Raw genomic sequence first — 72,089 nt, 5'->3', positions numbered from 1 at the left:
GAAATGAAAGACATTATCTTTCAATACTGTTTTCAGGTGAAAAGATCGGGGTAGAGAAAGATGTTCAGACGCATATTTGAATACTTCAGCAGGCATTAAAATATTTTTTTATCTCTGTACAGGAATCTCTATTCCTGTATGCTACATTTTTGGCAAGAAAATAGGTATTCTGCACTTTCTCTCTGTGTGTGTGTGTGTGTGTGTGTGTGTGTGTGGCTAGTGACAGATAAGGAGAAAGTGCAGCTCAGCAGGCAGGATTAGAGGACGGATTATGTAAAGTTAACAGGGACCAGAAATTACAGGAGGAAGAGTTAGTACATTGCTCTCCATCCCAACCCCTCGGCTAATCCCCCGGTGATCAAAAACACAGAAATATGCTACCCTTGACTGGGATGTGAAAGTTGGCTGGTTTTACATGGAGCAGATGAATCCAGAGTATTAGAAGACAACTAATCTGAACTGCAGTGTAACCTGCTGGGAAGGAAGCACCAACATGAGACCGCACGGGGAATTTATTTGGTGTATCCTTAAGCACCACTGGGATTCTGGCTGCATGAACAGGTTAGGGTGTGTATGAGACTGTCAGCATCCCCTTGTGACTATCAAGAGTAGCTATTTTTTTTAAATATTCAGTGTAACGAGGACAAGGCAGTGGAACTTGTTGCAAGTAGCAGCTACTGCTCCACCAACATTTAAACCTATGCTTGCTCTACGTCTGAGGACCAAACTACAGTACACGTGTATATTACTGTAGCCCAAGGGTGGGGGAAATTCAGGCCCCAGGGACTGAACTGCTATGAAACTAATGAAGCTTAAGAAGCTTCAAGGGACCCAATCCCAGAGGGATCCAGAAGAGACTTTAGTCCACATTGCTTAAAATTTTGGAGTTGAGCAGACCCAAATTGAGTCACATGACTCAAATTGATTTATTTATTTTTTTGGTATATATTTTAACAATCCCCAAATTTGAGTCGGTAGCACAGATGTTGTAAAGGTGGAGCGTTACGGTATGTTAGCTGTTCTACTGTGACTAATGTAATTGTTTTCCCCTTTTAACAGAGGTAAAGACCCTAGAGAAATAACAGTGTGTTCACAGAAGTACTTAAGTGAATACCCAAAAATGGAAACTCGTGGAAAATTTGTGGTGGTCTGTTGTGGAACAACCCCATTGAAGAAGATAAGTGGTTAGCCAGACCTTGTTGCTGGTTGTGAATGGGCCCCCCAAAAGTAGGTCCACAACTGTCAGGCCCAGCGGTCAAATATGACCCTCCATCCAAGCTTCTTCATCTGACTCTTGGAACTCCTCCATGGCCCTTGTGCCCTTCCTAGGCTACACATCTCACCAGCCCTGCTCCATGCCCTCCTCAAATGGTTTTGCCTGGCTGGAATGGGTCCATAGAAACACATTCTATGAGATATACCAGCAGGCTTGGGGAAATCGCAAGGTTTGCAGAAGTAAAGAAAAATCCCTAGGAAGAAAAGAAACCTCACAATGGTGCAATGAGAACTAAGTGTTGCACATGCTCAGTGGGCATGGTATGCTGAATGTTGCAAGGGAAGTAGAAAATTGGAGAGCGAACGGAATGGAGCAATATTCTGAAAGGAGGGACAGCCAGCTGCAACACAGTGCCCTTGAACTGTGGCAAAGATGGGGAACCGGTGGCCCTCCAGATGGTTCTGGACTCCAATTTCCAACATCCCAAACCATTGACCAAGCCGGTTGAGACTGAATGGAGAGTCCAATAGCATCTGAAGTCTGGAGAGCCACAGGTTCCCCATCCCTATTTTATATGCTGTCGGAGAGGTAGCCAATTGTATGTTGTTGGGCTGCAACTCCCCTCTGCTCCAGCCAGCATGGACGATGGGAGTTGTAGTCCAACAACATGTGGGAGGTCAACACATTGTCGACCCTCAAACTAGAGGCAGCAGTTCCGTCTTATTCATTCTCAGGGATTTCTGCTTGGATAAACTGTCTTCCGTTCAGACTATCCTCCTAGGTGGCCATTTGGTTCTCTTGCAATAGCACAGTTCACACAAGGTATATTTTACTTCCTACAGGGAAAACAGGCCCATTCTGCTCTGAGGCCTGTGTCTGGCTCCCACCATTTGCCTGCTCCACATCTGATATTGCCTCTGATGCTCACAAATGAGGAAGCCCTGCTATGCCACAATTCTACACTTGGTTGAGGGTTCCCCCCCCCCCCATCACTGAATATTTAAGCTGCTTAGTGTTCCTTTTTAAACAGTCACTGTCTGTGACACTTTTTTTTTTAAAAAAAATGGTCTTCAGTCCCATCTTAAGCAAGGATTCTGTTGCACCCCTCCTGCGCGGAGCCGGTTGCCATGGCAGTGCTGCATTGTTACTAGGTTGCTGTCATCTGCTTTCAGGATCCTGCTGGGTAAAACGGTGTTGATAAAAAGGTACTGGCTCATGTATATATAAAAGGAGGGGCTCAAGTCAGCTCCATCTTTTAAGCGAAGAGGTGAGGGTACAGAAATGGCCAGGGGGCGGGGCGTTCAAACAAAACGAAAGGGGCCTGAAATGCATGTGTGGGAGAGTGGATGAGAGTCTCTGTCAAATTGTTCTTGGAAGTCATTTAGGTGTTAGTGACTGCTGCCTGGCTGGCAGAGCGGGGAAAATACCACAGCCTCAAGCTCTCCTGTGCAATCTGGAAAAAAACACTTTCACACTAGCATTAGGATTTTTAAAATGCTGCTAAAACTGCTGCAAAGCTTCTGCACCAAGAATGGTAAGGATTGGTAAGCAGGTGTTTGAAGAGCCATCACTCACAATGCTGTTGTGGGTTGATGTGATGGAACACAAAGCCACAAGTCTCCTTTCCTGAGGTATTTTCACTTCTGTGCAACGTACATCTGGAACTGGACTGACCCAAGAGTTACAAAAACTCTCCTTATGGCTGAGAGTCACAGCTCTTGCCTCTGAACCAAGTTGTAAAGGTACCCTTGACCATTAGCTCCAGTCATGGACGACTCTGGGGTTGCACGCTCATCTCGCTCTATAGGCCGAGGGAGCCGGCGTTTGTCCGCAGACAGCTTCTGGGTCATGTGGCCAGCATGACTAAGCCGCTTCAGGTGAACCAAAGCAGCTCACGGAAACACTTTACCTTCCCACCAGAGTGGTACCTATTTATCTACTTGCACTTGATGTGCTTTCGAACTGCTAGGTTGGCAGGAGCAGGGACTGAACAACGGGCGCTCACCCCATCGCAGGGATTTGAACCACCGACCTTCTGATTGGCAAGCCCTAGGCTCTGTGGTTTAGACCACAGCACCATTTGTATCTTGGTGTAATAAGTACTTTTCAGTTCTTGTTTAGCCTCCTGATTGGTGTGCCCTCTAAGCTTCCTATGACAACCCCCTTCTGTTTTGGTCTTTTGCAGCCAGGCAAAGGCTACATGGCAATACGTCGCTGGTGGGGGCTGGAGGCCCAGGCCCACCATTACAGCAAGGATCCTTGCTCCTTCAACCTTCCCCACCCACTTCTAGGGGTGCAATATTCCCTTCCCTTTGCAAACCAATGCAGACATTGCTGACTCCATTGATTTACATGATTGAGGGGGTTCATACCCAAAATTAGCAGTCAAATATAGAATATAGAAATCAAATTTCAAATCTTGTCAAATCAAATACTGACACCGCACACAAAATATATAGTCACCATCTGAGCCTTGGGTGAATCTGTTGAATAAGATTTGGCACTAGTATTTGCAGAGGAGAGACTTGTTGCCCAGGGACAGGGGAGAGCAGGGCGGGAGGGAATTCATTTCAGCTCTGTTCAAGTTTATATTCCAACTACTGTACTGCAACCTTCTCCTCTTGGCACTAGCTCCAAATTGGCCCTGAAGTCCTTGCTAAATGATAATGCTTCCTTTCCTCTGCATTTCCACATCCTTTCACCACTCATTTGCTCTCCCCACTTATTTTATCTTGCCTATAGTTGGCTGCAGAGCCTGTTGGCTGCCCGCCCTTCTCGTAATCACTCCTTCAGGTCCCAAAAATTATATTCAGCAAAACCTTCCTTCTCAAATGCTTGCTATTTTCCCAAGGAGAAGCCCAGTCTACCAAACTCTCCCCAGCAACACCACTATTTTTCCATCTCTGCCTCCCCACTCTCCTGCTCTTCCTGCATCACCAATTATTTTGCAGCAATCAGAAAGGAAAGAGAGATAGGCATCTTCTTTTCTCCTACCTGTTCAGAAAGAATTGTCTCTCCACTTTATTGACTGGGTGGCAGCCTTAGCAATCAAAAACATCAGCCACAGGAAACCAGAATGACCTTCCAGAGCAGAGCTGCTTCATCCCAAGAAGAAACAACAAATGCTCATAAATGTAGGAGGTTTGCATGGTGCTGTGTCTGCTTCTAGATCCTTGCGAATTTTTGTTTTCATGTATGTATAGTTTGAAGAAAACCTCATTGCTCTAAACTGTCTCGATGCTTGCTGGAATTTCTACAAGTATTTTAATAGACTAAAAAGAAGTCTGATTAATTGGCCGTTGATTTCAATGGTTCAAAAATGGAGGACTTACAGAAATGAGAGGCACTATGATACATGTGCATATTATTCAAGAATCAAAAAGTAAGTATGTTTCAAAAATACTGTTTTCACTAACATGCACATTCAATGGATGACCAGTTAATTTATTAAAACTCAAGAGTTAATCAAGTAATATTTTTTTAAAAAAATCAAGTTGCAGCTCTAATGATCAAGTTTTTGCTGCTGCGTTCTTCCTAAAATGACATGGCTCTTGGTCAGCTATGCAGAAAGCAACAATGCCCAGCGTTTACTTCAGTGGTGGCCAAACTTGGCCCTCCAGCTGTTTTGGAACTACAATTCCCATAATCCCTGACCACTGGTCCTGTTAGCTAGGGATGATGGGAGTTGTAGTCCAAAAACAGCTGGAGGGCCACGTTTGGCCACCACTGGTTTACTGTATTGAACTTCTCTAGGGTATATTAGATCTATTTGGGAGGTGGTGGTGGCATTAACTTGAGAATGGGTCTCACCGAGTGCTTCAACAGTCCCTCTGCAATTCTTTCAGGAACTGGATGTTCTCCAGCATCACGTCCGAGTCTCTACACTTTATCCACTCTAGGGACTTCAGTCTGTGCTGACGGTTGCTTCCCACTGTTATAGATGCCTTTAGAACCAGAACAGGTTATGCAGTCCTTCAAACAGACAGCTTATTCCTTTCAATAGAAAGTGCCATGTAAAAAGATGTCTGTTTTTCAAAGACCACTACCAGTGCTATCACATCTAGCCATTAATGCAGATAGCTACCATGCAGGTATTCCTGTGAGTTGCACAGCACCACAAATTGAATCTAAGCAAGGTCTGATTTTGCTGCACTTCACTTCATCTTGCTTCCCCTGCTCCAACCACATCTTCACAAGGCTACCATAAATCCTTGCAGTGACTTTGACTTAGGCCTGACCACCCTTATATCCAGAGAGAGAAATAATCACTAATGTACTGCTTTGCACTCAAAATCTCTGCCCAGATAGCAATGGTAGGTGGGTGTGGAAGTTCCCTCTGCCTGCAAAAGTATCTATATTAATTTCCATGGTTGGACCTGATCCCTGTGTGCAAAGCAAGAAATGCAGTTCAGACCCCTCCTCTACAATTCACAGAAAGGACCCTATAGAAAATAACTTTGAACTGGGCTGCATACATTTGGGTAATGCATGTGCAATATGCAGACTGGATCAGTCACAAATGCAGAGTGTTCTCACATCTAGAGCAAGGATACCCAACACGATGCTCTCCAGATGTTGCTGGACTGCAGCTCCCCTCACCCCTGACCTTGCTGGTTGGGACAGGAGTGCTGAAGTCCATTAACACCTGGAGGGTACCACATTGGCTACCCCGATCTAGATACTCTAGACACAGTTATCTATCTCTGGAAGTCAATGAAAGGTCAACATTTTAGATGTGTGTGTGTGTGTAAAGCTTAAGGGATCCAACCACCAAGCTGTGACATAACAAGCTTAAGGGGATGATCACTACTGATTACAGGATTCTAATTAAATGGAGTATCCAGCTTGGGTGTGGATAATTCCTGTTATGTAAAAAAGACACCCACTCCTGCTTACCTCTCTCTCCCTAACCTCTTTTGTAAGCTAGAGTTGCTTTCCAGCAGCAGGGGTGTTATTTTTCAGCTGAGAAGGTCAAGACTGACTTTCCAGGATGAGCCAGACACCAATATCCACAAGAGATCAAAAGGCGCAGTAGCACACAGAGTTGCTTTGCAACCTCATTGACAAGGATATGAGCCCTTTCTTTCCATCACCTCTGGGATCAGGTACTCTCTGGAACTAAGGCCTGATCACGTGATCAGTTATCCTGAGAAAATAATTATTGGCCTTTCCTAAACCTTAAACTTATTTACATTCCAAAAGGTGGGCAAGCTCAGGGGCTGCGGAAGTGTTTCTTTTTCCACCCAGAGCAAATTATCATGAATCTTAACTACAGCAGGGTTGTTTCCTCTGAAATGCAGAGGTGGGCACAGTTTGTAGTATCTATACCATAGAGCAGGGGTCTTCCACCCTTCTTGAGCCTGGGGACACATTTGGATATTTAGGAAACGGACATGGGCAGCACAAAGTACCCATTTCATTGGAGAAAAACTGGTGATGCTCTGCCCACCCCCAAAATAGGCAAAATTAAACTTCCAGAAGCAAGTCAAACACGGGGGGGGGGGGGGGGGATGGGACAGGAAATGCTCCCCTAGACAGACAACCCCCCCATCCAACCAAAAAGCCAAAACACCTCATTTTTTAAGAAAGAATAAAAACTGGGAGGGAGGCCAGGGGGCCGTGGCAAGATACCAAAGGCATAGAGAAGCACAATGACCTGTGAATAACCTAGGATACCTTAGTTAGCAAAGGGCATGTGAGTGAAACACAATGGATTTCCTTGTTCATGCAGGCAGGGCTGTTGTCTCAGGATTGCTCTCTGAATTTCCATTGTGTAAATTAGCACTGATCTACACAGGAAGCTGCCTGTCCATATAGCCCAATTTTGTCTGCTCTGACTGGCAGTGACTCTCCAGGGTGTCAGGCAGAGGTGTGTTTTTTTCTTATCATGTGCTACCCAAACCTTTTAATGGGAGAGGCCAGGGATTGAGCTTGGAACCTTCTGCATGAGCTCTGCCACTGAGCTATGGTTGCTCCCCCCCCCCCCACGCTGATGTATTTTTAAGAGCAACTGGGAATTGCAAAGAGCAAGAGGAAATCATTGCAACTGTTAATCGAAGTATCAAAGTGCTTTCATTATAGATTAAAAATAATGTATGCTTCCTCTTATTATTGTTATTATGATGGACAACAGCATTAGCTCTCCACCCTAGTTGACTTGTGTGAGCACCAACAAACAGGCAATTTCTTCTCCCCAACAGAAACTCGGGCAAAGGTCCAAACTAAATGGTTTTTAAAAGTATCAACAGGAGTTTTTTGGGGGGCAGGGGGATAGGTAAACCTCCCTCCAGACCATGGGTCCAGTCCAAACTAAGGCCCTTGCCGTAGCTATTGATACTCTATAAATATCCTCTGAACCAGCATTTTCTCCTTATATTATGGGTTATGGTTATACTAAGTCTCAAAAAGCAGCTGAGGTGCAGAACAAACATAATTGCTATTCTCATGGACAGAGGGAGGGATGCAGTTTGTGTGTGTGTCCACAGAAATTGACTAACCAATGAATTTGAAGGCGAGGGGGCCACCATTTCCTAAGCCCTGGTGTCTTGCTTCAGTCATGGTACAAGGTTTGTGGTAGCGGCAGCATTTCCCCTTTTCCAAAACAAAAGCAAAAATCCTCTCCTTCTCTTTGGCATTAAACATCACCACCCCATTCCTACCACTGATGTTACCTCTATGCCTGCAGAACCAAAGCACTGAGGGTACATCCTATGGTCCTTCAGCCAGTGTTTAGCCAGCTTTAGAATGGCATCCAGCATAAATTTATAGCACATGACTTCCTCCAAAAGAATCACGTATATTTCCCCTCATGGAGCTACAATTCCCAGTACCCTTAACAAGCTATAGTTCCCAGAATTCTTTGGAGGAAGTTCTGTGTTGGACGTGCTTCAAATGTACAGTGTGGATCTGCCCTAAGTTGCATGGCAGGCCTTTTGGCTATCCATATCATAGAAAAAGCAAATTGCTTTAGCTAGAAATGTTTAAAGTTCCTTTAATTTCATTTAAGGCTGCATCTCTAACTTTGTTTTTCTTCCTCACCTTCTAAGAAATTAGGCATTCAAGAAAGGGACCTCTTTTAGTTAATTAATCAATTACACTGATGCTTTTGATCATCTTAAAAGGAACCTTAATAATTCAAACAGCAATTTTTAAAGAAAATCATTCCTAATGCAAGTGCTTGGGAAAAATAGCAATGACTAGCACCATCTTAAAAGAGCATTGTAAAAAACAAAGGCAGTTTCCTTCAGCATTGCTTTCATGTGCATGCAAATTATATGCACATTTACAGTAATTGGTTAATTAACCAACTAAAATGCATGCAATTAATTGACTACTCTTTTTATTTTTAATCAGTTCACAGCCCTAGTTTCCTTGCCTAAACACTTTTGCCTGTCTTCCCAGGTAAACAAACTCATTGTATGAATCATAAAATATCCAGTCATGACAGCCAACCCACCCACATTGCTTAACACATTGTGTTATCAGAAGAAACTGCCCTCCAGGTGTTTGCCCAGGGGCAAAAAGCAGCCATAGGGATAGGATTCCAGAGTGGGACCACCACAGTGCAAAGGTTAAATCCTCACTCTTCCCTCCCCCACTTCTCACTATCCTGAGCCCCCTGTCTACCCCATAACTAGATACAGCGTCCTCTAACAGAATAATCGAACCATTGAATTTCTGCCCTCTGATCAGCCTGACTTTGATCGATGGTTGCAACCAAATTCCAGAAATTAAGAAATGACAGAAACTGGGCAACCACACCCCACTCATTTAATTCTTCCCTGACTGAGCAGAGCAACCTTCTTTAACCTGGTGCCCTTTAAAAGCTATTGGACTACAACCCCTACCGTCCCAACCATTGGGCAGGCTGGCTGAGGCTGATGGGAGTTGTAATCGAAAACAATGGGAGGGTGAAGGACGATGTACGGCCTCTTGTGACATGTTTGCAGAGAGTAGAATGGGGTGGAGACCCTTTGGCCCTCCAGCTGCTTCTGAACCAGTGCTATATATTTTTCAGAAAAAAAAGTGCCAGAACTCACCATGAGCACCTTCCTGTTCTCTTATAATGGTGCCCATCTGAGAGGTGCTGGAACTGAGGTCTGGTGAGTTCCGGTTGGGAAAAAAGCCCTGTTCTGAACTACAACTCCCATCAGCCCTAGCAAGCAGGGCCAATGGTCAGGGATGATGGGAGTTGTGGTTCAGCAACATCTGGGGGCCCCCTAAGATTCCCAACACCTGGAACAGAGAATGGCCTCCTTCAAATGAGCCTGCTTCTATAGTGGCTATTATTTTAAGGTGAGGTAAGGAAATTGCCAGGGGACGCGGGTGGCGCTGTGGGTTAAACCACAGAGCCTAGGGCTTGCTGATCAGAAGGTCGGCGGTTCGAATCCCCGTGACGGGGTGAGCTCCTGTTGCTTGGTCCCTGCTCCTGCCAACCTAGCAGTTCAAAAGCAAGTCAAAGTGCAAGTAGATAAATAGGTATTGCTCCAGCGGGAAGGTAAACAGTGTTTCCGTGCACTGCTCACCAGAAGCGGCTTAGCCATGCTGGCCACATGACCCGGACGCTGTACGCCGGCTCCCTCAGCCAATAAAGCGAGATAAGCGCCACAACCCCAGAGTCGTCTGCAACTGGACCTAATGGTCAGGGGTCCCTTTACCTTTAAGGAAATTGTCACTCCTTATCCCTGGATTTCTTTTCTAACTTTCAATTCCGCCACTACTTAATTCCACAGATGGAAGTGAATTAAGAGCCCATTCCGTCTCGGGGAAATTAAAGTGCCATCTTAAAGCAGCCTAGAGTGGAAGATCTGCAGCCTTTTCATGCCCGGCAGTGCTTTGTGGCTCTGCAGTCAATTGACCTCCGAGTTATCAGTCTTCCCTCTCTCCAAGAAGTGTGGCTCCCCACCGTCAGGGGTGAGATGAATGAGAAGGGAAGAGAGCAGGTTCCCTTCCCTTCCTCTGGGCCACTCTGCATTCACAGCTGCTGGGAAATCCACGCTGAAGGAGATTATGCAGGTCCTTCCCACAGCGGGGAGGCACCCATGGAGCTGTGAGGAAAGCTGTCAAGAGGGTGCAAAGAGGTGGCTGAGGGGGGGAGCACAGCAGCAAAGTACCGCAGGAGGGAGGGCGGCAGAGTCTTTGCAGCAGCAGCCTGCAGCTGCTGTGAGCCTCGCCAACCAGTAATTACAAGCTGCCACTCTCAGCTCCAAAGAGTACATAGGCCGCCTAAGTAGGAGGAGAGGTGCATGAGGGAGGCCTGCAGCTCCCAGGGATAAGGCTGTGGGGAGGCTGACAATTCCTGCTGTCTTTGCTTCACAGAGATGCAGGCTGAAGAGAGGGGCAATTATAGCTGGGACAGACAGCAGGGATGGGGAGTGCTTTGAGGCAATATAAGGGCTGGTTGTGTGCACAGACAGAAATAACAGCTACTCCGGTTCTCTCCCACCACTTGTGTGGGATGGTGGCAGGGGAGTTGTACGTGTTATAATAATTTTAAGGTCACACACACACACACACACATTTATGTGATGTTCATAAATGTACCAAGCAAACACATACATAAATGTATAGACCACATGTCTGAGACCCACAGAAAAGTCCTGAAACCATTTTCTCCCTTCCAAATTGACTTCAAATATTTCTCTGCAAAGTCGAAGGAAATGGGCAGCCTCCACATTGTCTCTTTGCTCACAAATCCTGTCTCAAGGGTACATTTGAGATATGAATAGGGTGAGCCTGTGATCTGTGACCTGCATTCAGGAGTTGAGTAGTTATCATAACAAAAGAGTGGCCAGGATGCCCAGGTAATCCAGTCAAGGAACCTAGCAGACAGGAGAAAAAACAGATTTCTGTTGTAGTCTGCCCCTTCTCTGATGTATTAAGGGGGTGGTCAGGCTACACCCCTTCTGTGATGTAGGTATGATGTATCTGGGGGGTGGTTTTGAGCTGCAGGGTGGGCAATTTCAAAGTCTATACAGTGGTACCTCAGGTTACATATGCTTCAGGTTACGCACGCTTCAGGTTACAGACTCCGCTAACCCAGAAATAGTACCTGGGGTTAAGAAATTTGCTTCAGGATGAGAACAAAAATCATGCTCTGGCGGTGCGGCAGCAGCAGGAGGCCCCATTAGCTAAAGTGGTGCTTCAGGTTAAGAACAGTTTCAGGTTAAGAACGGACCTCTGGAACGAATTAAGTACTTAACCCGAGGGACCACTGTATAAGGCCTTGCACACCTTTGTCCTGGGTCTTCCTCCTCTCTCCTGCGTGTGGGGGGAGCACCCTGTTGCAACAGCTTTAATAAAGATCAGACTTACTAGCTGCTTTGCTTCTTAATATTCTCTGGATGGCCTCTGTTATTTCTTCCAACCGATGGAGAACCTACAAAGGACTCTATGAGGGCAGCAGGGAGCAGTTTTTGTTTACAACATACGTCATGAGGTAAATTATCATAAACTAGAGAAATGCTCACTGAAATTATGGCTGGTCAGTGGAGGGGACAGAGGCACGGAGGGAGGGTCTGCATGTGGCAGCAACCTCCTCCTGGCTGCATTTTATCCAACAGGGACTGGTTCACAGCTTCCGACCCACAAACGATGTCCCGAGTTCAAGTCTACTTTCTCCCACCAAACTCAAAGCGAGTGGGCTTCAGTCTCAATGACTCAGTCTATGTGTTTATTGTGAGAGGCAAACTCCAGAATCCCTTCTGTGGTGCTTTTCTTCTAGAAAAATAAGGGGGGGGGGAAGCACTGCCCTTCTAGGTTGTTTTCCTATAGTGTCTTCTTTCAGAGATAAATGTGTGCTGCATAGTTTTGTTATATTTTCAAGGACACAAGAAAGCTTCGATGTCTTCCAAAATAGTTTGAGGCTATCAGTCAATATTCTGCTTACTCACTGCGGTCAATAACTGTACGGTATCACTTTTCCTTTCCCCATCCCTGCTCCTTTCCTTTTCCATCATCTGGACTAAGTGATTTATTTTTATTATCACCATTACTATTATTTATTAAACATTTAGACCTTCCTCTATCTTGCTTACATACAAACAGCAAAGGACAACAGCCCAGCAAATTAAAACAAAATGTAAAAGCTAAAGCAAAACATGACATAGTTTGGCAGTAGCTGCCTGACGTTCCCTGCCCACCTGAAAAGCCTGTATGTGTGGGATACCAACCGCATATAACCATAATGCTTAAGTCATGCTTAATGCATGAAGGGGTTAATATCACAGAGTAAGCTGTCCTGCCAGGGTTAGCCTAGGCCCTTACCTTGGAAGAAAATGGGTAATCAAGCCTATTATTCATCCATCAGTTTCCTTGAGAAGCTCAGTGTGTGAAGATGTTTGAGTTGGTTGCCCCAGCTCAACTGTATGGCTCTCACAAGACACTTGAATTCCCATACCAATAATTTAGGAACGTTCACCACTTTGTAACTAAACTAAGTTTTACTGCCTGTGCAACTTTTCTGAAGCACATGATTCTGGCCTTTGGAGAGTTTGTAAGTAAACCATTTTTAACTTACCAAACCTGTGGCATTTTCCTATGCTGGGGAAGAAGTGAACTTTGGAAATGAACTTTTAAATGGGACATTTTGGAACTCACTTAGAAGGGCATATTTTAAAGGTCTAACAGCCTATATTTTCATGCTTTACTTTGCAGCATACTGTATTCTGTGATTTTAAATCTGTCTGTCTCTCTCTGTCTCTCTCTGCAGCCCTATGTACAGACATAAAATTCTGCTGGAGCCTGTAGAGATGCCTTGGCATGAGAGGCAAATCAGATTCCAGGAAAGATCTGATTGTGCATTCAGTGAAAAGACCTGCTAGCTGAGCTTCACTGTCTTGTTGTAACACTTCATTGTTTTTTCCTGCTCCTGTTAAACCTGCTAATTAAATTTAGAGCTAACAAAAAGAAGAAAGAGAAGAAGAAACCACTCTGGAAGCCATGGAGACATTAACAGTAATCATCCCTCCTCCACTCACAGACAACTCCAGTACAATTGTTTCTGACCAGGTATACTTTTTATATTCAAATGGGCACTCAGTGCTTCTTTCCACACACTACACACAACAAGCCTCAGCCACATAAAACCCACAGTGTTGCCACACACAATAATATTTACACATTGGGATATTTCCACTTCAGCTCCATCCTGCTAGGTAGCTCAATTTCAGTGCTGTCATCAAGGCCAATTAACATCCCAGGAGGAAACTGAAGCTCCAAGAAAGTATCTTCAAATACCTGTAACTTGACAGATGGTGACATTTATAGCCTTGAAGCAACAAACATTTGCCTTGGGAGCAGACCCTATTTCTGCCATTTAGCTTTTCCAGCACAATTCATACCACCAAAACGGTATGTTGTAGATGTGGGCTGCATGAATTCCACACTAAAATAATCACATGACTTATTTACAGCTAAGTCACAGAACTAATGGTCAAACCACACATTACATTGAATGTGCATGCATTTACAATTCTAATAGGAGAGTGCTCCCTTTTGCTATTGGATGGTTGGGGTGCATGATCAGCCCTGCTCCTCAGGGCTTTGCAGTACCTCTTTCTGACGTATTGAACATTAATACCTATATGACACAGGAACTGCTTAAATGCTTTAAGCAGTTGACTCTTCAGATACCATCCATCCTTCTCTTATTGAGGTAGACATAAGATCACCTCCTCCACCTTAGTTTCTGAGCTGAGTTTGCCAACTCTTTGCTAACAGCCGACAATATTAAACTGATCTCAAGAGTGTGTTCCTCAAGAGTCAGCAATCAGCAAAGTAAAAAATAACGTCCGAAACTCTTGGAGGAAGCCTGCTTCGCTGACCAAGAATTGTTGGTCAGCCCAATACATCTTTCTTCCTGAGGGAAAAGGACAAGATGGCACCTTCCTGTTTCTCTGACAGGACTGTCAGGTGAATCTTACTCAACAATGGTGATGGGTTGGCATCATCCACTATACCTGAGGGCAGCTGACTAGCTTAGGGAGCGTAAGGCAGGCTGCATGTCACACGTAGCTTTTTCCTCCAATGGAACAGAATGACCGGGGGGCTCAGAAGGAATAGATTGGGTGGTTGCTGCTGTTGCCCTCACCCCAGTATCTTCTGCCTGAAGCAGCTGCTTCACCTCTGTAATGGATCTGATGGTTCATGTTTGTCCTCCACTATTTAGCCACCTACTGGCATCCCTCTGGTGATCAGGATCAAAAATGACACTTGTGAAGCTGTATTCTGTAGCTCTCTCTCATTCATACCAATGTGTGCGCACACACACTGTGGGTCCATCCTGTGGAAGAGGAACATTAAATGCTTCTGGTCTCCATGAAGAAATAAATTCATCAGAATCAAGCCTCAAATGAGGACTGCATAAGCCAAGCTTCATTGAGCTTTCATTTTAAACACAGGATCAGTCCCCCAACTTCAGCTGCCCTTCCAAAGCAAGTCACAGCTTCCTAGTAGGTATGTCCCCGTGTATCTACTCCAAAGATGCCCTCTATTTTAGTAACAGCTCTCCATGTCTTTGCTCAAACGTTTTTGTTTTTTCGTCTACCCTAAAATGTCTGTAATTATGCCAATACAGTGGTACCTCGGGTTACATACGCTTCAGGTTACAGACTCCGCTAACCCAGAAATATTACCTCGGGTTAAGAACTTTGCTTCAGGATGAGAACAGAAATCGTGCTCCAGCGGCGCGGCAGCAGTGGGAGGCCCCATTAGCTAAAGTGGTGCTTCAGATTAAGAACTGTTTCAGGTTAAGAACGGACCTCCAGAACGAATTAAGTACTTAACCCGCAGTGGCGTAGCGTGGGGGGTGCAAGGGGGGGGCCGGCCGCAACATCTGGGGTTAGGGCAAATCCACGGGTTAGGGGGCGCAAATCCACGGGTTAGGGGGCGCAAATTACTTGCCTTGCCCCGGGTGCTGACAACCCACGCTACGCCACTGTTAACCCGAGGTACCACTGTATATAGTCAATATATGTTTCTTGGGATTAACAGTCCACTTTGTACTTCCAAAATGGCACCTGCGGTTGACTTGGTCCAGTGTACGGCAGTGTCAAGTGATTCCTCAAATGCATTTTATTCATTTCAAGATCCTGAGTTTAGATTATGGATCAGCCCTTGAACCAAGTAAACTGGAAGTGATCCAGTTCGGATATTGCCAAGAGGAACTGAGTTGTGTGTATACTGACCTCTGGTGGCTAGACGGCCAGAAGAAATATAGATCTGGCACTTAGCATCAAGCAGATACTGTAGTTCAAGGAGAAATGTTCATGTTTAGATCTGGAGCTGTGCTTTCTGATTTGTGCATGAAAAGGGCCTTGGGGAGACTCGCCTTGTGATGTCATCTAAAACTGTTGGCTTCTGCCATAATACATTGTCCCCCTCCCCTCCCTTTCCTTCTGTAGAGTCAGTGAAGGAGATGGCTGCTTGCCTGCAATGATAAATCACACATCATCATGATAGCTGCCAAGGGAAGATGTTACCTAGAGCAGAATTTCTCATTCCATTGCAGAAGACTCAAACTGAATGTGTCAGTTCATATTCTCTTGCCTCCTCAGACCCTGGCCCTTGCCAGGATGATGGTGGCTGTGGGGAGGGGAGATGGGTCTGATACATGGGTACATGAGCCCTATGCTGTCTTCAAACATTGGAGGAGTCCAGGAATCCAGGGCAAAGAACTTTATGGAAGGCCATGTAGATTTGCCTTGAAGATCCATGGGGCAGTACTGGGCCTTCCCCATGTGCCACTCAGACAACAAGAGATTCTACATCACTCAAGCAACATGGCCAATGTAATAATCTTAGCTCTTGCCTCTTGCAGCTTTCACCAGTTTGATTGCCTTGTGTCACAAATCAGGCACTAGCATTGCTTGTCAGCACACACACACACCCCCACTCAGGCCCTCAGAGCCAGTTAATGCATTCAGCAGAACCAAGTGGCGAAGCTTTAGCTGGCTGTTATCACTTGAAGCTGCAGTTCACTTGGAGCTACTCTCCCAGCTTTAGCAACAGATCACTTTTGACAGTATAATAGCTAAAAGGTCCAGCTCCACACCCACATTGCTAGCTGGTAGCGTCTGTAAGTACTTTGCAGTTGCTATAGCAAAGCCACAAGCTCTTAGCAACAGAAGGATGTGCTTTGATGTGCTCTTTGGATGAGTCTTCTTGTTGGGCTCTGTAGAGCATGGATCTGGATTTATGTTCCTTTGCCATATATCTCTGTTGTATTTGGCACTAAAGGTCTGGAATTCCCTGATTTGGCTGTCCTATGTTTGACCTAAGGAATTCAAAAATTTCTAGTCTCTGTTGCTGAAAGGTTGATGGCTGCTGTTTGTTTGCTTTATGCTAGAGCTGCAGTTTGCTACAGAGACATTCTCTGAGGCCTTCCACAAATGCTATAGGTATGGGTGGGCAGACTTCATGCTTGCAGACCCTCCACGTGTCCCTATTTTCCAGGGATGTCCCTGAGTTAGAGAAGCTGTCCCGGTTTCTGATTGGGTCCCAGAATATCCCACTTTTCCTTAGGATGTCCCTATTTTCATTGGAGAAATGTCAGAGGGTATGAAGTCATACGACCCCCGAGCTGTCTGAAGGCAATCTTTTTTAATGTTTAATGTTTTGTTATGTTTTTTTATATGTTGGAAGTTGCCCAAAGTGGCTGGAGCAACCCAGTAAGATGTGTGGGGTGTAAATAGTAAAATTATCAATATGGAATGGGATGTCCCTTTTTTCATCAGAGAAATGTTGGAGGGTATGGAATCTCAAGAAGTATACTTTGCTGCTAATTGTTTAATTTGCACAATTTACTCTGCATAATTTATCATTTGCAAAGAATTTCAGTTTCCTTTGCATCTAGTGAACCTCAAAGTCTAGCCTGGATAGGGTTGCAAGTAGCAAACTTGGAATTCCAAAAATAAAATAAAATAAAAACTCTGTATTGCTGCATGAATTGCATATTCCCCATGCAACTCATGGGAAAGAAACTGCAGGCAGATGTTCAGAATGGGCATCCCTAGAGAGTTTGCCACTTGGAGATGCCTGGGAAGCAGAGCTTTCTGAGTTCTTTCCTTTGTCTCTTGGGTTTCTCAGTTGTGGGTAGCAAATGATCACACTAATTTATTCTTGTGCTTTCAGGAGCAAAAAAGTACTATTATTCCTGCCCTAGAAAAAGAAAGAGAATATTCCTGCCCCATAGGCAGGAGACAGGTATTAATTAGAACACAGAGGACTGAAGCAGCAGAAAGGCAGGAGGAGAAAAAGAAGGGGGGAAAGACAGGTGGGCAAATGGAGATTCTTCAAGAATCCCCTTTCCAGTTCTCTCCTCCTGGCCTACATGACAGAACATCCCATTAAACTACAAGGTTATGGTCGATATTTGAGGGATTTAAGCTGTCTTGACGGGGGCGGGGGGAGTCACTGAATCATTACTAGGGATATCATTTATTTTGTTTTTTTTATTTAAAATGATAAATAATAAATGCCAGTGGCATTTCCAAATGAAAAGCAAAACAAAGCCAGATTTTACCCTTAGTGCGAAATTAGTGGACTCTCCTGCCAGGCCTCTGTATTGGAGGACATGGAGCTCCTAAGAGGTTTGAGGCCTGTCTCCTTTTGCTGCCCCTGAATCGGGCAATCTTAGGTGATGATGTAATGAGAATGTGCCTCTGATGGTGCTTGGAATCAAGACCTTCCCACTCTGGCCATCCTAAAGGCATGAACTCAACGGGGCTTATGTTTGAGTACATATATAGGATTGCACTGTTAAGCTTAGAGGGTGTGCCCAACAAACTGTGCCAGCCTAACCTTGCCTACTCAGAAGTAAGCCCTATTGACTTCAGTGGAGTTTGCTCCCAGGTACATGGAGCCAGGATTGCAGCTTGCCCCATCATAATAAGAGTAAGCCTATTTAAATCAATGGTTTTAAATTAGGTAGTAATTAGTACTTAAGGTACTACTTTTGTCATAGCTCACTTTCTCCCCCAAATATAGCACGACAAAAATGAAAAAGGGTTACCCTATTAGCTTCAGACTACCTAAGCCTAATAGTCATATAATAGACCAAACCCCAAATCTAATGTGTGGTCATACTTTTGTCTGAGTCAATCAAAATGTCACGAAGCAGTGAGCAAAGCCTTTGAGCTCTGTAGACCCTAGGAAATAAAAAGTGAAATACCCTTTTTTCTGAAATACTCTGTGGCATAGACTTAATTAGATTAACTTCTGCTAGGTGTTAAAGGAGATCTTCTAGTTGCGCTGAGGGTTACGGGATAATGAAACAAAGAGGGCTGATCCTCCATTTTCTACAACTGATGCCCAGGCTGTGGTTGTGTTGGGTGGACAGGGAATTTCCTAGGCTAGGAGCCCAGTTTTGGGAAGAAGCCCCTTTTGGAGGCTGCCAGGGAGATGCTCAGCTGAGCCAAAACAGCCCCAAGGCTGATGCACGCTGGCTGAAGAGTGACAGCAGCGGGTGGCGGAGAACATCTGGCGCAGGAGGGGGGCAGTGCCCCCACTAGCACCGCCTGCCCAGCTTCCCTGGCTCAGCTGAGTGTTAATCAAACACCAGCTGCTCCTGTAAATTGCAGGCCTGGCAAGCAGCAAGGCAGCTTATAGCACAGACTGGTGCTGGCAGGCCTGCTGAGGATCAGCCCAGCGGTTGTGGATCGAGAGAGACGGAGAGAAAACAGAGCAGGGAAGGAGGAGAGAGAAGCTGGCTGACATAGCATGGCCCATTCCTGCCTGCGCCCTCTTTGTTGCCCCAAGAAATAAAAGAGATGTCTGGAAGGGGAGCTGCAGCAGTCTGTTGCAGTGGAAGTGTGGACTTCTGGTGCAGGAAAGTTTGTGTCTCAACAAATCTGTTAAGTTTATCATGTGCCTCGGGAGGTATCAAACCTGACCGTGGTCCCATTTCCTGTCTTTCCTTTTCTCTGACCCTTCTTGCAGAGCTTGGACAAGGTTCACAGGAAACTGCCTGACATGGAGTCAGACCACAGAGCTGTGTAGGATGGCTGACAGTGGCTCTGCAATGTTTCTCCCAGCTGGGTATTGAACACACAAAGGAGATCCTCCGCCACTGAGCTGCAGCCCTTCTCCATATGGGAATGAGGCAGAAGGGCTCCGGCGACATCAGCAACACCACCCCCATAGAGAGCACTTAATCAAAAGGCTTCAAGCAGGAGACAGACCATTAGCGCAGCAGTCCTTACAATCATGTAAGGCCAGCCAGTAGGAGGATCCCCACAGTGTTCTTGTGAGGGCTGGACCTGGGAGACAATAGCTCGCCTAAAGTAATCTAAAAGTTACTTTATGGAGGAAATAAACTGGGGGGCTTCCAACTTACACTCCTGCTCTTAACTACAATTTACCTCTCAGTTGTTCACACTTAAATGTTTAAAGGCCCCAGCCCTACATCTGTAAATAAACGAAGCCTTTCCCAAAGCATTCTCAGCTAGGTTTGTGGGGCTCTGTAGGGCATGCCATTTCAGAAGGTGAAATGTAATTTTTGCACATTTCTTCAGTGAGGGGTCTTCATAATATGGTTTTGGGTGTGAGGAATTTAAATATGCTATTATTTTCGTGATCGGACAGCATTTAGCTTGGCAAGTCTACTTTTGATGAAGAAGCACACAAACTGCTTTCGCAAAACCAAAGAAATTTTATTTTAACTGTAACTATTTGGCAATCATTTCTAATGATTTCTATGTAATTTTACACACGTTTTATTTACCAAGCAAAGCTAAATTATATTAATTTAACCAAAATATCTTTTGAATTCCCAAGTCATATTACAATCTTTTTAGCACCGCTGATTTGGGGAATTTGAAGGTTGAAATATTCAACACACCCTGCAGTATTTTAGTAATACCCAGTTTCTGTTATTGGGCCAGTAGTCTGGAGCTTAACTCCTTGCACTGCTGCCAATAATATGGCTGAACAGCCAGTCTGCCACAGGATGGCCACAGATGGGGACCCCTATGCCTGTGTGCCAGCTTCTTAGCAAAAAAGCAACAACCTAGCATCAATACCTCCCTTCCAAAACAGTTGGCTTGTTTGGGGGTAAATGTCCCTTGTGACCTAGTGGGATATTGGAGGCTTGTCACACAAAGGGGTTCCCTTGCCAGGCTCAAGGGAAGCACAAATCAACTCTTAACCCAAGGCCTGTCTGCAGACCTCCGATGCTGGAAGGATATGCATCTAAGGACAGCTGCTCACACCAGCTTGAATACCCATTATATTTGATGCCACATATATTAGCCAGCTTGGCTTTTACATTTGGTTATAACTGGGTACAGAACAGCTTTGCCACCTTTTAAAAAATGCATGTCTTCCCCCCTCTTTCTCTTCTTCCTTGCCATATACAGTGGTACCTCAGCTGATGGAGGGAGGAGCCTGGCAAAATGGATGGTTGCCCTGCATCCCTCCTTTTCCCTCCTCTGTTGCATCCCGAGATAATGGCTACTGACTGATGACATGCAAAGCAACTATAAAAATAATGCCTTTGAGCATGCACAGAGTACATGTACAGTGGTAACTCAGGCTACAGACACTTCAGGTTACAGACGCTTCAGGTTACAGACTCTGCTAACCCAGAAATAGTGCTTCAGGTTAAGAACTTTGCTTCAGCATGAGAACAGAAATTGTGATCTGGCGGTGTGGCGGCAGCAGGAGGCCCCATTAGCTAAAGTGGTGCTTCAGGTTAAAAACAGTTTCAGGTTAAGAACAGACCTCCAGAATGAATTAAGTACTTAACCCGATGTACCACTGTACAGGGACTTGACTCCATTCTCATATACCCAAATTTCTTCTGTGAAAAAGCAGCACTGAGCAACACAGCCTTTCGGTGCCGATATCTTGAGGCATAGGTGCCAACTCCCTGGGGCCCTGAGTGCCCGAGCACTCACAAAATTCCCCATGAAGGGGCTGGGCACCCACAAATTTCGGCGCCAGGGCCATGCACACTGCATGGCACCCATGGCCCCAGGCACCCACGGTCGCGGGGGCCAAGCTGGCACTCCTGTCTTGAGAACATCCAACAGGGCTGGCCAAAGTCATTTTGCTGCCTGAGGCAAAGGACAAGATGGGACCTCTCCATTCCACGTACAGAAACAAACCGGACTTCCAGCTGAATCTTACTTCAGTACCGTCAACTGAATAGTGTCTCACACTTCACCTGAGGGATGCAACCTGAAGGACAGGTCGTGTGGCACTCAGGAACTGCTGGTGAGTTCAGAAAGAGCAACCTGCTGTGCCTCAGCTTCTGCCAACTATGGCAGTTGCCTCACTTGCCTAATGACAGAGCTTTTCCTGGCCCTCATGACATCCTGTCCTCACTTGACATATTACTGAAATTTAGTTTTGGGAACGTCACCCCCAGCTAAATCACATAACAGGGCTTGCATTAGATTTAACTTTATTCTTATAATTCTGGCGTGGCTTTACACTTAACAAGATCTCTGTGTGCTGCAGGGATCCATCTGTATGTCAATGGGAACAACATTTGCTGCTGAAGAGGAGGAGGAGGAGGAGGAGGAGCTGTCTCACATCCCTTATTATTTCCCATGAGGAAGCAAGAGCAGAGGGTTCTGCTGGAACTGGCCATTAAATACTTGCAATTGCCTGTAAATAAATCCTGCTGAAAATGCAGCAATGCTGCCCTCTTGTGACTTTGAGAATCAAGTGCAAGGCTGGAAATCTGAAAAGGAAGTTTGCTCAGCCATTGCAGCAGCCAGAAATGCCTTTACTCTTGTGTTTCCTCAACAGCCCAATCCCAGGTGCAATAGGGTGGTCACCTCTAAAAAGGTTCCTTCTAGGAACAGCCCATGCGTAGCTCTATGGCCGAGCACAAGTGGGCATGCAGAAGGACCCAAGTTCCACACCTGCATCTTTTGCTAAAGGGTCTCAGAAGCAGGGCTGGGAAAGAAAGACCCTTGCCTGAGCCCCCTTGGGAGGCTCCCTAGATCAGGGGTCAGCAAACTTTTTCAGCAGGGGGCTGGTCCACTGTCCCTCAGACCTTGTGGTGGGCTGGACTCTCTCTCTCTCTCCTTCTCTCTCTCTCTCTCTCTCTCCTAGCTGTCAACTTTTCCCTTTTCTTGCGAGGAATCCTATTCGGAATAAGGGAATTTCTCTTTAAAAAAGGGAAATGTTGACAGCTATATATATATAATCAGTTTTTCAATACAAACCTCAACTGCAAAAGACACATCCAACAAAAACCATAATAACAGTAATAACACAATTTGAAAATTCAGATTTGGATACACTGATGTACCTACGACTACACCTTTTTTAACAGTATTTTCCCACCTCTGTCTCCTCCTTCTACTTCCCACCACTATCCGCTTTATTGCTTAAATATTTGTTCCAGATGTCTTCATATTTATCCATTCTTATTTTGCATCGACATGCAATTCATTTGTACGTAGCTAATCTGTCCATATTATCAATCCATGTGCTCAATGGAATCTTTTTGCGGCTCTTCCAATTCATCAAAACAAGTTTTTTTGCTTCTAATATAGCACTGTACATCCATTTTTTTTTGACCCCTTGAAATCTCCCACATTTCCGGAATATAATTTAGAATTAAATTCAGTTCTCCTAAATAACAATTTCTTTTTCTTTCTCTTGCTATAAATATCCTCACCTTGCACCAAAATGATCTTATCATTGGGCCGGACTATATTGGGGGGGGGGGAATGAACAAATTCCTATGCCCCACAAATAACCCAGAGATGCATTTTAAATAAAAGCACACCTTCTACTCATGTAAAAACACCAGGCAGGCCCCACAAATAACTCAGAGATGCATTTTAAATAAAAGGACACATTCTACTCATGTAAAAACATGCTGATTCCTGGACTGTCCGTGGGCCGGATTTAGAAGGTGATTGGGCCACATCTGGCCCCCGAGCCTTAGTTTGCCTACCCATGCCCTAGCCTAGATGGCTCCCTGGTCTCTGAGCCAGCAGAAGGCAGCCTCGTATGATCACCATGTCTGCTTTGACCCTCCTGAGCCATGACTTATGGTAAGATGATTGGCATGGATAGTACTCACGTGGCCACACAGCTATCGGCATTTAAAGGTCTCTTGGATGTGAGTGTGAGCATTCATTCAGGGCCGAGTTCAGCAGCAGAGAGGGTGCTTTGCTTGCAGAACCTTCCTGGCATCATCACCAGGATGTCCCTTCCTGAAATCCTAGACAGTGAGTGCCAATCTGTGTAGAAAATACTGAGTTAGAATGCCCGATGGTCTGATTTGGTGCAAGGAAGCTTCTTACGTTCCTAATCCCATTTGTATGGGGAAATCTTTGGGCAGAAGATGAGGTAGCCTAGCATGGAAAAGAAGAATAATTTCATCCCCAGCTGTTCCTATGCTTGGGTCTTTCTGTTATATCCACACACAGGGCACACAGTGGTAGGTAGAGTAGGGGGGGGTGGAGTTTCACCTATCCAGGATCAGTCCATGAGCACTGGATTCCATGCCTGCCTTTGCTGCTTCTCATGATCTGTACAAATAATAATAATAATAATAATAATAATAATAATAATAATAATAATAATATTTATACCCTGCCCATCTGGCTGGGTTTCCCCAGCCACTCTGGGCGGCTTCCAACAAAGTATTAAAATTCAATGGTCTGTTAAACATTAAAAGCTTTCCTAAACAGGGCTGCCTTCAGATGTCTTCACATGGCCTTCCAGCATAAAAAAAAAAAAAGAAACACCCCTTTCTTCTCTGCCTACCTTCTACTTCTCCCAGGAGACAGAAAATAAACACAGACCTATACATTCCCGTGCTATAAGAAGGGCAGAGAATGTCAGGCCTGGAGGGCAATTGTGGCCCTCCAGACCTCTCTGTCTGGCCCTCAGAGCTGTCTCTAGGCCACACATCCTCTCTCAGGCCATACTCCTCACTGGCCACGAGTGCCATGAGGAATGTGTCCTTGAACTCTGATAATGCCATTTGCTTGCCTGGATGGTGCATGGAGGGTGTGAGGGTGTGAGAGAGGGTGTGCAGAAAGCAACCTACTGTATAAATTTTTAAAAATTACATTTATATATTTTTTGCTACACCCACTTTTGCCTCTGACCCTGCCCACCACGGGCTTGTGGCCCTTGGAAGGATGCCCAGAGACGAATGAGACCCTTGGTGGAACAGGTCCCCATCCCACTGTATGCACGCCTGTATCTACACACACACACACACACACACACACACACACACACACACACACAAATATACATGTTATGTATGTATGTACATTACTGCAATTAGTAAGGGGCATGCTGCCAAGTGGTACTTTTAATGTCCAGAACTGGACATATTTCCCTGTTCAGCGCTTGCCCTGGAAACAACAGGTGTCAAGTGCTATACAAATCCTCCAAAGGGGAGAAGTTCTGTCATTTGTTCTCTCTCCCCCACCATAGAGAATAACATGACAGTCTACATCTGTAGGAAGTCCCATTTTCAGTGCGATCCTAGCCACATCCACTCAGAAGTAAGCAGTATTGAATCCAATGGGGCTTACTCCCAGGTAGATTAGGTCAAGGCTTGCAGCCCAAGATGGCAAACCTTTTCCTGGGCTGTCCCAGTGCAGGCTGCAGGTACAGGTTCGCAGGCTTGAATGCTCTTTCACACACACACATAAATTCCCACACATTTATGGATAAGGCTAAACAGGAACCCTTCTATCTGAAAGTATGGGTTGTAGTCAACTAAATTTTATCCAGAGTGGACCCATTGAAATTAATTTGCATAAGTTAGTCATGGGCATTAATTTCAAAGGGTTAACAACCCATTTTCAATATGTATGGGGTTTCTCTCTGTGTGTGTATTTGCATGGAGGAGTATTCATTAACGAGCCCAGACCCTCCAAGTGTCCCTATTTTCCTTCCTGGTTTCTGGATTTGATCCCAGAATGTCCCACTTTTCCTTAGGATGTCCCTATTTTCATTGGAGAAATGTTGGATGGTATGAGGTTATCCAACCCCTGAGACATCTGAAGGCAATCCTGTATACGGAAGTTTTTTTAAAAAGTGTTTAATGTTTTATTATGCTATTATATATGTTGGAAGCCACCCAGAGCGGCTGAGGCAACCCAGTAAGATACGTGGGGTATAAATAGTAAAATTATCATTATGGAAGGGGATCTCCCTGATTTCATCGGAGAAATGTTGGAGGGTATGTGAGCCCTCACCTGCAATTTAAAGTGGCACAGCCTAAGCACAAGTTTACCACTTCAGTGAGAAAAGGGCCCTAGACTGTCACTCATCCTGAAGCGGATGGCTGATGATGCTATTAAGTTTGCTGGTAGAACAAATCCTTCTCTTCTTAGGCTGGGGCAAAGTACTGGAGCATATGTACCCATAATGTCAATAAAGCCCCCTGTGATAAATATTTCCAATGACAGGAAAACATTAAACTCAGGCTGCTGCTGAATCTTAAACTGCAAAATCCACGCCATGTCCACTGTGTTCTTGTACTCCCCCCCCCCCCATCCACACAAAGACAAATCAGAATTCACTGCAACTCTCATCTCAGCTATGCAACAGGTCCTTTGAGAACAATTTATACTGGTGCCAAACTTCTCCACCCTTTTGTTAATGATGAGCTTGGGTACCACTCCACCTTTGCCCAAAAATTCTACCAGGAGTGGGGACTGCATCAATACTACACACAGCTAATACTAGCACACTAGTTTTAACCCAGTTTAGCGGCTATTCTGTATTGATGTGAGGATTCCTGTCGAAGGAGCCCTACCACCCTTTCACAGGAGTAGAGGCTCCAAAGTTTCTGGGTAGGAATCCCTCCTGACATTTAAATGAGCCCATGCTGCCCCCCCCTTTCTGTAGTATAAAGGTAAAGGTACCCCTGACCATTAGGTCCAGTCGCAGACGACTCTAGGGTTGCGGCGCTCATCTTGCTCTATAGGCCGAGGGAGCCGGTGTTTGTCCGCAGACAGCTTCCGGGTCATGTGGCCAGCATGACTAAGCCGCTTCTGGCGAACCAGAGCAGCGCACAGAAACGCCGTTTACCTTCCTGCCAGAGCGGTACCTATTTATCTACTTGCACTTTGATGTGCTTTCGAACTGCTAGGTGGGCAGGAGCAGGGACCGAGCAACGGGAGCTCACTCTGTTGCGGGGATTCAAACCGCCGACCTTCTGATCAGCAAGTCCTAGGCTCTGTGGTTTGGACCACAGCGCTTCTTATTGAGGGTCATCTGGATGCTGATGACACAGATTGTCTTCTGTGTCAAATAGCAATGGAGGTCTTAGTTTCCCCCCAGGACTGAAGCACCGGGCGGGGGGGAGTTAAATGCTCCCTCCTGATGCGCCACAATTCCATTCTTGACCACCTCCCCATGACTGCTATTTTGAAAGTAAATAAAAACACTACTTACTATTAAATGATGCAACATGCCAAACACACCCACCCCTTAGCTGGTGGGAAAGGAAGGAAGGAGGTCTCCAGATAGACATGGAATATATGTATTTACTGAGCAGAACACATCATCAGGAGCACTATTGAGCATTTCAACCAGGTATGTCTGCTATCTGGTACTGACTTGCAACAGTTTGCAGATACCAGATTGAAATTGCTTGCTCAAGAGTTCCCCCGAGGCAGAACTCTGTTTGAAATGCATTGTGGGTCAATAAATATTGTTCTTTGTGTTCCCTTTCAGTGGTGCTTTCCTGATTTCCTTTCCTTTCCCTTTAGCTAAACTCTTACTCAGCTGAATTAAAGGACTCCAACTGGGCCAAATCATAGGTAAGAATGATGGGACAGTGGGCAAAACTCACCAGAGGTCAATGCTAGTGCACTTTTCACTGTCCAGGGCCCAGTTCTGGAATATTGAGTTATTTTAATAATGTTCATCCTGCTCTTCAACCAACAAATCTGTTCAAATATTATTCTGTATTGCAACACAGGGGTTTTGTTTTTGTCACACTTCAACCAAAAAAGGCTTCCCAAGGGTCTTACTGTTTACTAAAAAAAATAAAAAATAAATCCCAGTCACTGCCCTCAGACTAAAAATACATGACACTAGAGAAAAATGGATTGGTAAGGAGGAAGAAAGAAGTAAACAAGTTATTATCATGGCAAATAAGAGAATGGTTGAGCTCATGTCTTACTTGCAGGCTTCCCAGAGACATCTGGTTGGCCACTGTGAGAACAGGATGCTGGCCTACATGGGCCCTTGGCCTGATCCACCAGGCTGCTCTTCTAATGACCAGGTGGAGAAGTTCAAGGCAAAGAGGCAACAGAAGTTGCTAGTTTCTCAGCTGCAATGGAGTGGTCCTGCCTAATGTAATGGCTCCTGCCAGGTGACAGCTGATGGAGGGAGGAGCCTGGCAAAATGGATGGTTGCTCTGCATCCCTCCTTTTCCCTCTTCTGTTGCAGCCTGAGATAATGGCTACTGACTGATGACATGCAAAGCAACTATAAAAATGATGCCTTTGAGCATGCACATAGTACATGTACTCGGGTTACAGACGCTTCAGGTTACAGACACTTCAGGTTACAGACCCAGAAATAGCACCTCGGGTTAAGAACTTTGCTTCAGGATGAGAACAGAAGTCGCACAGTGGCAGCGGGAAGCCCCATTAGCTAAAGTGGTATCTCAGGTTAAGAACAGTTTCAGGATAAGAGCAGACCTCCAGAAAGAATTAAGTTCTTAACCCAAGGTACCACTGTAACAGACTAAGGGGTTAGGAGTTGTGACTTCTGGCTGAACCTGAGCCTCAGCTCCTCTCTTTTGACAAATTAAGGTCTGTGGGCTCCATTCCTGCTTTCTCTGGCTACTGATCCCTGAATATTCAAATGTACAATATTTGTTGCAAAATGATCTGTGCCATTTAAAAGCAACATTTTTTCCTCAAAGTGTATAAAAATATACTGGGTGTTCAATATGCAACATGCTAAAATGTGTTTTCTCTTTTCCTCTCTTGTATTTGAGCTGTCATATTACTGAGTCTTCAAATTATTATGAATTTGGGGCAGGGGCAAGGGAGTCAGTCTGGATGATACCTTGTACCCTTTTCTAACTTGTGATCCTCCAAATGGGGTAGCATCTATAAGAGGAAACCAGCCCAACCAGTTCCTCTGTTCAGGTAATGACTTTGTCTGGCTAGTTATGTACCGTAATTTACAAGTCCCAAGAGGTTGCCATAGAATCAGATGTGCGGGTCTTTCCCCACCCGACGGAAAAACAATAGATGCAGGAATCTGGAGAGAGATACATGTTTGCTCTGTGCTGGACTCTGGGGTTGCTCTAGAAAGCAATAGGAAACAAGATGCTGTGAGCTCAGGTTGTATATATGCGTAAATAAAACCATATATCCTAAAGACACCACACTCTCCGCTGACCTTCATTCCCAAGGAAAGTGAACCTGGGTAAGCGGATGCACCCCTGGAGTCTAACCACTCAGAGAATCCATTCCGGAAGTCCATTCAACTTTCAAAACATTTGAAAACCAAAGCGCAGCTTCTGATTAGTTGCAGGAAGCCGGACATTCGGCTTCCAAAAATAATTCGCAAACCGGAACACTCACTTCTGGGTTTGTGGTGTTCAGGAGCCAAAATATTTGAGAACTAAGCCATTCAAAAACCAAGGTACCACTGTGTTTGAATTTAAGTTCTTGCCCCAGCACTGAAGTGCTTGTACCACTCACAAGAAGCCCCCTTCCATTTGCGGGAAAGCAATTAATCAGCCCTTTTCTTCTTCCCCATGTTGCTGCTACAATAAATTAGACAGTTCTCCCCCCTGCATTTTCCAAATAAATGAATGACCAATGCATCAAGAAACTCTGGACTATGCTGCAGTGTTGCAATACATACCGTCTCCTTCGCAGCAATATGAGCAAAGCAACTCTGGGGTGTTTCGCAGGGCAAATGCAGCCTATCCTCCCTCAAAGGCAATGCGGCACTTTCTCTGCAATACTGGTAGACTGATGTTGGTCTTTATTTGCATTAGCAGGGTAATTTTGTTCAAATGTTAACAACGAGGCTTCTTCATCTTCAGGTGACCCAGTTCCTGAAAAATGACCCTTGTAGCTGATGTACAAGTTGTGCACCATTTTTAAAAGAATGACCATAAGAACGTAAAAAGAGCCTCCTGGATTAGGCGAATGGTCCATCTAGTCCAGCATCCTATTACCGCAGTGGTTGACCAGATGCCTGTGGGAAACCGACAAGCAAGACTTGAGCACAAGAACACTAGTCTCTCCTGTGGTTTCCAGAAACTGGTATTCAGAAGCATTGTTGCCTCCAGCTGTGGAGGCAGAGCATAACCATCATGGCTAGTAGTCATTGATAGCACCTCTCCACCAACTGGTCTACTCCTCTTTTAAAGCCATCCAAGCTGGAGACCATCAGTGCTTACTGTGGGAGTTCCATAGCTTAACTATGTGCTGCACAAATAAAGGCTTTCTTTCACCTGTCTCAAATCTTCCAACTTTCAGCTTCACTGGATGTTCTAGGGCAGGGATTCCCAAACTTGGGTCTCCAGCTGTTGTTGGACTACAACTCCCATCATCCCTTGCTAGCAGGACCAGTGGTCAGGGATGATGGGAACGGTAGTCCAAAACAGCTGAAAACCCATGTTTGGGTAACCCTGTTCTAGGGATATGAAAGGGGTGGGGAACCTTTTTCTATCTTTTTTGCCATGGGTGACCTTTCCACGCATACCTCCAAAGAATTGCCCCAAACAACCCAACATTTTTGGACAGGAAGATTGATTCTGGGCAGTACATTTATGCATCGTATTAGATGTGCTTTTTCGGTGTGACGGAGAGTAATGTGGGGCCGGCATGGAGTGTGCAGTCGGCTTCCTGAGATGAGCGCAGAGTGTCCCAAGGGAGAGATTGCACCTTCTCTTTCTTGGAGGAACGCTGCCTGCGCACCTACACCCTGCCCAATACGTCTCCAGATGGGATCTGACACAGGAGTCCTTGAAGGGGACAGGCAGACCATGTCAGGAGTTCAGCCTACACTCGAGTAGGACCCTGGCAGAGACACATGCCCAATTGGCATGTTCTCTCCCTCCTGGTTGATCATTCGGGAGCTTCACGAGCTTTCTTCAGCCCAAACATCGCAGCGACCCATGCCAACAGGCACACTTAGGGATCCGCAGAGTCTTCGCAGTTTGCGTGACAGACCTCAGCAACTCAGCATTTTGGCTAATCTACTTTATTTACATATAAACACACAGAGCACTGCAACATGGCGCCCTCTCTCTCTAGCATCAGACAGCAAAGAAAAAGAAAAAAGGACAATAGTACCACTTCACGGAACACAGTAACACAAACATCTTGTCTCCGTCACTTCCCACTCTGTGGAGTCAAAACATATACCGTAGTGTGATAGACAAAAATCCCATGACTGCAGTCAGGGAGCAGGAATTCTAACAGACCAATCCACTGTCAACAGCACAACCAGCATTGTCCCTCCCCCACCGGAGCAAGTGAACCCTGGCCGACTCCCAAGGCAGTGTAGCACCACGGAGCTCTGCCGAGATTCAGAGAGCAACATGTGGTCAGCTGGGTCTGAACGAGCACTGGCTGCACAAGGATGGATGTGTGTGCCCCAAAAGGAGTAGCTCTGGATCAGGGAGAGCCATTCCCACCCCCCACCCCCTGAAGAGGCTTCCCTGTGTCTCCCTCTTTTCGTCTCCTTGTTAATATCCATGCTATAACTAGCTCTCTGTCCCCTACTACAGTTTTGGGAACACAGTTCATCTGAGGTTCTTCTGTTCTAATCTAGTTTGGAAGGATTTATTTTTGGGTCCTTGTAACCTAGCAATGGGGACACGTGACCAGTAGTGGCTGCCGCATGAATATGCATCGCCTTCTCCAGGCAGAGATATCCTCAGTCAACGGAGGCTCTGCTGGCAGCTACAAAGGATGAGAGGCACTCAGCCTCTCTCCCTCTCTCTCTCTCTCTCTCTCTCTCTCTCTCTCTCTCCCCTTTGGTGTGTCAGCAGCTGCTAAATGTCTGCCCGTGTGGGTTGGTTAGGGTGGAAAGGAGGCTGAAAGCGCAGCAGTCTCTGGCTGGCCACTGCTGTGGGAAACTGGCAGCAGCCCTTGGCTGGTGCTATTTTTGTCTCCCTGAAATTAAAGGAGATGATGCAGGAGAAAGAGAAGGGACAGATATAAATAAGCAGCGGCATGCATCCCTAAATAGCAGCCTCGGTCCCTTGGGGAGAGGCCACAGCACAGCGCTACACGAGCTGTGCTTGGCACGTCTCAGGTTTTATTCCTCGCTGATGCCTTTGTCAGCCAAAGTTGCGCAAATAGGGTTGTGCATAGTTCATCGCAGCACGCGAGCACAGGATTTGGTCACGCGTGCGGAATTTATCTTCCAGAAAGCCTCGGCTTTCGTTTAAGAAAGGAGGTGGGGGAGAGAAATCTCTCTGGTCCCTATGGTAGATGCAGTAAGATGCTAAGATAGATTTGTGAGGCTGTGGGTATTGCCTAGGAAAAGCTTAGAAGATGGCAGCAAACTGAGCAGGACTTTGATGGGGGGGGGGACGACTACTACCATAGCGAACTCTGCACATTCCCAAGTTCACAGCTTTACCAGTTGTTCAGTGTAACAGACCTTGGATGCTGTCGGGCACATAAGGTCTACTTGTAATTGTGCTGGGCTTAACAGTCTTAACAATGCATAACGATGGCGTTTTCACACACGAGCCTTAAATTAACTCCTCAGTAGTCAGAACGGGAAGGTGATGAGAGTACCTCTGAATACTTCTACTTGGGTTTATCTTTTTAGAAGCTTCTCTTGTCTGTTGATGTTTATCGCCCCTGTGTGTGTGTGACCAAACTCTGGGCACTCTGGGCAGCGTCCAGCTTATATAAAAACAGAATGAAACATTAAACATTTTTTTTTAAAAAAAAACCTTTCCCTATACAGGATTGCCTTCAGATGGCTCGGGGGTTGGTTAAGTCCATACCCCCCAACATTTCTCCAATGAAAAATACGGACATCCTAAGGAAAAGTGGGACATTCTGGAATCAAATCAGAAACTGGGACAGTTTCTCTAAGTTGGGGACATCCCTGGAAAATAGGGACACTTGGAGGGTCTCGGCTGTGCTTGCTGGGGCTGATGGGAGTTGTAGGCCAAACCATTGGAGGGTACCAGGTTGACAAGGTGGTGTTAACAGAGACCACAACCTTAAGTGAAACTTTTAAAGAGAAGGTTTTCTTTGGAACCTTATCATCCTGCTGCCCTCTCTGTTCCAGATATAAGAACAACATTGTAAGGGAAAGAATAGACCTTAGCCTCAACAGAGCGCTGCTGAAGCACCAGATTAAAACACATACCATGCAGTGTGCTTCAAAAGCTTGCTAGGTTCATTTTCAAACAAAAAGGGCTCATTTTCCCCATGATTTTTGTACTCTAATGGCTGAGCTGAAAACACGTTTTGGTTATCCATCCTTAATGTGTTACATCTATGTATTCTCCTTCAACCTAAATAAGCCAGACCTGCAAATTCCGACACTACTGAATCCCGCTACTGAAATTTGATCATCAAGGACTCACAATAGCTTTCTATAATACCACTCAGGGCTGCAGTGTAGTGGAGGGGGGTTGAGGGGAGAGAAAAGGAATGCATTTAAGCAGTGCTATTTTTCTAGAAAAAGGTGCCAGAACTCACTATGAACGCTTGCCTCTTTCTCTTAGAATGGCAATGGCACCCACCTAAGAGGTGCCGGAACTGAGTTCTGGTGAGTTCCCCCATTAAAAAGCCCTGGATTTAAGGCAATGTTGCTTGGAAAGAGAAGGGTTAAAGTAAGAGACGAGAGACAGAGCACAGAGAAGGACATGGCTAGAACATTATATAGAAAATGACCATGGCTAGAACATAATATAGAAAATGTCTAATAAGCCAGAATAGCAGTGTGACAGGCCATCTATATATAGGGAAATTCTACAGATATTCCACTGGTTTTTTGTTTTTTTTAAGAAGTCCTGTTATCTGGGATGAAAAATATTTGTCTTGAAAAACAGAAACCAAACAGAGAAAACATGGGAGAGGGATGCTTTGTTCATGGCATTATGTAGAAGCTTCATAAAAAGTGAGTGAACAGCAAATTCCCAGTGTGGAAGCTACCTGTAGCAGCTTTGAGCTCTACATCTTGGACTTGTTGCAGGGTGTGGGGGAATGTAAAACTTTGTGCAACATTAAAGATGTTGAAAGCTTCCACAGCTAAACTGGACAAAACGCTTTGCTCTGTCTCTTTTTTTCCAGACATTTGCTTTAATATTAACAGAACTAAATTTTGTTAAGTTTGCTTTCATATTAACAAAATGTAATTTTCATTTTTTTATTTTATTTGCATACCTTATTTATATTTTCGAATGCTACCTCATAACAAACATTCTCTGTGTCTTAAAAAAATCACAGTACAATAAAAGCAGGACAAACTATTTCCAATGGTTTAAAACTCTGTGGAATCCCATCTGGCAGTTATAATTATTATCAAATTTTATTTCATTTACAGTAGGTTGTGATCAGAAATATTGCAGCAGTAAATAAACTTCCAAGAAATATACTATTCAAAATAGGGAACAGATTCTTTCTTCACTGGAAACAGTAAATATTTTTCTATTAATCTTTGATAGAAATAATGTTGCACAGCAAATGCTAATTTGACATTTGTTCCAAGATGGAACATTTTGTCTTCTTCAGTTAATGCATATTTGGTGGGGGGTTTGGGGTACTCATCCACCTGGGAAGGTAGCCCATCTAGGAGAAGGAAAACTCTAGTCCTAAACCTCTGCTTCCTTGCAGGACAGCTTCAAGAGGAGAAAAGGCTAAGGAATAAGCCCTAGAAATCCAGAGTGGAGTCCCTAAAACGGTTGGATTGTGCCTTGTACACATCCTTTCAAGCAACTCCTGCAGCCAAGCTGGTACCAAATGTATTGCTCTGCTTTCTTTTGGACCACATCAGCGAGGCCAAGAGCAGGTTATTGTCCTCTGGACCTCCATACGCACTGCCCAAGTTTGCTTCCTGGGGAAGTCATGCAGCAGTCTGACTTCACATCTGGAGGTGCTCTCCAATGTATTTCAAGACAGAGGGATGCCAACAAGGTGTTCATTCATCACATATACTCAATGTGCCAATTCATTATATTCTATCCTGTTTGTTTTACTATCCTGGAACTGGACTCTTTCATGGTTCTGTCTCATGGAACTCAGGAAATAGGGCTTCACAACATCCTACATAGCAAACACACAATAGCAAAGAGAAGTGTAGCCTCAGGAATGTATGACATTTCGCCAAAATCACACTCTTTTGAGTTGTTAGAAAATGCAGTATCCTAAGAACAGAAGTGCAACCTTGAAGGGGGGAAACTGAAAAGAAAAAGTACATTTATTGTACACTCTTGTGAAGACTGCAGAAAGGAGATGGCTGGAATCAAGGCGTTGGTGCCCGAAGTGTCGTCAGGAGCAGTGCTCTGCAAGAGAGGACATATCTTTAAATAGGTACAGTGGTACCTCGGGTTAAGAACTTAATTCGTTCTGGAGGTCTGTTCTTAACCTGAAACTGTTCTTAATCTGAAGCACCACTTTAGCTAATGGGGCCTGCTGCTGCCCCCATGCCACTGCTGCACAATTTCTGTTCTCATCCTCAAGCAAAGTTCTTAACCCGAGGTACTATTTCTGGGTTAGTGGAGTCTGTAACCTGAAGCGTCTGTAACCTGAAGTGACTATAACCCAAGGTACCACTGTAATTGTGTACTGGAACATTTCAGCCAGTGAAGATATGAACACAAATGGAAAGAGCAAATGTTGCCTTAGATGAGGGTTAGTCAATATGATGTCCTCCAGAAGATGTTGGACTACAACTCCCTTCAGCCCAAACCAGCATGACCAGACCCGGGTGATGGGACTTGTAGTGCACCAACATCTGGAGGGCAGCACTTTGGCGAATTCTGTTGTGGAGGTGGGGGGATGATTAACAAAATCAATCGTCCAGGCAAACTGGGAATATCCCCTCACTCACACAGTTTAGGACATTCCACACCTTCCTTCAGCAGAGCTTCTTTTTCTTTGAGAAAAATAAGTGGCTCACGTAAATGTAAACTAAGCTCGAATAATAAAGAAAACAGTAGCAAAATAACATAATGAGAGAAACTAAATACAATAACATGAGGCGAGTCTGAGGCAAGAAACAGGAAGAGGCTGTTGGTCCCGGAGCAAAACACACAAGTCCTGCCCACCAGATACCACACATTCTATTGATCAAATTAGGCCCCAGTGTTTTTTCTTACAAATTCTGCTTTAGACAGTTTTGAACTGTGGAAAGTGGCACAGCCTTATACAGTGGTACCTCGGTTTATGAACTTAATCTGTTCCTGAAGTCTGTTCTTAAACCAAATCCATTCTTAAACCGAGGCATGCTTTCCCTAATGAGGCCTCCCGCCACCGGTGCCCTTCCACTGTTCTGCTTCCGTTCATAGACCAAGGTAAAGTTTGCAAACCAGAACACTACTTCTGGTTTTGCAGAGTTGGTAAACTGAATAGTTTGTAAACAGGACTGTTCGTAAACTGAGGTACCACAGTAAATTAATATGGGTGCTGAGACCAGGATTTGTAGCTGTGGTTGGCCTCCGTCTGTCTCAAGAAGCAATGCTGTGCATCTCCAGAGGTGAAGTCAAATCACTGGAGAATCACAGCACCTGCTGTGGCTGCACAGACTTGTAACTGCTGCCTCCTATGTTGTTTTTGCTGCATTAGCAGCACTGGAGCGATCTCTCTGGGGTGCAAACCTGGGCAGTGTGTATGGAGGTACTGTGCTACCCAGACAATAAGAACCATCCACTCGGCCAACTGATGTGGTCCAAAAGAAAGCAGAGCAATATGTTTTGCACCAGTTCGACTGAAGGAGTTGCCGGAAAGAGGCATACAACCGTCTTAGGGACGCTAATCGGATTTCTGTAGGGTTTACTCCCGAAGATGTTCCGCAAAGCAGCAGGTAAGGATTTGCAGTACCATGAAGCAAAAAGAGCAACAACTTCAGTTGTTACATTCCAGAGGGTATGTTATTTTCCTGTCTCTTATTAAGAAAAAATGAAATGAAAAAATGAAATGAAAAAATGTGTCATTGTGATTTTTTATTTCAGCTGTAAAAACGCCCAACGCCCAGGGAACACTTAGCAACTGTGGTCAGAACAGAATCCACCACACAATGTGATGTGTCTGTTGTTAGGAAATGCTGCTCTCATTGGCAGGGCTGACCCAAGGCATTTTGCTGCCTGAGGCAAAGGACAAGATCATGCCCTATTCCACCTACAGAAGCCAACTAGACTAGCTGCTGAAAGTCACTTCAGCACTGGCAAAGGGACAGCATCTTCCACTGAATTTGAGGGCAACAGGATTGCATGGCACACACAGCTCAGTCTTTCCAAAAGATGGAGATGCTGCCCCGCCTCAGCATCTGCCACCTGAGGAAAGTTCCTCACTCTTCTTAATGGTAGGGCCAGCCCTCCCATAAGCTGAATGTGCTAGATTTAACGGTCACACTTCACTGGATAATTTTCCAAAAGGACAAATGGTTCTGATTTATGAAAGTCTTCAAAATTTTGCTGCTTCCATCATTCCTGGTCATGACTGCCAGGAATACAGCTGTACAGAGGAAGTAACTACTGAACTGACACATCCTTGGATTCAGCCACTGCTTTTCAGCAATGCTTTGCTCGAGTGGAGAGGCCAAAAAATAAAACATAAAATGTAGGATTGCACTCATGTGAGTTGCTGCCAGGAAACTGCAGCTGTAACCAGGAACCTGTCAGGTCATATGTCTTCACTCCCAGAGTTGCTCCATCTGCTCTGTGTAGAGGAAGCAGGATATGTTTGAATCCAACCTTTGCCCCACAGCATTAAGCAGGGGCCAAGGGAGCAGAGCTGCCCTCATCTTTTCGGAGCTCCAGCAGAGATTTTGTCATGTAGGTGTGCCTGTGTGAAAATCTTGGCTTTAAAAGCAAATTCATAGTGCTTGTGGTTTGCAAAGAGCCAACACCTTCTGCATAGTGCACCTCTGTAACTAAAGGGAAGAAGGGAGAGAGGTGGGGAAACTCCACAAAACATTGGGAAGGACCACAGCTCATCTGCTCTGCATGCAGAAGGCTGAAGTTTCAGTCCCTGGCATCTCCAGTTAGGTGTGGAAATATCCCTGGTCTGAAATCCAGGAAAGCCATTGCGAGTCAGTGTTGATAAAACTGAGCTAGATGCATCAGGGGCCTGTGTTTCCAGAGGCAGTTTCCTCTGTTCCTCGGTTTAGATTAGTTATTGATGATTAAATAGTGGTTTCTGAGAGCTACAGCTGGATCTTTTTTACTTACAGTGGTACCTTGGGTTAAGAACTTAATTCGTTCTTGAGGTCCGTTCTTAACCTGAAACTGTTCTTAACCTGAGGTACCACTTCAGCTAATGGGGCCTCCCACTGCTGCCGCACCGTTGCTGCGCAATTTCTGTTCTCATCCTGAAGGAAAGTTCTTAACCCAAGGTACTATTTCTGGGTTAGCAGAGTCTGTAACCTGAAGCATCTGTAACCTGAGGTCCCACTGTATTTGTATAGAAATTTCCATCCTGCCCTTCTAATACTGTACCTATGCACTGCTCAGGGCAGCTTGCAACATCATATAATGAAGCAATGCATTAAATAAAACTACAACAAATACGACAGAAACAGAGGTCACAGATGAAATACAAGCTGGAAATGAAACATCAGGTACTTAGCAAGGCAAAAATCCTTCTAATTTTTAAAATGTCTTCACCAACCAATGAAAGACAGCCGGAGAGGGGATGCTTTAGCCGCCCTCGAGCATTTCTAAAGTTGGGACTTCATATCCCTACTTACCCTTTTGGAATATCAGGCCATGCACATGGAAAACCTGGAATCCTGAAACAGGAATGAGGAGGCTTCTAGGACCCAGAAGCTGACACACTCTCCAAGCTTCTGGCTGCCTCTCACCCTTCACTGCAGTGGATCTGTGCATCAGCTACAGTGGAGGAGAAGCAGCAGAGAGGTACCCAGTATGCTGGAAGCCTGCACAGGGAAGGTATGAGAACTGAAGTCTGGATTAGAGAGAAGGGAATAGGCAACTGTGTAGCCAGGCAGCAGCAGCATGCAGACTTCTAGGGTAGGTTATTGCCAGTGCTTTCCTATCGCCCAGGTGCCTAGTATGTGCTGTTCGGTGGAAGAAAAGCATATAGCCAGTCCATTCTCCCCAAGAAGCTGAGATGGATATAGGCATAAGCACCGAGGAGGCGAAACATGGGGACTCAAATCTATGTATGCACTTAAATGGAAAGAGCAACGAGAGCCTGAGCTTTGCAGGTAGGCTCCTTCTTGCATGTGAAACTAGGAGCTAATCTGCCAGCAGTTGGGCAGAGGAATGAACAGGACCAGCCTTGATTCCCCTCCGATTGCAAGATCCTCGCTCTCCTCCCTCCTGGCACAAGCTGAGGCCTACTGGTAGTAAGGTGGGTCTCCAAGCACTGGACAGGTGGGTAGCTCAAGGTAAGGAGGACCCAGCAGGAGGAGGGTGTGGGCAGCAGGAGTGGCAGCCTCCTCTCTCAGGGTGGGAAACTGTCTGTTGATATTTCCATTGGAAGAAATTAAAAGCCCAGCACTTGGGAGCTCTTTGTCTTGCAAGGCTGAAGGCAGCACAGCAGAAACCCATGTGAGCAGGAATTGGGGAGGAGGGTGTTGGTCTATGTGTGAGAGAGTGGGTGTCTCTTCTAGACGGAGCAGATCCTGTCGTGTGGCTATATAGAGCTGCACCTACCTGTGTAATCGCTACTGAATCAGGAGGCATGCCAGGTAAGCATTTCAGAGATTCGGGCCATTCATTTCCTGAAATATGGAGCATACATGTGGAAGTGTGAAGTATGGGAATGAGGGAAACCTATGATGTGCGATGAGGAGATAAAGAGCAGTACTTTTTTCTTAAAGGGGCATCCTATCAATGAAAGGTCATCTGGCAATTCGAGGGAGAAGGCCGGATGTCTGTGGTTGGACATAGATATGCAGTGGGATACAGACTCTTCTTTTCATGGTCTGATCAGGGCGGACATCGCAAAGCAGGCTTGCAGCTTCCATGCCTCGTTGCTCTGTAGAAGCAAGATGCTGCATGAGACAAGAGAAGCGATGGGGAAGAAGAGGAGTTCAGTCATTTTAGACCTGGACTTCATGGTCCCACAGAGCTTTAGACAGCAAGGTGTCACTCATTGCTTACTTCGAAATGTGGCAAGCCAGCTCTGCTGTGTTTGGGGTGGGACCAGTGGCATAGCAAGGGTGGGCCAGGAGGGCCATGGTCCCAGGTGCAAATTTTGGAGGGGGCACAACCAAGTGCCCCCATGACAGGTTCCCTCATCAAGGCTGGAGCCATGGGGAGGCAAGCCAAGCCCTAGCTGGGCCTTCAGGGCTTGGACAGTGGTGGCACCTGCTACTACTTGTGGCCAGTGAAGGGACGCCCACCCACACCCCACCCTTGTGCTGGCTGAGAGGGAGAGAGTGCAACAGTCACCCAAAGAGGAGGGCAGGAGGAAGAGGAAGGCAGGAAAGCACTGCCTGAGTCATGTGCGTTGCCCAGAGTTGCAAGGACAGGAGGGTGAGGCAACACAGTGGCGCTCCTGGCTGAGCGTTTCTCTGACTTATCTCTGCTCCTAGGTTGGGGCTTGTTTGCAAGGACAGACTCCCTTGATTAGACCCTGGCCAGCAAAGGGACTGACTGCTGCCCAGGGCAGCACTTGCCCTGCTCCAGACACCGGCAACCCATGCTACGCCCTTGGGTGGGACCTCCTGTTCATGCTGCCAAGTGGGTGATGAAATATCTGCCCCAAAGTCCCTCTCTGATGGCGATGCTAAAAGGAATGAGGAGCTACCACACCGGGCAGGATCTGTCCAATAATGCCATGTCCCCCAAGTGGTCATTGCAACCATGGAATGCTTCAGAGGAGCACTGAACTAGGTGAGCAGGCAGCAGACCACATACTAGACGTTCCCTTGCTTCAGCTATTGTGCCTGTATGGGTGTAGCAGAGCTATGCTGAACACAGATGACTTTGCTTGCATTATTTGGGATCAAGTCAAAACTATTATCACCAGCCAGGTGCTTTTTTAACTTCGATCCCAGCTCTATGTTTCAAGCACATTTGTTGAGTTGGTGTGCAGGGGGAGGGTGTTTTCTGGGTTGCAACACAGTCCTTGAAGTTTCCTGTTTCTATGCAACTCAGGAGGGTAAGTCGTGCGCTCTTATGGCTCTTGATATGGATTTGAGGCACATGGAAATCCCATGTGTGGGGGCACAGAAGAACTATTGGGGTCAAATGGATAAGGAAATCTGTATAGGAAAACTGAATGTTTTACTTCTGAACCAGATTCATTGGTATAATGGTTGTGGCACATCCATTCCTTGGCCAGGATTTCCAGAATGCCCTGGACTAAGCACAGTCTAGTCTATCCCAGGACTTAAACTAGATTGGCAGGGCAAAGGGAATTCTGGAAGGAAGAACTTCTAGGGTGCTTCCGGACAACCTGTTTATTGAGCACTCATCCTGATTTGCTTGCAGAGAGACAAACAAAAAGTTGCCCCACACTGTCCACTGTGTTTTCTATCCATCACTTTCCTTGACACTTATACTGTAAACCGCCCTGTAACCCTTAGATAAAGGGTGGTATATAAAATTACCGTAATATATCATCATCACAAGACGTCTGAACTTTTGCAAGACCACCCTATCACCTATAATTGTGCAACCTGAATTTACTGCAACGCGATTGAAGCACACCCCAAAATAGCAAGGAAGAAACTTCAGGATAAAACTATATCTCCAAAGCTTAGTCTGTGTTGAGATTCTTATTTCTGAGTGTCCCAGGACTCTGAACACAAAGATTAGTTCTCATATCAGTTGTCTTCTGTCTACAGAATTCCTTATTTTTATTTTCTCCTGCTCATAATGACCAGCCCCACTCGCTCACTCTGCTTGATGGAGGTTTGTGCTGAGATTTTATCAGCTGATTTAAGATTCCCACCAGATACTTTCCAACTGCAGATGTTTTAAGAGTGCTAAATTATTATTGTGGGGGCCTGATCCATAACTTGAAAGGGTTGACTTATTTTCACTGGCTTTAGAGGGGTTGCGTTGACTGAAACAAATGTAATTAATCATAAGTAGAGTGTGCATCGGTCTGTATGTGGACCCACTGTTGGCATGAGCTTCATTTATATCTAATTCCGCAGCATATTCTCAAATACCGCCCACTGGCCTAGTAAGAGCACTTGGCTTTCTTTTTCTCCTCCTGTTATCTAACAACTTCAAGAGTGGCAGATATATCTCATTTTGAACTTCTGAAAATTATATTATTCGGGAGTTAATTTTATGACACATCAAAATTAAGATGTGTGGCATTTAATATATAAATATGAGTAAGCTGGGTGGTACGGCAGTTTTGAAATGAATAACACGGGTAGAGCATGTGAGGTTCTGTGTTATTTTATTGTTTTCGGTGGATGTATTTGTCAAATAAGAAAAAAAATCAATAAAATGACGTTAAAAAATACCCAACATGTTTTTGTGGGGTTGTACAACCCCATAGATTTGGCTTTCACTAACCATTTGCTCACTAGCATCCTATGTAGACCTACTCTTTTCATGTCATGTAAATGGTAGTCTGCTTATTTTGATCTAACAGTTCACAACTGTAGAGCAAGGATACGTGGAATGGGGTGGACCAGCTAGCAGGTTGGCTTCTTGTCCCCTGAGAGGGCAAATGTCCCAAGAAGGACAGTACTGAAGATGCAACTTATGACGGATTCAGAGTAGGTCAGCCTTCATGGGAACCTGAGCAAATTGGTCCCCTATCCCTAACTGTACTCAGGTATGCCATGCAATCAAGGCACATCACTATAATATTAATTTTATTATTTATACCCTGCCCATCTTGCTGGGTTTCCCCAGCCACTCTGGGCAGCTTCCAGCACATATGAAAAGATCATCAAACATTAACAACTTCCCGATAACAGGGCTGCTTTCAGATGTCTTCTAAAAGTTGTTTAGTTCTTTATCTCATTGTCATCTGATGGGATGGCTTTCCACAGGGAGGGCTATGAACCCCACAAAGGAAGTCCGTAACTCAAACCATTTCTGCACTATACGTTTGATTCTATACTATACGAGTCAATGATTCAAAGCACTTCTATGCCACTTTAATGGTCATGGCTTCCCCCGAAGAATCCCGAGAATGGACTTTTGTAAAGAGTGCTGAGCATTGTTAGAAGGCCTCTTATTCCCCTTGCAGAGGTACAATACCCAGTGTGGTTTAATAATCAGTCTCTCTTCCCAGGGAACTCTGGGAATTGTAGCTCTGTGTGGGGAATAGAGGTCTTCTAACAAGTCTCCATGCCCTTAAACTACAGTTCCCAGGATTCTTTGGGGAAGGGAGCCATGACTGATTAATGCGGCATAACAGTGCTTTACTATGCATGGTACAGATGTGGCCTCAGGTGGCATGGGATTATATCCCTCTGTCCCCAGGTGTACATGGTGTACACACTTATTGCTCACAAGGGTGAGGCAGAAAGGGTGCTATGCACATAAAAGGAGCATTTTGCATGGACAGCTGACCTTGCAACACAGATGGAAACCTAAGCTAATACTCCTCTGCCTAGAACCCCAACAGAGACCTCGCCTTAGAATTCCAAACAGAGACAGCCAACTCCACTCAACAACTGGGGTAGCCAGGTCAGAGGTCTGCATGTAGGTAAGCAGGGAAATGCTGTGATTATGTACTAACTGCAGCAGCAACAACCTCCAATATCTCCCCTCATCCCGTTTGCCATTTGCGAAGACTGCATCTCATCCAAAGTCTCTTGCTCTAACCCTCTAGTTGATGATCTCTGCTTGTTGCTTGCTGATTCCATGTCTCTTCTTGCTCTCCACAGGCATAGTGGATTGGTCTACCCCATCCCATGCAGGCTGTGATGGAAGTCCAACAGCACCCGTCAATATACTCACACCAGGCGGACTCCTGTGCCCTGGCAAGCTCCATGGCCGCTGGTCAGCCAACAGGTGATGCTATCTGTAGTATGGACACCAAGCTGTGGGGGGCACTTTGTCTGCTGTCCTGCAACTGCCCTCAGCACAGGAACCCTGCTGGAGCAACTGACCATCAAGGCCAGACATCTGTCTTTACCTTTCAAAATCTGCCCTATCCCTGACTGTGCAATAAACACCACTACCATGCTGTGTGTGTTTTCCTGTGTTTGCCAGAGGTTGGGGGACAGGGGCCTTGCAGACTCCCCCCTCTTGCATGCAGCTATCTAGTTTGCAGCATGAGAAGGGGCAACTTAGCCAATCTGTGGGTAGGTGCGAGAAGTGGGGCAGCTTAATACTGACAAGGGAGAAGAGCACATGATGGCAGCCAGATAACCAGCCAAGCAGGACAGCCATGATCTGGTGCACCCATCAATGTCCAAGGGGGAAGTTCCACCCCCCACCCATCTTGTCTCACCTGCACAGGATGTCTGTGCCACACCCATCAACCTAGAAGAACATGTTGTGGAAAGAAAGCAGAATACACCACTAGCAGGCACTCTGCTGTAGAACAGCTGCAGGAACCAGCCCTCCCAGCTGTCCTGGGCTTGTGGTGGAAGCAAAAGACAGGTCAGGACCCTGGACAGCTCCCAGTGGACCTTCCTAGTTGACAATATTCATTGGATCCACATCATATGTTTAAAGCACATTGCTCCCCCCCAAAAAAAATAATCAATCAATCAATCAATCATGGGAACTGTAGTTTACTCAGGTCAGGGTACCGGGAACTATAGGTCTGTGATGGGCAAACTATAGTTCCCAGGGTTCTTTGGGGAAGCAATGTGCTTCAAATGTGCTTTAGATATATCGTGTGCTTGTGAAGTTAGCCTCAGTCAAGAGCTGGGACCTTCTGAGGCATTATGTTTTCTGACAAGGCCTACACTATAGTTCCTTGAGGAGCTGGTTGTCCAATTCCACAGGTGATGACTTCCATGCTGTGTAAACAAAGGAAATGTTATTGAGGGAGAAGGTCAATCCTCTGAGTCTGAGGAGGGCAGAAGAGTTAGGTCATCTGGCCAGAAGGGCCCAGGGGGAGATGCTCAGCCTTCCCCATACCTATATTTTCTCATCATTCGTGTCTTCCTTAAGGTAATGTAGGAGAGCAGGTTTGGGGGCCGTGACATTGGCCTACCCATTTCATATGCCCCCTCTGGTCCACACCTGTGCATTGCTGAGCACATAAGATTTCATGGCCTAGCACAGGATCTGAACCACAGTTAGTCTCCCCCAGACCTCACAGGTTGCTTTTTGCACTGCCTGGGTATATTTGTGTTTATTGCTGCTTGGTTCTATGCCTTTATTCCACTACACACCTGTGATTCTTTAATAGGGCATTTTTCATTCTATTTATTATAGCCGGCGGGATTGAACTCTGCTGCAAAGGAGCAGCCATGTCTGTATTTGCCCTCACTTTGTTTATAGAAACAAAATGCTATAGACACCCCAGGCTTTCAGTTGAGGTCAAACTGTGGTATTATTTCTGACCTCTTTCATAGTCTGACCTCTTTCATAGTGGCACTCTTTTAGTAGTGTGGGGTAAGATCTGATGAGTGGAAACGACATGTTTATTGGTCAAAGAAAGTGAGATGTAAAAAGCACTGGAGCACTTCTAGAATGTCTTTGCTTTATTGCATTTTCCTTATGTATCTGGTTTTAAATGATCGCCGTTGTTTTGTGATTTATGGATTTGTGAGTCACTGTGAGACATTTTCTTCTGGAAACGGACAAATAAATGCAACATAAATAAAGGGGTGTGCAGGAGAGATGGCACAACAGCCATGGGAGGGAAAGGCTGCTCTAATTTACAGACATTGAATGAATGCTCCCATGCCAGACCTGTAAAGCACGTGAGTGCTTATTTAGTAAAGTGTTTTTTAAAATGTCATGTGTAAGCTATCATAATTTGCATCATAGGCACTATCCAATAGGCCAGCACATGGGCCATTTGAAACATGGTAGAAATCTCAGTGCATCCCTTAATTAACTACAGTGGTACCTCAGTTTACGAACCGCCTTCTACCATTCAGCTTCCATTCGTAGACCAAGGCAAAGTTTGCAAACCGGGGCACTACTTTGGGTTTTGCGGAGTTCATAAATCAAATTGTTCGTAAACAGGTCTGTTCTTAAACCAAGGTACCACTGTACTTTCCCCCCTTCTTCAATGCCAGCATCATCACAAGGACTAGTGCTATAACATGAAAATCACAGGTGGTATGTGTGTGCATGTGTGCTAGTCCAGGCTGCTAAGAAGGGTTCTTTTAAGTGTTTATAGCTTTTTCTCCTGTAAGGGGGAAATTAGAATGTTGCTCCAGCACTGTATTATGAAATCCATGGGATGTAGGTTAGAGCTCTGGTCAAAACAGCCTCTATCTGCATTGTCAAAAGAAGGAGAAAATCAATCTCAGGGCTGATATTTCTGCTTTCCCTCTACCTTTCTGTGAATTATCTGAATGGAGCTCACAGTCTGAGAACGGCTGCAATAAGCACCTATAGGCCTTGCATAACCACTCTCAGTAATGGTGGTAAAACTACATTTTCTCAGTAGCAGCAAATTGCAGTTTGAGGTATTGTGCTGCAATAGAAAAGCAACTTGGTGAGGGAGACACCTGGATCCCTTGTAACTGATGAGTAGAAATGGCATGTTCATTGGTCAAAGAAAGTGAGCTGTAAAAAGCCCCCTAGGAAAGGGGTCTCATAACCTGCTCTGAGCTTAGATACCATCAGAACTAAGGTATTTCAGATGCAGCTAACAGCAGGGGTTGTAAGTGCTGTTTCAATGCTAAGCCTTTGCAGTGCATACCTGCAGGATTACTCAATCCACACTGGTCTCTGAAAGCAAATAAGCTTCCTTGCACAGTACCCTGAAATGTGGGAGCAAACTAAAAAGGTCTTCTTTGTTGTTTAGGGATTTATCAAAGAACCACCATGTGAACTTAACAAGACCTATCTCAGGACTTTCTCTTTGGCTGACAAAGCCATTAATATGTAATTGTGCTTCTTTGTAGGTGCTGACATTTGCCTGGGGGAAAGCCTGTCATGAGATGCAGCAAAATGAGACCCTTCTCCATCACAAGAACCAATCCCATGGTCCTCTTGCACTGCCATGATATTCTATCTAAAGAAGCACAATCAAAATGAGGTGCAAAATGGCTGTGTTTAATTAAGAACATAATGGCGTACAGAACTGAATGGCAACGGGAGACATAAGATCCCTTTTCCTGCTCAGCTCTTAACACGGGCAAGAATGTGATTCCAGGGTTTGGGGTTGCTTCTTCTCCACGGCCACTGTTGATTCTCTCTGATCACTTCCTGGGGACCCAGAATAGGATGGGTGATGGACTTGTGAAGGGAGGTGCTATTCTCCATGGAGCCTTCTCTCCCCACCCAGTGGGTGCGGAATTCCACCAGGATCAGGAGGCTGCTGCAGACAAGCCAGAGCTCTCTGCTCCTCAATTCCAGCCTCGACACCAAGACCAGAGATGTGGCCTCTGAGTCGGTGGGCCTCTTCTTCATGCTCTTGATTGACTTGACAGCCATTGTAGGCAATGTAGCCATTATGACGGTCATCATCAAGACACCTGCACTGAGGAAGTTCGTCTTTGTGTTCCACCTCTGCCTGGTGGATCTCCTGGCTGCCGTCACCCTGATGCCTCTGGCTATGCTGTCCAGCTCAGCCTTCTTTGACGGCACGGCCTTTGGGGATGCCATATGCCACATCTACCTGTTCTTGAGCGTCTGCTTCATCACCATGTGCATCCTCTCCATCTCGGCCATTAACGTTGAGCGCTACTACTATGTGGTGCACCCCATGCGCTACGAGGTGAAAATGACTGTGGGCCTGGTTGTCTGTGTCCTGGTTGGCGTCTGGATCAAGGCTGTGGTCATGTCCATCATCCCTATCCTGGGCTGGCTCTCCCAAGACCGTGCCAGTAGTTCAGCAGCCTATGGGGGACAAAGCTGCACCTTGCAGTGGAGTCGGAGTGCCTACTGCAAATTCTTTGTGGCTTTCTTTGCTCTTTTCTACTTCCTCCTGCCTGTCCTCATCATTCTGGTTGTCTACTGCAGCATGTTCAAAGTGGCCAGAGTGGCTGCCATGCACCATGGCCCACTCCCCACTTGGATGGAGACCCCAAGGCAGCGGTCAGAATCCCTTAGCAGTAGATCCACTATGGTGACTAGTTCAGGAGCCCCTCGGACTACCCCTCAGAGGACGTTTGGGGGTGGGAAAGCTGTCATCATCCTCCTGGCTGTGGGGGGCCAATTCCTCTTCTGTTGGCTGCCATACTTCTCCTTTCATCTCTACTCTGTGCTGAGCTCCCATTTCCCCGGCCGGCAGACAGAGAATGTGGTTACTTGGATTGGCTACTTTTCCTTCACCTCCAATCCTTTCTTTTACGGGTGCCTCAATCGACAGATCCGAGGAGAGCTGAGCAAGCACCTCACCTGTTTCTTCAAGCAGCCACCAGAGGAAGACCTCAGGTTACCCAGCAGAGAAGGCTCCATTGAGGAGAACTTCTTGCAGTTCCTACAAGGGACGGGTTGCAATGCTGAGGCCAGAAACACTCTTACCCATCCTAGCCCTAAAAGGGACCAGCCGACCATTGATTTCCGGATCCCAGGTCAAATTGCAGAAGAGACCTCGGAGTTCCTGGACCAGCACATGAACAGTGACATCACTGTATCCGACAGCTACATCAGGGCTGCACGTTCACCCAAACCTGAGTTGTAGCTCTTTTTGCACTTGACAATCTAGTTTCATTGGTGTGTGAAATAATGCAGAACATAACAGCTGGTGAAGGGCGGGGGAGATTGGGGGCACTTAATAAATACAACCATGGCATTTGGGAACTTCTCGCTCCAAGAAACAGCTCCTACTAGTATCTCAGTCATTTCATTCCGTTTGATGGTAACTGCTCTCCCCACTTGCATTTCAACTCGTTCTTAAGGGTTGGAGTCAGAAGCAGCCTCATGTTTCAAGACTTCCAGAAGTTTCCATCTGTCTCAGGGATGGAGAACCTGTGGTCCTCCAGATGTTGCTAGACTACAACTCTCAGCATCTCTGACCACTGGCCATGCTGGCAAGGGCTGATGGGAGTTGGAGTCCAGCAGCATCCATCGATTCCCCCTGCCAGTTTACACAAGTTTATTTGATAGCTGCCACCTAGCAATGTTAGTGGGTGGCGCTGTGGGTAAAACCACAGTGCCTAGGACTTGCCGATCGTATGGTCGGCGGTTCGAATCCCTGCGGCGGGGTGAGCTCCCGTCTTTCGGTCCCAGCTCCTGCCCACCTATCAGTTCGAAAGCACCCTTAAAGTGCAAGTAGATAAATAGGTACCGCTTTATAGCGGGAAGGTAAACAGCGTTCCGTGTGCTGCGCTGGTGCAGGCTCGCCAGAGCAGCGATGTCACACTGGCCACGTGACCCGGAAGTGTCTGTGGACGGCGATGGCTCCTGGCCTCAAGAGTGAGATGAGCACACAACCCTAGAGTCTGACAAGACTGGCCCGTACGGGCAGGGGTACCTTTACCTTTACCTTAGCAATGTTATCATTTGCTTTGAACTTCTGTGTGGGGGAAGTTAGCCCTGTTGGGCTAACAAAGGGCCTGCCAAGCAGGGCTCCCTCCCTGCATTTATCTTCTGTTAAGCTGGTGTCCCTTAACTCAAAGGATGGGGTGAGGTTGCCCATTGTTCTTGGGGCCCCACATGACTGAGCCATGCAGGGGTGGATGGAGGCAGCTGTAGCAGAACAACTGACCTTTATGATGGAGGAAGATTTTAAAGAACCATTTTGGTGTCCTACTAGGAACGTTTAGCTCTGAAGGACTGTATTTCCTTTCTGTTGCCGAAGTCAGTGAAGCACGGGGAACGTGCTCTATGGCAGAAAGTGAACCAGACACTGGCAATCTCAAGGTCAGCGACAGGAGCCAGGCTTTGCATCACTTGACCTGGGTCTTCAGTCATCCAAAGCCACTGACTTCTGTAAGGGAAAGTAAATGCCACCTGTCTTACTGAGTTTGCTAGTTTGAAAATGTAAGGGCTCTTGCAAAAGATGGCTGTGGCGTGGAGGCAAAGGGTCTTGATGCATGGAGCACACAGAGGCCCACTGCCTCCTCTCCCTAGCAGCCTGTCCCACTAGACTCCCCATGTGTTTCTGTAGGGGGTGGGGTGGGAAGGCATGTCATGCTGGTGGACCAACTGGGCTGTCATGTACATCTGCCTCCTCCATCTTGGATCCTCAAATTCTTGTCGGACTACAATTCCCATCACCCCTGAACTTGCTCCCTGTTGGCTGGGGATAATGGGTGTTGCAGTTCAACAACATCTAGGAACTCAAGCTTAGAAAGGGTTTTATTGATGATGATGATGGCCCAGTACATGTAATATTTCCCAGAATCAGCAGGGAGCCTGATCATTAACTGCCTTCTTCCTCCCACACAGTCTACCAAGCAATTGATTAAAAGTTGGGCCTAGGGGTCTTGCTGTCTCCAGACTGCAAGGTGAATTGAGTGTCATCGTCCCTCAGCTCCCTATCTATTCCCTACCTCCTGTCCCATCCTTCACACCTCCTGATTAAGATTGATGTTCCGCTTGGGATGCTTCCAGATGCAGAGATTTGTGGGTGAGTGGCATGCTCACCGATGCCCTGCTGCCCATCATCAGCTTGGTTCTTTACTGATGTTTTGGACCACAACTCCAATCAGCCCCAGCCAATACGATTGTGGTGGCTGGAGCTGATGGGGCAGGGGTTGTAGTCCAAAGCATCTGAACGAAATCAGGCCAGCAGAAGCTGGACTAGCAATTGGCAAAGCAGCCACAGTTCCAAGACACTGGCAGTTTTAAACACACACACACACACACACACACACACACACACACACACAAACACACACGACACAATGCTTCCTTCTTAGAGGCATTACGTCTGATTTGGCACCACCAATTTTGTTAGAAGTGATCCTCCTAGCAATACAGTTCAAGAGTGGTCAAACTAGGTGTGATGCTGTCAGACTTGTTTGGAGGTGGCATTGACAGAGGTACAACATCATTCCATCTCAGAATTGAATTGTTGTTGTTGTTTAGTCGTTTAGTCGTGTCCGACTCTTCGTGACCCCATGGACCAGAGCACGCCAGGCACTCCTGTCTTCCACTGCCTCCCGCAGCTTGGTCAGACTCATGTTTGTAGCTTCGAGAACACTGTCTAACCATCTCATCCTCTGTCGTCCCCTTCTTCTTGTGCCCTCAATCTTTCCCAACATCAGGGTCTTTTCCAGGGAGTCTTCTCTTCTCATGAGGTGGCCAAAGTTTTGGAGCCTCAGCTTCACGATCTGTCCTTCCAGTGAGCACTCAGGGCTGATTTCCTTAAGAATGGATACGTTTGATCTTCTTGCAGTCCATGGGACTCTCAAGAGTCTCCTCCAGCACCATAATTCAAAAGCATCAATTCTTCAACGATCAGCCTTCTTTATGGTCCAGCTCTCGCTTCCATACATCACTACTGGGAAAACCATGGCTTTAACTATACAGACCTTTGTTGGCAAGGTGATGTCTCTACTTCTCAAGATGCTGTCTAGGCCTGTCATTGCCCTTCTCCCAAGGAGCAGGCGTCTTTTAATTTCGTGGCTGCTGTCACCATCTGCAGTGATCATGGAGCCCAAGAAAGTAAAATCTCTCACTGCCTCCATTTCTTCCCCTTCTATTTGCCAGGAGGTGATGGGCCCAGTGGCCATGATCTTAGTTTTTTTGATGTTGAGCTTCAGACCATATTTTGCGCTCTCCTCTTTCACCCTCATTAAAAGGTTCTTTAATTCCTCCTCACTTTCTGCCATCAAGGTTGTGTCATCTGCATATCTGAGGTTGTTGATATTTCTTCCAGCGATCTTAATTCCGGCTTGAGTGGCCCTGCACGGCATAGCTCATAGCTTCTCTGAGTTATTCAAGCCCCTTCGCCACGACAAGGCAGTGATCCATGAAGGGGAGAATTGAATTGGAAAACACCTAATAAACACAGGCCTTTCCCCCACATCCCTGCTCAAATTAAGCAATGACTTAGAACAGCTTTCATCCTACTGCCCCCCTTTTTTTCAAGGAACTTGTTGCTCCCTCCAGCCTCCCTATTGAGGGGGCCTTGGTGAAAAGAAAGGTGTGTTTGTTAAACCCTGCCCACCCACCTACCACACTGCAAACTTTTTGTTTAATTCCCTAGTGAATTACTTCTAGTCCAGCTCTATTGGCTTCTGACCACTGATCAACAACAGTTTTCTACAATCTAGGCCTCTAAACATCATATTCTAAGGTGGACTAGATGGGGATAACCTTCTGGGCCACAAAAACACACAGATGCACAAACACACTCTACAAGCACCCTTAAGCAAGCAGAAGCACTGGCATCTCAGGGAGTGTGGAATGGGGATGACAACCGCACCCAAAGCTCGTGATGCCTTCAGGCACGGCTGCCAAACCCAGTAGGCAATGTAAGGTCCTGTGATGGTGACCAGCGGGAGTATTTTGGTGGCCTAACCATCTCTGCATGAATGTGATTGTACTGTGAGATACGGCATCTTGCGTTCTAGTAAAGAATCTGGTGTTGTTTCTTTTTCAGACTCCACAATCTCAGCTTTCAGTTTACATATGTAGATATATAGATATACAGTCCTTACAGCTGTTGCATAGAAAACGTAGGGGGGTGGAATTCAAGGTTGCCCTATTGCAAACGTTCCATCTATGCAAGCATATCAGCTTGCTGGAAAGGAAAATCGCCTCCCCCCTCCTCCTGCATGTTCTTGGGGTTCTCTTGACTCCCCCCCCCCCGCTAATTAGAGGAGGGAGGAAAGGAGGGGACATTCCGTTGTGCGAGTGGAAGCCCTTCCCCAGAGCTTTCATGGATGGTGTTTGTTTGGTGAATGGTACCCATGGGCCCTGAGAGCTAAAGGCTCACAAACCTAAAGGGGAATGGACAAGGCAAGGATCAGGGGACTCTGCACATAGGCCAGCTGTGACCTCCTTGGCTCACTTCTCCCTTCCATGTGCACATTTATGTCTCCCAGTGACACATGTGCATTCTTCTTTCACGTCCTCTACCACAACACTTTCTCTTCAACAGTTCAGACAGGGCGTGGGTGGAGATCCAAATACCGCAATTAGAAAGCTGTGTGTGTGTTGTGTAAAGTTATGTCCATCTGTCCAATCTACAGAATTTTCTTAATGCGCAAATGTGATGGGTGGGAGGTAGGAAGAGGTGAACTTGCAAAATTTGGTCTATCCCTATCCAGAATTTTCAACCTCTTGGCTAAGGTGAAGTCTTCTCATCATGGAGACTTCGGGGCATGTCCTCTGCATCATGCTGGTGGTCACACCCACCCCACCCCCAAAATCCTGGGAACTGTAGATTGCCCCACCAGAGCTACAATTCCGAGCATCCTTAACAAACTACAGTTCCTATGAATTTTTTGTTTTTGGGGGGATCATGTGCTTCAGATATTTACAATGTATGCAGCTGATCAATTGCACAGAAACGGCTCTCCCTCTGGCCTGCACCAAAGGTGCCACCTGCCATCACGCTTTCCAATTGGTTGACCCCGCAAGAAAAGGAGTTTTTATGTAGGACAGTTGAAACCTTGAGCCACAAATAAAGCGATTATTTATTATGAAATTTGCTCCCTGCCTGTGTGTGAGTAATGGGCTCTCGCCTTCTGAAACTTGAGCGAAGGGCTCCAGCTAGGAAACCGGCTATCCTGATAACATCGTCCAGATCTGATGCTGCTCCCGCAGCAGTGTGACTTGAAGCTGGCGGTGAGCATTAGTTTCTTTTTGATCTGCAGCCTGTGGAGTCCTATTCTAGAGGAAATTATGTTCTCTCTCTCTCTCCATTGCCCTTTCTCTCTGCAGTGTTTTGCAAGCTGCTGGGTCCCAAAGGAGACTTCTACTGGGTACAGCCAGAGGGAAGCAGGGAGCGTTGAGACAGAGAAAGTAGGCACACCATACATTTCAAGCAGTATGCCACTTTAAACAGTCGTGGCTCCCCAAAGAATCTTGGGAACTGTAGTTATGCTCTAAGTGGTTAGGAGGCCCCCCTATGCCAATCACACTTGCTAGAGTTCCCAGTGAAGAGGGATCGATTGCTAAACCACTCTGATAACTGTAGCTCTGTGAAGGGAATAGGGGGTCTTCTAACAAACTACAGCTCCCAGAATTCTTTGGGGGAGGCCATGACTGTTTCAAGTGGCATGATGCTGCTTTAAATGCATGGTCTGACTGGGGCCTTGGCTGAGATCTAGGATGTGTACATTTCCCATTATTTCAACAGCCAATTCTTCTCCAGGTTTTGCTAGGCAGGAAGAGAGTTATAGTTTCTCTAAGTTAGGGATGGGGTTGTGGTGAAATGAGTTCATCTAGGCCTCTCTATTTGGTTCTCAGGACTCTCCTCAGATTACGCCCCATCTCCCCTGACCACAGCTCTTAGTGGCCTTGCTATGCTTCCTCCCTGAGTGATTTTGCCAGGCTGGAATGTCTCGTTGAACTGTGTTTAATTTTGCCTCTTGCCTCTTTGCCTCTGGATGGAGGATGGAGAGATGCGTGTGTTGTGTGAAGGTTGGAATCTACATACATATTAAAAAACGCTGTGAAATGCTTTTTTTAAAAAAACCATTTTGAAAAATACATAGAATTTTTCGTAGCTCACTGTTGCCATCTAGTGTCACATTTGTATATTGCACTTTACCACACATTTAAAACATTTTATTTGCAGCTATGTAGCTGAGTCCAAGGTGTCATAACCTCTATTTTTTGCATTACTGAAATGTAACCTACTGTACAAAGTTAGGATTCGCATTCATCGCTCCACACACTTTGGCCTCTGGGCCACCCACCGTTGTCCTGCGACTCTCCAGTTATCCTATGGGAGGATGGAACCCTCAAAGTGAAAAATATTCCCCACCCGCATGGTTTAAGAAAGTTGTACATCACCCTTTATACAAATATATCTCAGGGCACACAAGTAGGATTTACAATAAAATGCAATTGCATAATGAAAATAGTGCAAAAAGCAGAATTAAAACAAAAATGCCTTCTGAAAGTCACGCCATCGGAATCAGACATCAGGATTGAGAACTCAGTTACAGTGTTTAAAACAGGGGTCAGCAATTTTTTTTCAGCAGGGGGCTGGTCCACTGTCCCTCAGACCTTGTGGGGGCCGGACTATATTTTTTTTTGGGGGGGGGGGATATGAATGAATTCCTATGCCCCACAAATAACCTAGAGATGCATTTTAAATAAAACAACACATTCTACTCATGTAAAAACATGCTGATTCCCGGACCGATCGTAGGCCGGATGTAGAAGGAGATTGGGCCGGATCCAGCCCCCAGGCCTTAGTTTGCCTACCCATGGTTTAAAATATAGTTTCCTTTTTCATCAGATCTAATAAATCCCTTTGATTTAAGACACCCGAGAGAATAACAAATGCCTTAACCCCGTGCCCCCAAAATAACGAATAGGCGCCTGATGACTTTCCCTGGGGACACAGTACCAGGGACTTGTTGGCTTTTGCTGGTACCAATAAAAAAATAAAATCTTTTTTATGTCAACCAGTGGCCTTTCACCTTATGGGCAATTTGTGGCCTCTAGGATCCCTGAAGAGATACTCGTACTCTACCATGCAAAAACTGAGAAGGAAAGAAACTTTCCATACCTGTGAGAGAGGCAACCTGAGCAGAGGAACTGTTTGAAAGGTCAGCCACAACTCTTTGATCCTGGCTGCCACTTCCCACCCCATTGATGACTGGGGGCAGGGGGAGGTCAGGATGATGGGCAGACTTCATGCTTGTAGGATTTACTTTATTTTTTATTTGGTTTATTATATTTATTTGTTGCTTACCTAAAAAACTTTTTGTTTAAAAATGTCTTATATTTTTTTTTTAAGCCTATACAAGCTTCCAAGAGGTCCAAAGTTTAACCTCAGAGGATGCTGAGCCGTGGTTAAATGCCATAATAAGAATAAGAATAATTTATTATTTATACCCTGCCCATCTGGCTGGGCTTCCCCAGCCACTCTGGGCGGCTTCCAAAAAAATATTAAAATACTGTAATACATCAAACATTAAAAGCTTCCCTAAACAGGGCTGCCTTCAGATGTCTTCTATGAAGGCTGAACTTGATTCCTTAGAGAAGAACATGGGACATGGGAACTAGTTCCAGGCCTGCCCAGGCCACAAAGGTTTACAAAGTTCAGTTATTGCAAAAGTTTTTCAGTGTTAACTTTATGCATTTTTTAAAATCACCATGGTATTTAACAATAATATCTTATGTCTCCTTTAGAGGAGAAATTGTGAATTGTAGAATTTTAAATACCCATCACCATCCTTGGCTTCACTCAATTTTGCATATAATACTCTTCCATTTTCTAGTTGTGAGGGTGGAGGAGGGGGAGGGGGCTCACAAGTGGAGTAGCCTAGGGCCTCTCTTCATCTAAATCTGGCCCTGGATTTAGGAAGGGTGAGAAACAAATGGGAAAGATTCCTATTAACTGGCTTCTTGTGCCCAAATTCACAGCCCATTGTTCAAGCCTTCTGGATAGACATAGCTTTTCATTTGATGCAGGGATAGGCAACTGCAGTCCTTTAGGCCTCTCTGCCTGGCCCTCAGCACCCTTCCCAGGCCACAACACTCACAAGCCCCTCTCCATGCCCTCCTTGAGAACTTTAGCTTAGATGGGATATATTCTTTTGCTTGCCTAGTTGAAGAGTGGAGAGGGGTGGGTGTATGTGCAGAAACCTTTGCTTTTCTTGTGGCTGGGAAGTAGATCTATTGCTCCACCCACTTTTACTTCTGGTCATGTTCACTCTAGCCCCATGTGGCCCCCAGAAGGTGGTCTATGAGGGAATGTGGCCCTTGAGCTAAAATATGGGTTCCCCTCGCCTTCTGTAAATTATGAATTCCAGAAAGGCCCTTGGAACAATACAGCCAACTGTTGCCTGTTAAACACTGTGAGATGCAACTCCACCTTTTATTCTGATGCATTTAGATGTTTACAGGCTTTCGCTACCAGAATAATTCCCCTCTGCTTCACATTCTGAGTTCTGAATCTGAAAGAAAAGCAGGCCTCAGGTGTGTGGGCTATTTCCGGCTTCAGTGCTTCAACACAGTCCTTTGTTTGGAGTCCCTGCTAAGAGGCAACAAAAGCTCTGAAAGGACTACAGGCGAGATCAGTCCACATGCATTCTGGGTTCCTTACTGTAGTGATTCATAAAGCTTGCATGCAGAACACCACTTTCACTTGCTGGTTCTTTGCGAAGTCCTGGCTGCTACATAATATGAGGCTGCTTTCAAAAGTGTCTGAATGGAAAAGACAGTGATGCAGCTATATGGAGTGCACAGAGTGACGGGAAAGGGGAAATGTTATGTAGCGGCAGTGCGGTAGAGATGGAGGGCAGGCCTGCGGCCTGGGCAGCACTACACTACAGCATGGCCATAAACTTGTACGTTCAACCACTGAAATATACACCCAATATGTAGAAATGGAGATTTATGCTACTGCTTTATGAATGAACACTGTGTTTTATGAATGGACTCTGTATTTTCTGAATTACCTAAGAGCCACCAATAGGGAGCTCTAGAATCTGATAGCTAACCAATTGGGTACTACCAAACAGCGACCCCTATTGCTGAAAGCAGGTAACCAGTAGGGAATGCTTCAGCTCAGCCTTTGCACTGTTGACTGAACACCCCCTGCTGTGCAGATAATGGAGAAAGCTCGTAAATTGTATCCCTTCTGGCATCCCGGCCAACTCTATTACGCTCATGTAAACCCTGGTGCACCAGAAGCACAGAATAGCAGCAAATAAAATCTGCTCATAAGACTTGTCAACCAGTTCTTCCAAAGTCTTCCTAAATTATAAAGCTCCAATATACAGGCCAAAAGAGAGCAGGTCTGGGAAGAGTGAGGCATACAATGGGAACCACCAGTGAATAGGCCCTGCTCCGTGTAACTCCTGCCCTGTCATTTAATAGAGTGCCCACTTGCCCTCCTTCTTGACATGGAATGCTCTCTATTGGAGTCTCCAGGTCCAGTACAAAGACCATAAGAAGGGAGAGCAGGGACCTTGAAGTTCCCAACAGTTGTTAATCAAGCAAGCAAGCACAGGTCACCTTTGTCACAGTCAGGACACCTATGTCCTGGCCAGGCATGCACCCAATCTTGTTTTTGTGCAATCTTGTTTGTCCTCAGTAACCAAAATTATATTATCAACATATACAAGCAGAAAAGTTGTGATGGTGTGTGATGCTAATTATTTCCCCCCAAGAGTTAAATGATAACTAATCAGAGGCAGCTATAGGAGAGCTATGAGATTCAGGTGAGGGTCAGATGACTTGTCAATCCCAGCAGGTATATAAGAGGACGACCCGGCCTGCCTAGGCCTGTGGTCTACCCAGGCTGCAGTAGGGTCTTAGGAAGCCAGGGGGAAATTGTTGGGGAGCTAGATTAGGCTTTTGACCTGAGAATTAACCACCTTTGCCCTAAGGTCAGTTGCAGACTCAGTTTCAGTTGTGGAATACTGCACAATTTGGCTTCACTTTACTCTTAGATAGTACACCATCCAAAATTAATCCCTTGCTTTGCTAATATAAAAAACTGTCATTTTCCCCTTCTGCTGTCTGCCTAACCAGGAACCTGTGTGTGTTTCCTATATTGTATGGGACAGATCTGGATTATAAACCAAAAATGGGGAGTAACTCTTGCTTCTGTATCCCAGAATCCTTGGTGTGTACCCTGCTATATGCAAGACATAGCACAGACTTTATTTAGCTGATCTCCAGATTAGAACTAAGCCAGCTTTTGCCAATTTGGCGCCCTCCAGATGTTTTGGACTACAGCTGGCTGGAGCTGATGGGAGTTGTAGTCCAAAATTTCTGGAGGGCATCAGGTCGGCAAAGACTGAAATAAGGCCTATCTGCACTAGACATTTAAAGCACCATCATACCACTTTAAAAAGTATTGCCTTCCCCCAAAGCATCCTGGGAACTAGTTTATTACAGTTGTTAGGAGACCCTCTACACTTTGCAGAGTTCCTTGGGAAGAGGGATTGATTGGTAAACCCTATGGAAATTGTTCCATATCCTGAACCGCTTTTTTTGTTTCAGACATACTACGTAAAGGACACTAGAGGGCAATAGCAGGACGTGTTTAGCTAGCAACTTCCCTCTTTGGAGAATAAATGGTGAAACCGTAGTGGCGGCCTTCATTTCCTTTGTGGCAGCTGTTCTATTCTAGACACGTAGGCAATATGTATCCTTCCCAAGCTTTGCTTGTTTTTAAACCTGATGTTCCCTTGGGTGTGTTTTATATTGCAGCATTCTAGGAGCATTTGGGGATTATATAAAACAGTGAACATGTAATTGCCCCAAAGCTTGTCATGGCAATTTTAATGCAATTTTATTTTGCAATCATTTTTCGTTGTGGTTCTCAAAATGGGAAGTAGGCCTCCTAAAAGAGGAAGAGGGAGGTTACCTGGGTAGGCGCAGGCTTCTCTTTCATTCAGACTTAGCTTAGGCTTTGCATGGTTGGACCAGAAGAGAGAGTAAAGGACCATTAGGTCCAGTTGTGGCCGACTCTGGGGTTGCGGCGCTCATCTTGCTTTACTGGCCGAGGGAGCCGGCGTACAGCTTCCGGGTCATGTGGCCAGCATGACTAAGCCACTTCTGACGAACCAGAGCAGCACACGGAAACGCCATTTACCTTCCCGCTGGAGCGGTACCTATTTATCTACTTGCACTTTGACGTGCTTTCAAACTGCTAGGTTGGCAGGAGCAGGGACCGAGCAACGGGAGCTCACCCCATCGCGGGGATTCGAACCGCCGACCTTCTGATCGGCAAGTCCTAGGGTCTGTGGTTTAACCCACAGCGCCACCCGCGTCCCTTGAAGAGAGAGTACCTCTGGTTAAAACACAGATTAACCTTGCAAAGCTACAAATCCTCATTCTGCACTATGTAAAGGGGGACTGGGGTGCAACTGAAAGGACCAGGATGTTTGCAGGTGGGAGAAAGTGAAGCAGGTGGGCTATGACCAACTGTCTGTTGGACAGAAGTTTCTTGGTGTAATGAGCTCCTGGTGCAATGAGTTCGTTCCCTTGAGGCGAAGGTGAGCAAAAGCAGGGAGGTTGGTGGATGAGGCCTTTGGGGCCGTTGTGTCTCACCACCAGGACGATAGGCCCTTTGCTGTCATGGAGAAGGAGGGTCTCGTAGAAAGAAGGTGTCACTCTGAGGAAGAAGGAAATGATCCCTTAGTTGCAGGGCTGGCCCACCAATGAGGCAGGGTGAGGTAGCTGCCTCAGGCAGCACCCAATGAAAGCAGCACTGAAGAGGAAGAGGAAGCAGTGGCTTCTCTTCCAACTCCAGAAGGGCTGCACCAATGTGTGAATGTGTGCAAGGCTTGTATTTGCATATTATGGATGTAGGAAGTTAGTAGCCAAAGCTAGGGCCAGAATAATGCACTTCTGGCTACCTGCTGTGTATTATTTGTGCAAATCACATAAATGGCCAAGTCTGAAAACCATCCCAGATACACAACTTCACATTGTCTAGATGGAGCAGGCAGGGCTAATGCAGCTAAGCGGGACTATTCATGAGTATATCTGCATAATCCCATCTTTATGGGGAAAGACCCATCAAATTTGGGATATTCATCAAGCATAACAGATAGCTCAGTTGGCTAGAGCATGGTGCTAATAATGCCAAGGTTGCAGGTTCGATCCCCATATGGGACAGCTGCATCTCCTTGCCATACAAGGGGTTGGGCTAGATGACCCTCAGCGTCCCTTCCAACTCTACAGTTCTATGATATAACTCTTAATAAGCTGCACTGGTGAGACAACTCGCAATGCTGATGGCATCTATTTCGCACCCTCTTCAATTATTTCACAGCCTCTCTTTGTCTTCACAAAGACCCAGGATGAATGCAAGGATTTGTTCTTTCAGACTGGTTCTGTTTATGTTGATGTCTGCAGATCCACACTCTTAAGACACACTCAGGAACAGATTTGGCAAGAACACAAAAAACAATCCATGTCTAGTTAAAAGTAAGTCTCATTGATAACAATGGTGCTCTTCAAGCCCAGGGGCTAAATGTGGCCTTCTGATCTTCCCTATCTGGCCCTTAGGACTCCCCCAGGACACACCCCTCAATGACCCTGCTGGTTGGAATATGTCTTTGAATTCTGATAGCATTTCTTGCTTACCTAAATTGAGGATGGAGAGGTAAGTTTGTTTGGAAACTGGCTTTTGTGTGGCTGAAAAGTAGCCCACTATAGAAGGGGGCGGGGTTTACATTAATTGCTCCACCCATTTTGTCTCTGGCCCCTCCCATCACTGGCAGGCAGTGCCTTGGAAGAGGGCCCACAAATGAATGTGATCCTTGGGCAGAAAAAGGTTTTCAGGTTACAGACACTTCAGGTTACAGACTCCGCTAACCCAGAAATATTACCTCGGGTTAAGAACTTTGCTTCAGGATGAGAACAGAAATCGTGCTCCGGCGGCGCAGCAGTAGCAGGAGGCCCCATTAGTTAAAGTGGTGCTTCAGGTTAAGAACAGTTTCAGGTTAAGAACGGACCTCTGGAACGAATTAAGTACTTAACCCGAGGTACCACTGTATAGGATTGCTGTTTAGGTTTGTTTTATTTTTTTGCTGAAGCCCAAGCTATTTCAGAGGTATTGTTTTGCTCTGCTTTCTGTTTTCAGTATAACTGAATAATTTTAGGTGACTCAGACTCATGGAGATGCGGAAGAAAATCATTTCACTGAGCGATTCATATTGCTCTGTATCCTGTTTCGTAATGCTGTCTGACTTCATCATGATAACCTGTGTGTACTATATACAGCCGGCATCCCCACCGCACAGACACCCTCCTGCGTGCTCACCAACACCCCTTGCCCCTCTTTCTTTATTGATTTACTGTATTTAGTTTTAGGTTTGGCTATGTGGGCTGCTTGTTTGTATAGGGGTGCTTTTTGTATTTTATTTTCTTTGGGGAGCATATAGCTGTTTTTCTGGTGTGGTGGAATAATTGTGAGCATCACTAGTTTTTCTTCAGTAAAATGGACACTTATCAGCGCCCAAGACAGATTTCCAAATGTGTCCCCATAAATTCAAAAAGTTTGAGGATCCCCAGTACATAGTATTGTAGTGGAGACATGTGACACCATATGTGTGTTTTTATTTACTTATTAAAAAACAGTCAATCATATGCATGCCATTAATAAGAGATTGGGCAACAGCTCTTAAAGCATTTATTAGAGTTATTTCATGGCACTACCAGCTTCATCTGAAATATGGAAATTATGAAATACAGTATAGACTGGCTGTAACCACACCAATTTAAAATATTAATAGTGATAAGCATGATATCATCCTCAAGTCTCAGCCCTTCCTGACTGCCTGAAATAGAAAGATTCAGCCTGAGTTTCTTCACCACCTCCTTTTTGAAAAAAAGAGGGACAATAGCTGTGAATTATATTTGCATTTGCATTTTAAAAGTTAAGAACCAGAAAACATCCACATTTTTCACACACGCTAATTCTTGAGTTTGAAAGAGAGTGAACCCCTCTGCCTTAAATTATTGGGGTGGAAGTGGAGACATATTGCTGACAAATCATTGCAGTGAAAAAATGACTGGATTTCACGACGTTTTCCTATGAACAACCCTGCCGTTTTTAACCCTGAAACACGTGCGCCTCCGACAAAGGAAATACAAGTTGGCATTGTCCTTCTTATGCTACAGCCCTATATTGCAAGGATGAGAAACCTCTCCCCACCCCACACCCCGATCCTGATGGGACTCCATCAGGTCCAGCCCGTATGGCCAATAGTCAGAAGATTTGTAAGATAGTCTACAATACATGGAAGGTGGGATGCCCTGAGAGCTATCAGCACCCACAAACTACAGTTCCCAATATTCTTTGCGGGAACTAAGCGGCATAATACAGTACTCCTTTGGATCTATCATGGGGGCCTTAGTCAGTCTCCCCGCGCGCCCCTTGGTGGGAGATGGAGACGCGTCCCTTGACTACATTTCCCAGGGTGCCTTTCGAGCTCTCGTCAGTGGCCCGTGGAGAGGCGGAAGCTGGACGGGTTTCCGGTGCCTCTCTTCCCCCCCCCTCCGCCCAGCTCGTTCTCCTCCCGAGTCCGCGGCCGTTGAGGAGAGCGAGAGGTGCCGCCCGCCTCTCCCGTCCTGTCGTCGTCGCCGCCGCCGCTATGGGCTGTACGCTGAGCGCCGAGGACAAGGCGGCGGCCGAGCGGAGCCGCATGATAGACCGCAACCTGCGCGAAGACGGCGAGAAGGCGTCCAAGGAGGTGAAGCTGCTTCTTCTCGGTAAGGAAGCGGGCGAGGAGGGTGCGGCCGGGGCCTGCTCCGCCGGCGGCCCCGGGGTGGGGCGAGGGGCAGGGACGGGGCAGCCGGGCCCCGTGAGGAGAGGCCGAGGTGGCAATTCTCTCTTAACCGGGCGCTCCCCGTTGGTGGCCCGGGCTGGCCCTCCCGTGGCTCCCGGGCACGTCCCGCAGCTTACTCGCGAGCAAGAGGGAGCGAGGCGGCCCAGCCCAAGAGCTCCTCTTGGTCCAGCTGCCGCTTTCTGACCCAAAAGCCTTTCGTATGTTTTAATTTTTTAAGGCCCTATGTAGTAAAAGTAAAAGTTCTGCAGGCTTAAGGCCAGAATCCCAGGAAGTCAGTCGCGACTAAACTTCGTGGGAGAAGATCCTAGGCCTTCCCCAATTATTATTTTTTAAATAGGAACCTTCCGATCAGGTTTAAGGAACTTTGGAGGATGATGGTTTTGAATAGTTGTGCAGTCCCCCCCCCCCCCCGCTCACCCACTTGCAGTAGACCTTGAGGAAGGAGAACGGTCTACCTTTCACATCACACAAAAAAACTCCTTGCTATTTGTTCCGTGTGTTGATAAGGGTTTGTTCTGCATTTGTGTTTTAAAGATCCCTTTTCAGACCCTCCTCCAGGTTTTTACATTTGCAGAAGTACCTCTCTCAAAAAATGAAATGAGAGAGAAACAGATTCCTAGAACTAGTATGTAGGCAGCATCTGATGCCAAGTGCCTGCCTGCTCCTTTTGCTGCTTCTCTAGAAGCTTGGAGGAAGAAGCCCCTGATACCTTGGACAGCTTGCCCCTTTGCCATGAATGTGAGAAAGAGGGTTAGCCTCAAGCTGTTTGTCTTGTAGGTATAGGGGACAGTGGAATGGTTTCTCTCTAGCAAAGAACACAAGTATTACCTGTCTTCTGTTAGTGGCATCTGGCAAGTGTACTTGGTGTTCCTGGTCTTTTTCTAGACCCTCCCCCCCCCCTTTCAGCCAGAACTTTTCTCCTGAACTTTTTTTTTTCTGGCGGTGCATCTGAAGACCTATGTTAGATAACAAGTGGCAGAAGTTGAAATTGCATTGCCTTTTCAATTGTCAGTTTTAAGTCACTGAGGCCAGATGTCATTCACTTCAGTTCTTTATTTCATTAAATTAATGAATGTGGCCATTCATTTATTTAATTTCAGGCTTTTAAAATAAAGCAACCAAGAAAAAGTAACAAATGACCCAGTTCTTAAAGTACAAAATTTTAGATTTTCAAAAACCTAAAATAGAAATCACAGCAGGTGTGATAAACAAGAAATTAAAAATAAGCATTTTATAACTACAGGTAGCTTCCAAACAAAGTTTTTGAAAACTTGGTGATGAAGTTCCTTATCAGTGTTTTCTAAAGAAACAATGCTCATAGGATCAGATAGTGAATGACTGGAGGACAACAAAGCAGAAAGCAGAGGATAAGTTTTCTTAATTGAGAGGATATAAACCTGTTGGGGGGTGTTGACCTAGGAGTAGGTGTTCAGCTTAAAAACAACCATGATGTCCGGGATAAACAGCCATGTTTACAGATAATGGCAGATGATATGGTATAGTAGAGTACAATCCTAACCAATCCATGAAGAGTTTCTAAATAGTTTGTTGGTTGGACAACTATGCTTTATTTATTACAACATTTTATTGTGTGTTCTATTGTCTTTGTTCTTTAAAAATGTTATTGTTTAATGCACTTTTATAGTTTAAGGTCCTGGTTGTACTGACAGTGTTGCATTAATTTTAAAAAAATCATTTATTCGACTCCAAAGTCATGCATGTTGGGGTGGGTCGGTGGGAGAAATCCTTAATTAGACTGAGGTGGGAAGAGGTATTGGCCTCATTTGCAAATAACACTAATTTAGCTTAGCACAAACTTAAGGGCTCCTGGAAAGGAGATTGTAGCTGCTTTGCTCCTCCCCTGTCATTTTCCTGCTGTGCTGTAATGGATTACAGCATATAGTTTATACGTAGATAGCTAAACAAGAAGCCTAGGTTCAGATGGCATGCTAAGTAAACCATGGCTTAGCTTAGTGCAGCAACAAAATGGCAAGGGAGGAGTTTGGCTTAGCATTGCATGTGAATCAGGCCATTGTGATCAAAGCCCACCAGAAGTCAATTGCAGTGGCAATGAAAATGCAAAATTCTGCATTAGGAAAGGTATTTTTAAAAAATCAGCTACAACTGCAGTTAATGCTGTGCACTGTTGTAACCCATCCCATTTCAAAAAGGAAGCTTTAGAACTGGCAAAAACTAGAAAAGGACAATTTAAATTATCACAGTTATGAAATCTTTCCCACGAACACTGGTTTAATGAGAAAGATGGGGGCACAATAAAATTATTCAAAAACTACTAAAACAGGGATCAGAAATTTGTGCCCTTACAGATGTTGTTGGAGTACAACTCCCTTCAGCCCCAGCTAGCATGGTCAACAGTCCAACATCTTCTGGAGGACCACAGGTTGTCCATGCCTCCATTTAAGTTAGAAGAACTATGTCACATGGCCATGTCAGCATGTAGTGTTAAGCCATTAATTTAATGGTTTAGTAAACTATCCTGTGCCCAGCTGCATGCAGACCAGCCACTCCTGCTTTGCTCTGCCCCTTTTTCTAGTGGAGAAAGAAACCACGACGCATCCGGTTTAGCATTATGCTGAGCCTCTGCTCATGGATTGCTTCATCCCAACAAACTATGATTAGGAAGTCAGCATGATGAACACACACATAACTGAAATACTATGAATATTATGAGGCCTGAACCTGTATTTTCAATTGGGAGAATCATGATTTAAAACCCCCTTTGGGGGGCAATTTTATTACCATTGTGCCTTAGAAGAATTATCAACCTTTCTTTTTCTGCATTCGTTTTTTCTTTCCTTTTTGGCAGCATGGAATTTGGCAGCACACTTTCCCAAAGTTTAGTTACAACAATCTTCATCCCAAGTTTTCTTGTTTATGCTTGTTTGTCTGATAGATCAGTGGTATACCATTCTACTCAAACATGAACTTTTCTGAGTTCAATAGGGCTTATTCACAGGTAGGTTTGTATAGAATTGCAGGCTAAAGAATGTAAGTTCACAAACTGGTTCATAGGACCCAAAATGCTTTCATGTTTTTATGCTGTACAGGGCTTGCATGTAACTGTGCATGGAAACAGTATTTTAAAAAAAATGCTGAAGGGAAAGGTGTGACTGCCTTGCAATGTATTCAGAAGAAAAGATAGAATTCCTAGTATCTGTAATAGAGGTTTACGCTAAACCACTTTGTTTATGGAGCACTCCTGCATTGATTGTGTTGAATGACTTCATAAATGGCTTTGATTCAATACTATTTTAAAACTAAAATTCCATTTGACAGCATGGCATAGTCTTAATTTGAAGGAGCTAGTCTTGATCAATCTACTTATAGGTTTATTACTGAACTTGGTGGGGTAAGTGTGCATGCACATGTGTGCAAATTCATTTCCTTGTATTACCAAAACAATACAACCAACGGTTCATGGGTACATTAATTAGTGTCGGTCCACAGATGGTTTATGATTTGCAGAATACTCATTTTGTTTAATAAACATGATGGATTTAAAAGGGATATAAACAAATTCATGGCTGCTAGCCATGATGGCTATAAGATGCTTCCAGGATCAGAGGCTCCATGTCTTTGAATACCAGTTGCTAAGAAAAACGATCAAGTGTTCTGTATAGATGGTGCTATTGCCATGAAGGATATAGTAAAGCCTGCAGTGAAGGAATGATGAGCAAGGTAATTAGTTCACTTCACTTGACTGTGTGTTTATAACCACTGAAAATTCACATGCAAAAAGGAAATGTTTTTAGTTGCTGTTTTTAAGAAATCAGTGAACATAAAATGACTGGTGTTTACATAATGAAATATTCCTCGTATTCCTCAGTTAGTCATATAGGACTGATACACACATATAATACTAAGCCATTGGCCATTAAACCATGGTTTTAACATTGCGTGTGAACCCTGCCCAGCAGCTTAACTATGGTTTGTTAACTGCCAGCAAGTCACACTATGAAGCCATGATTTGTTGACATGTTCTAACTTCAGCTTTGCATTGCATTCTAACCAAGCACCCTTCCTTTAGTGTGGTTTGTTTGGCAAGTGTCTGAGGTGGGGTGGTCAAAGGCATGAGACAAGAGCAGCTGGAAAACAAACCAAACTTTGGAGAAACAAGTCGTGGTTTCTTTGTCTGTGGGACAACTTGTGGTTAACCCATGGTTTGTCAAGCCATGACTTTGATGTAGGCCAAGCCTTCATTAATTTCATACATTTCTGGATAATAGTAAAGATTTCTTTTTCTGTATCATTTCAATATCCTAACAGTTTTGCACCCAGTCATGTAGGCTTCTTTGAGAAAGGCCCTCTTGCATCATCTTCATCCTGATTTATTACACTATGCAATACTGTAACATTCACCAGCCTCCAGTTCAAAATGATACTGTATTCTTTTAGGAAGGTTTTTTCTTTATGTTGCTGTTCACAATGCCTGATACCTGTTGTATTTGTGTGTTGGTGGTCTTCAAACAGAGCTCCTCAGATGGAGTAGTAAAGTGTTCTGTACGTCCTTGGTGAGATTTACTTTTTTGTGCCGGGGCGGTATTCTGGAGGCAGTTACGTAAACTGTTGAATTGTGTGATCATAATTTCTCCTTCTTTCTCTCTGGTCATACAAAGGTCACTTACTTTTCCACAAACAATGCTCTAGTCTGTCTCACAATAAGCACAATTAGACAAGTACAAAATTCACTTTCAACCGAAGTGTGAAGAAATTATTTGGCGTTTTACCAACAGTCAGCTACTAATAGATGTCTTTCAAGCTTCTGAAATACATAATACTTAGTTGAGGAGGCAGCATTGTAGACACATTTTCAGTCCTTTGGCATTTGATCCTTAGTAACAGACCAGTTACTAAGGATAACTGCAAAAGATTTCAAGGATAAAGGGAATCTATACAACTGAGAGAATGCTGCTATTACCCCTCCTTTATCCTCCCCACATCTCTCTGCTCCAAACAACACTTCTATTGTTCCATTATTGTTTTGCCTCTAGGAAAAACACTTTAATGAAGGGCCACTCCATTTAGCTGACGTATAGCTCTTGCGTGATTTTCCTATTGCCGTAAAAAGCTAAATTTACAGAAGTTGCATTCATCTGTCTACTCAAATAATGTATATTATTTGTCTGGTTCAGTTCACAAACCAGTTGAACCACAGAACAGTAAATAGGTTCTGTCTCCCTTCACTTCAGTGGGAATAATTGTACATAAATGGAATAATTCTGTGAATTTTCAGGCTGCTTCACATTTTATAAAATTAATGAATATACAGTGGGGAGCCCTGTGACATGTGAGGAATGGATGGCATTTTTGACTGCAGGCACACACCATTGAGAGCTAGGGGGCATTTGTACCTGATTTTTTTTTTGTGCCATGGCATAATTCCCACAATCTACACAAATGATAAAAAAGTGTGCATATTATAGTCATTGTGCGTACAAGTAGTATACTCAAAATGTACCTGCTAATTTTGTGCTATGGCCTTGAGTAGTAATATTATCTTTCACTGCAACTAAGCTTTCTTAAAAGAAGGGGAACCTAGCTAGGTAAAGCCTCTGTCTAATGTAGCAACATGAACCTCATCTAATTACTATTTCTATTAACTAAAGCTTTTTCCTCTTTAGAACAAGTTGACTGTTTGTAATTTTATTTCTTCTGTTTTGAGTTGGAACTTAAGGAAAAATGCCAGAACCACTCATGATGAAGCCACCTTGCATAATAAAACCCCAACTGCTGTATCTTCTCTGCAAAGTCACTTCCGAAGGAGTGACTGCAGTGAAGAAGCAGCTGCGGGGGTGGGGGGGGGAGTCCTTAAACTTTCCACTTTCTACTGGCTTTCTCTTGCAAAGCCCTACTCTCTGTCCTCCCCTGCCTGGGTCCCTGATCCATGTTTGCATCTTTTAGTCTTTTAAAATACCTAAACCTAAAATATCTAAACTTTGCATGTTTAGTCTTTTAAAATACCGTATCTAAACCAGTTGTGGGAAAGCTTTGACTCTCTGTATGTTGCTGAACTATAATCCCATCAGTCCCACCAATCATGGTCAGTGGCCAGGGATGATGGGAGTTGTAGTTCAACAACATCTGGCTGGCTAAGGGTCTCACAAACCTAATCTAAACAAAGCACTTTTGTTCAGTTTGGGTGTCAGTGTATCTTTGGGATCCAATGCCATCTTGTTAAGTCATGAGTAGAATATATTTGCTTGCTTTGACAATAGAAGGCCGCGTTTTAAAAATAAGAAACTAATGTGAAATGCACTACTGAAGCTATTGTAGTTTTTTCTGTACACTTCATGCTACCCAGCTCACCAGTAATTGTGGTCTTAAGACCTGGATCCTGAAAATTTGGACACTATGCTTACAGTATCCTTCCCTACTATTCCGTTCTGACTTCATTTGGCAGCACAACCCCAGTGTAAAGAAAATCCTGTTCTTGTAGCAGAACTTAAAAGCAGCTTGGTATGTGATCTGCCACCTGAAAGGGAGTTAATATTTTAAACAGTATATTATTTCCACATGATTAGGAGTGGCTCAGAGGCATAGCAATTGAGAGTTGGCTCTAAGAAGCAAAAGCAGCTGCTGATGAAATACATGCAAGCTTCTCTTCCCATCCCGAGACTTTTATTTGGTTTGCGCAATACACTTTAGAGACAACCTTCTCGTCTTTGGGGAAAAGTAATTGCTAGGGTTATAGCCAAGGGATTTTGAAGTATGTAAACAAGTAGCAACATTCAATTTATAAACACATAAGAAGCTGCCTTATACTAAGCCAGACTATTGAGCTATCCTACTCAGTATTCTCCACCGCGTATGGAAGCAGTTCTCTAGGATTTCTGATAAGGGTCCCTCCTCCAGTCCTACCTGGAGATGTAGAATTTAATTTAGGACCTTCTGCATGTGAAGCAGTTGCTCTGCCAATGATTTATGACCCTTCTTTGAAATCTTGGGGAATTCGTGTTTCATAGTTCAGTACAGTGGTGCCTCGCAAGACGAAATTAATCCGTTCCGCGAGTCTCTTCGTCTTGCGGTTTTTTCGTCTTGCGAAGCACGGCTATTAGCGGCTTAGCGGCTATTAACGGCTTAGCGGCGTTAAGAAAAAGGAAACAAACTCGCAAGAACTCGCAAGACGTTTCGTCTTGCGAAGCAAGCCCATAGGGAAATTCGTCTTGCGGAACGACTCAAAAAATGGAAAACCCTTTCGTCTAGCGAGTTTTTTGTCTTGCGAGGCATTCGTCTTGCGGGGCACCACTGTACTAACCATGCAAAAATTAGGTAATTAATTTAGAAACTCAAAACTTCAGTATATGCTGCTGCGGGCTTTGGGCATACATCTGTGTTGTCACATGTACACACAAAAGGAAGTGTGTGCTTAAGTGTTTTATACACATAATTATTTGGACTTTATGTTTCTGACAGTCTTTGAGAGATCAGTAGTGTTTTGCTGCAAGAAGTATGAGAAACATTTATAAGTAGGTGATGGGTAATCCTGTATACATATGTAGGTATCCCAGTTATTTGTATAAAGAATGCAGATGTTCATTTTGTAAATCCTGACTTCCAATGAGGCTTAAACTGCCAAAGATCACTTGCAGCTGTTGCTAAGAGGCATGGGAATTAAATTGTATGTAGTGTACTGGTGCATGGATGCTTCTGGAACAGACGGTAGTTGATATAGAAAAATAGTTAAATTTTGAACTCACTCACCAAGATTCTGCTTTCTCAATTTCCACATCAAATTAAAACAGGTTTGCTTATTTTTGTTTTATAGGTGCTGGAGAATCTGGTAAAAGCACCATTGTGAAACAGATGAAGTAAGTAAAGCGGCATATCTTTTAGACTGGTAGCTAATCCAATTATACTGCAGACATTGCCTGCACATGGAGGATCTTCGCAGGGTTTGAAAGAGCTCTGCCATGAAGGCAGTGTGAGGGGACATCTGGGGACTTGAAAGTTTGTATGCTGCTCCTTTTCTTGTCACATTGTGCTGTTTGTGCAGATGTCTTATTGGGCATGGGGCTGTGAGATTACAAAGCTATTGAGTCCTGCCATGATCCTCTCTTTGTGCTTTGCCCATGGTGCTAGTGAAGTATGCTAATGTGCTATTGCACAAGTAGATCATACTTCTGCTTGGACAAGGGAGTGGGGTTCCCCAAACTTTTTGCTGGTTCATCCTTCCTGCTGCAGGCCCTGCTCCACATCCCACCTCATTCCGGAGGATTTCCCAATCCCAGGGAACAGTTTTTGAGAGGACAGAGGGACTGCAGGGGAAACAAGAGGCAAGAAAGCCCCATTATCTTGGTAGTAGTTAAACTACAACCCAATATGTTTAGGTATATGTAAGGAATAACATTTTATTTGTTACTGTTTTGTCCTGCCCTTTCTCAATGAGGGGATGTATGGTTCTCTTCCCCCTTTCTCGTCATTATAACCACTCTGTGAGGTGGGTTAGTCTGACTGACAGTGACTGGCTCAGTACTTACTTAGCCTAATGGCTGAATGGGAATTTTCTCACTCTGGGCAAAGCACCAACTGGTTAGTATTTCTTTCTTTTTCAGAATCATTCATGAGGATGGCTATTCAGAGGAAGAATGCAGACAGTATAAAGTGGTTGTCTACAGCAATACTATCCAATCCATCATTGCAATAATAAGAGCAATGGGAAGACTAAAGATAGACTTTGGTGAAGTTGCCAGAGCTGTAAGTGTATTGTATTGATTTAACATTACTACTGATTTAGTAGTAATGATAATAAAGTGCTTGTCTATTAAACTGGTGGTGGAAATACCACTGCCATCTTGTGTTTATGTGTATACATTTGATCAAAAAATGTGAGGAGTTGGTAAACTGTGTTCTTGTTGTTTTGATGTTATTGTAATGTTGCCAGTAGATGTGAACCTGACAGTGCACTAAGATCTTTGAGGGCTTTCTCTGGACTCCTCTGCTTTCAGATGATTGGGTGGTGGGTGGTAACTGGGAAGCAGGTCTTTTTATGTTTAGGAATGCTGTTGTGTAATTTGTCTTTTCAGCTCCAAGCATTGACTCCGCCCCCCTGCAAGCTCTTAATTAACTTTTAGATGCATTCTGTTCTAGTTCGAAATCTCTGTTAAAATGTGGATTTGTTTGCTCTCTGCTGTTTTATAGCTATTACAGTTTTTAATGGTTTTTATGTTACTAGTAGTTTTATGTAAGCTTCCCAGGACATGTAAACATTGAAGGGTAGGGTACAAATCCCTTAAATAAATAAGTGCTGTCAACCTCTGAGAATGTTCTTTTGTGATCTCTTAAACAGCTCAAGACATGTTAGACAAATTTGTAGCTT

General features: G+C 45.1%; 2 protein-coding genes across 3 annotated transcripts in view; both read left to right on the top strand.

The window, feature by feature from the left end:
* Window positions 1-38,201: 38,201 nt before the first annotated feature.
* GPR61 (G protein-coupled receptor 61) lies at window positions 38,202-48,476 on the top strand. 2 transcript variants are annotated; one of them, XM_028733873.2, is made up of 3 exons: window positions 38,202-38,726; window positions 43,166-43,292; window positions 46,322-48,476. In XM_028733873.2, the coding sequence occupies exon 3, from the start codon at window positions 46,681-46,683 to the stop codon at window positions 48,043-48,045; it is 1,365 nt and encodes a 454-aa protein (XP_028589706.1). In that variant the 5' UTR covers window positions 38,202-38,726; window positions 43,166-43,292; window positions 46,322-46,680; the 3' UTR covers window positions 48,046-48,476. The 2 variants fall into 2 exon arrangements, with proteins under 2 accessions (XP_028589706.1, XP_028589708.1); XM_028733875.2 differs by having other exon boundaries at window positions 38,210-38,279.
* A 13,974-nt stretch (window positions 48,477-62,450) lies between these two features.
* The window catches only part of GNAI3 (G protein subunit alpha i3), a 23,837-nt gene continuing 14,198 nt past the window's right edge, over window positions 62,451-72,089 (top strand). The window contains exons 1-3 of the mRNA XM_028733871.2: window positions 62,451-62,675; window positions 70,539-70,581; window positions 71,326-71,467. Of these exons, the coding sequence (XP_028589704.1) occupies window positions 62,558-62,675; window positions 70,539-70,581; window positions 71,326-71,467 (303 nt within the window). The 5' untranslated portion in view covers window positions 62,451-62,557. The remainder of the gene's footprint in view (window positions 62,676-70,538; window positions 70,582-71,325; window positions 71,468-72,089) is intronic.

This window comes from Podarcis muralis, chromosome 5, assembly GCF_964188315.1.
Source record: "Podarcis muralis chromosome 5, rPodMur119.hap1.1, whole genome shotgun sequence".
Taxonomy (NCBI): Eukaryota; Metazoa; Chordata; class Lepidosauria; order Squamata; family Lacertidae; genus Podarcis; species Podarcis muralis.
The sequence above is the reverse complement of the archived record's forward strand: the minus strand, read 5'-3'. Positions and strand labels throughout refer to the sequence as shown.

Bases quoted from the DNA above. Each gene is read 5' to 3' on its own strand.
- GPR61 (XM_028733873.2), top strand. From the start codon at position 46,681: ATGGAGCCTTCTCTCCCCACCCAGTGGGTGCGGAATTCCACCAGGATC.